The sequence below is a fragment of the Dreissena polymorpha genome, chromosome 11 (assembly GCF_020536995.1).
Source record: "Dreissena polymorpha isolate Duluth1 chromosome 11, UMN_Dpol_1.0, whole genome shotgun sequence".
NCBI lineage: Eukaryota > Metazoa > Mollusca > Bivalvia > Myida > Dreissenidae > Dreissena > Dreissena polymorpha.
In genome coordinates this window covers 35,569,696-35,621,323 of record NC_068365.1, presented here as the reverse complement: position 1 = coordinate 35,621,323, position 51,628 = coordinate 35,569,696, and the positions used below count along the sequence as shown (strand labels likewise).

The 51,628-nt window shown below is 33.7% G+C and overlaps 1 protein-coding gene across 2 annotated transcripts; it reads right to left on the bottom strand.

The window, feature by feature from the left end:
- Positions 1 to 25,707: 25,707 nt before the first annotated feature.
- On the bottom strand, positions 25,708 to 47,083 carry LOC127850762 (heat shock 70 kDa protein 12A-like). Of its 2 annotated transcripts, XM_052384050.1 has the most exons (9): positions 46,916 to 47,083; positions 43,811 to 43,961; positions 33,099 to 33,247; positions 32,827 to 32,906; positions 32,354 to 32,492; positions 29,004 to 29,151; positions 28,330 to 28,464; positions 27,850 to 28,055; positions 25,708 to 27,663 (listed from the first exon to the last, which is right to left on the bottom strand). In XM_052384050.1, exons 1-9 carry the CDS (start codon positions 46,916 to 46,918, stop codon positions 26,953 to 26,955), a joined length of 1,722 nt encoding a protein of 573 aa, XP_052240010.1. In that variant the 5' UTR covers positions 46,919 to 47,083; the 3' UTR covers positions 25,708 to 26,952. The 2 variants fall into 2 exon arrangements, with proteins under 2 accessions (XP_052240010.1, XP_052240011.1); XM_052384051.1 differs by lacking the exons at positions 43,811 to 43,961; positions 46,916 to 47,083 and adding an exon at positions 41,018 to 41,119.
- Between the last annotated feature and the right edge of the window lie 4,545 nt (positions 47,084 to 51,628).

Sequence of the window (51,628 nt, the reverse complement as noted above, 5' to 3'; positions counted from 1 at the left end):
GCGATAAGTATTCTGTCATAAATATTAATTAGAACTTTGTTAAAATTTACTGTTAACCAAATGGGTATGAACATCCAGATATTTCTTTAAAACGATAACAAACATTACACGTTATCATTGTCTCTGCCTACAAACAAAATAGAAAACACATATTAAGTCATGTTAATGGAGTAAAACAATGTTACATCCTGTTCATCATGCGGATATACGTGCCAGTTTGAAAGATTCATACATACCTATAATGTATCCATAGTTGTATGATCCAGACTGGACGGTCTTGAAGAGGTGTTTGACATGCTGTTCTGAAACACCAACATTGCAGCGTCGGGCTTCCATATAGCTCGCTTAACTTCAGATAACCTCGCCAAAACCACTGTTTTATATTAGAAATACTTCAAATGTGTTTATAGTATGTTAATGGGATAAGCTCAGGGTCAGCTAGGAGATATTCTTTGTCAGTATATACTTTATTGCAGTATATAACGTAATCGTTTTAAGTTCGTTAATCTTGAAGTCAAAAAATTAGTCTACGAAGCCATAGTGATTCAGTACAAGATTGTTTTGAACACAAAGGGCATCTTTCACAAATGTCAACATCTTCATGCTTTTTTAGAAGGAACGATCTTTTTCTTTCATTGCCCGATATATTTGGCAAAGGCTGCTTACAGCTCTTCACTAAGAAAAAAATTGCATTCATAGTATAATATCTCCCGTGCATAAAAGAAGCAGTGTTGTTGTTTATAGAAGAAGATCCGCTATTTCGTTACCTTTTTACATAGCTTTCTAAAAAGATGACTCCATAAGCATGCCCAAACAACTGCAACATATGCAGTAGTAAAGAAAATTTTCATGTTGTACAAAGATTATATGAATATATTTAAATAAAATGTTGACATGTTTTTTAAACGTATCATAAATAGTAAAATGCTGACAAACATAAACTCATGATATTCATCTGCATTCGTTTATTTCTCAGGTTATTTAATGGAAAAATAACACCCAACCCACAAAAAATGCTACAAACGGTATTTTAACTGATCCTTGTAGGGTATATGTCTTTTATAACAAATCAAAAGTTCCGGACCACAGGAAAGTGTTTGTTGTCAAGACGGCGACCAAGATGGCCGCCAAAACATATAAATGATGATAACAATGTGACTATCCACTCAAATTCCATCATTTTGGTGTCTTTACTTAGGTTTCGGGGGCTGGGCTATAACACATTAAGATAATACAAAGTTATGCTAGTCTATTTCGTAACAGAGACATCAAACATGGTGTCCAAATGACCGCTAACGCAATGACCGCAAAGGCACAAATATTGGCTCAAACTTGTTATTCTCTTTTTGTACTTGTATAATAAATAATTTTTCGTGTTTGCGTTTTAAATATAATCCCCAGTAAAACATTTTATTCAAATTTCCGATATTGAAGCTCAAACGTCATAAATAACAAAATATAAATACAAACCACCATTGTACAAACATATCTGACCTGCGTTTTCTAAACACTGCCTCATACTTTTTAAAGATTGTGTTAAAATGCAAGTATATTGGGTCCATATAAAGAAGTAATGAGATATGAGAAAACAATGCTGCGGATTTTGTTGAATTTATGCCCTAGGTAGTGATATAGATTTTTTGGAGATTTCTCTTTTCATTGAAAAGGTACTCATCGGATGGGTGTCATTGCATCTATTACCACCGGAACACGGTCGAACATTCTGATTCCGCAAGAAAACATACCTCAAAGCTGAACAAATTAGACAAAAAAATGAAAACATTATGTTGGCAAGGCATGTTTGTCACGATGTGGTATTCGAAGGCCTGCCGCGATTTCTAGATTATGACATGAAGGTCGATATTTTGTTGGAAGTTTCCTGCCGGTTCAGGCAGGTAACACCGAAATGGCACGGAATGATGCATATTGTGCATCTGGGAAGACAGCAGTCTTGGCAGTCTTCAGTCAAATTCTCGCATATGATCAACATTAGACGTTGTTTGCAACCTTGCCATGACGCACAACCTTCTCACCATTGTTATGTTTTACCAATCGTTGTAATGGAATGCTGCTAAAATGATCATTTAAAAATATTGTTTTGATGTTTGGGTGTTTTCATACACTCAGGAACTTGCTGGAAGGGCCATAGGATCCCTCATGGAAGGAACCGGTATAAAAAACGTGTGACTGTCTGGGGAAAATGTAATTTTGTACATTATGAGAGGGAAAGCTGCCCAGAGGGCATTGCGGGGACATTTTATTGTTGACACGTGCCTACACAGCAAGCTCATAGCGGAAATCACCAAGGAAGATCCCGATATTTAGATACTTCTCAATCAAACCGAGGTTTTGTACTCTTTCCTTCTTAGTGGAAAGACGACCATAGCTGATGCTACATGTTCTGAGATTTTGATCAAACTCGAGACGGCTACAGAGAAGAAGAAACATTACCTTGCTCAAACCACAAAGATAAGCCGATTATGGCTGCTTTATCAGCTTATGGTAAGCATGACAATAATGTTGATCAAGGCGGATCTTACTGGGTGTTGGATTATGCATTTGCAGACAGTATCCGATTGTCTATCCGTCTTTGCTGCGGCAGGGCACTTCAATTACCTGTGATCTGCTTATTACTATTGTCAGCTAATAAGCAGCCTAGAGGAAACGCACCGAGACATTTGTCGAAAGTTCGAAGATGGTTTTCATGTTGTTCGTAGGAGCAATCCGCGCTTACCTGGGATAAGCAGTGATCTTTTCATTGAGCAGATATTTATGAGGTATCTTATGAGCATACGTTCTTGGGGCATATTAAAATCGCACCGTCCGTTAGTCAGTTAGTCCGTTAGTTAGTCTTTCCGTCCGGATTAGTTTCCGCTCAATAAGTCACGCAATTGTCATCAGATCTTCACCAAACGTATAAAAATGTGTAAAGCAATAACATCTAGATGAAGTTCGATAATCGGCAAAATTGACCCAGACACTCTTGAGTTATTGCCCTTGAATTATCGTTTGATTTTTTTTTTCTTGTTTCCGCTCAATAACTCGAGAAATTGTCATCAGATCTTTACCAAACTTCATGAACATGTGTAAGGCAATAACATCTAGATCAAGTTCGATAATCAGCCAAATTGACCCAGACACTCTTGAGTTACGGCCCTTGAATCATCGTAAAATTGTTTTTCTTTTCTCGTTTCCGCTCAATAACTCAAGCAAATGTCATAGGATCCTCGCCACACTTCATGAAAATGTATTAAGTCATACGATCTAGGCCAAGTTCGATAATCAGCCAAATTGACCTAGACATTCCTGAGTTACTGCCCTTGAATCATCGTTTTTTCTCGTTTCGGTTCAATAACTCCAGCAATTGTCATCGGTTCTTCACCAAACTTTTTAACAAGGTGTAAGGCAATAAAATCTAGTGTTCAGTTGTTCAGTTCTGCTCAAACAAACAATTGTCAAACTAATTTATTAGCAGCCCCTAAGTCGACTATATCATGATGAATTGCTTTGTACTCACTGTTTTAAATACGCTTACGCAATTCCTTATATACATAAGCCATAAAATAATTTCTGTATAAACTCATCAAACTAAACTACATAACTTAAATCACTCTGTAAGCAGAATGTTGCCCTTCCATCTTTAGTCGACATCCTATCGGTTACAGAACAAATCTGAGTTGATTACCTTCCTGCTCTTTTCAAAAGAAGAAGACAACGCGTTTTGCATTCTTACGACTAGATACATTACAAAGGAATCAAAAGTGAGTCTGCTTTCTATATATCTATATAATATGCCTGTTTGCAATATACATTAAATAAAAAACATAAGAACATTAGTGCCCATGTTATAAACCTCCCAGCTCTTTTTTCAAGAATCAAATAGCACTTAACCAATCGCATTTATCCGTTTTGGAATATGTTTTGATTGCATTTTAACACCACCATGTTCAGTTAATATGACAACTTGGAAACCATTTAATCGAATTATCCCTTGATACAGATTAATGTTTGTTAAGGTAATGTTTAACTATTTGTCAATGATAATTTATTGTGATCCACATTTTCAATTTATTTTATTTTCACGACCGGCCATCAAATTAAAGTAGCTTTATGGCATGTCGCCAAAATGGCATGCATCAATTTGATATAATATACTTTCATTTGTAAAATAACAATTTAAATTTAAACTTCATGGTTTCAAAGGCTAACATGTTATTGGGATCTTAGTTCAAATTAAAATTTCAATGAATGTTGCCATACACGCGAATATTACGAGTCACAAATGACGAATTAAACTATCTTAGTCTATCTTATCCAAGATTCTAGTATCATATATCTGCGTGCGTTTGGCTATTATGACAATCTTAAATGTTGAGACAAACAATAAAAAAATATCGCAGACGAAACTCGGTGATGGTTAGGTTATCATAAGCAACGCATGTATAGTCTTGTCATGAACAGTGAACAATTATGTAAATAATTATAAACAGTAGCGTTATTATTGGAATTAAGCTAAAGGAATTTTTGTTTCGAGCATATCGGAAATATGTTTTGTTTCGAAAAAAGCTAAAACATTCTTAATATAAAATCGAAACTAATTGTATTTAACCAGACATTATTCGTTTTGGCTTAAACAAATCGTCAATTTTTTAACCTGATATTTCAAAGTATAGGATTTAGATGAATACACGACTTTCCGTTTAACGTTTGATTGCATAATGTGACGACACTTACGACACATTGATCATTTAAACGATGACCACATTAATTTGCACAATTGTTATAATAAAATACTCCAAACGCGTTCCTTATTACCAACTGCCCTCGGATCTTTGAAATTATTCAACTGGATAACTTAAAAGTAAATTATCCCTTATTTACCGTTAATCTTATTAAAGAGTGCATTTAACAATTCTCTCATCGCTATTGATATTTGCTATACAACAACTAAATTATGTTCAATTAATAATTTAAATACTAACATATAAGTTACATAAAAACATATTTTACAAATTGTATAGAAAGCGTTATTTAAAGAGTCCATGATGATAGCACATGCATCGTCCTTAACTATGGACCAAAAGCAAGTATTTAAATAACGCTTTTTTGAAAACTTTCCAAACAAACGCACAAAATAAAGAACCACATTTTGTGAATTTCCTAAGAAGTGGAAGAAATATTTTATAAAAGATTCACACATATGAACTTGAATGTGCTTTCATTTTTCACATTAAACAGCGTTCTATGAAAGCGGCAGGCATGCCAACAAATGTCGGGAAGATGTTACGCTTCACTTCTTTAAAAGGAAACTTTCGAATTGCCATAATAACCGATACCCAACAAGTTTTATATACCCTGTTTCCGGGGACCACTTAGAACAAATTTTTAAAATGTTTAACCAGAGAAAAGTTAAATGGCGTTATCTTTTTCTCAAAAAATTTTAATACTGTATTTTCTGTTTCTGTCTCTGAGGGCTTTTAAATCATTTTGAGATACAGGAACACAAGCAAATTATGGAAAAGTTGTTGTATTTTAATATAAGACACTGAACTTACAGTAAATGATCGTAATATAAGACACTGCACTAACAGGGAATGATTGCATGGTTTACTTTCATCACTTAGCGATACGAAAGCATTATTTTGGTTTTACATTATGTTCAAGTTAAAAAACATATGAACACATGGCGGCTACAAGTCCGTTTTGTTTACTAATGCGATATACGGTTACATAACGGTATAAACAAATTAAAACTTGTTAATTTATGTCAGGCGAATCGGACAATAAAAAGTTATTCCACTCCACCCGTGAACATGTTTTCATGACAACTCAAACAAATCGAAATACTATCTACTTCATCAAATGTACGTTGTGGGTTTTTAAATGTTTGGACTCTTCTCATATATGCATGAGAATAGCTGGACAATCATTAGAATTCCTGTTTTGAAGTCAAGTGTTTTACGTAATGAATACGGTAAGTTACAAATTCAATGTCATATGACATATAAGGTCGACTCCACACAGAACGATCGACGCGAAATATCAACGACTCTCGAAACGAAAGATGACGCATCACCTTTTAAAATTGGAAAGTCCCATAGTCATATTGTCGCCTCAGAGTGTGGGCAAATTTGCATGGAACATATCTTTGACCGTTGTCATTTTATTTTGTTGTGTACTGTAACGCGCACGACATACAAAATGGAACACACCAATCACCAACCAGACACAGGAGGCAATCGTTACATATACATGTATTCGTTTATTTCGTAGTTAATTACGTTCTGTAAACTGTAACATAACATTGCCTTATTTCAATGTTTGCACTTAACAATAACAACTTATGAAAACGAGATCACCTTGTGTTAAGTCTCAGAGAGCATGGTCACACTTACAGGTGACATTAGTGAAGTATAGATACATAAGTGGAAAGGTTGGGTAATCTGGACCCTATGGACACGTGTCTTGTTGGCAATTGTATTTAAATCTAATCGCATGTATGTGTATTATTTATTTTGCATTGTGATGATAAGCGTTTAAAATGACAAGAAGAGTAATTGCTTTATAGTCAGATGCCTTTAAGGTGTATGTAAGATTAAATTACTTTCTTCGCAAATGTTAAAATGCGTGCCGCAACATAAACTCTCAGTGTAATTGCATCTTTTCACGGAAGTCCAGCGATGAAAAGTTAATCATTTTACCCGATTAGGGCGATAAATGTATTTCTTATGTTAAGAATAGTTCTTCTGTACTTTATTTATTGGAAAATCGGGATGCTTGAACTTTTTTCATTTGATTTGTGCCAAACATTATTGTATTTTGAGCAATGTAGCAGAATACATACACATTATTAGACTTTTAACATTTGGGTTCATTTGTAGAATGGCAGCAATGTTCTGTTTTTAACTTTGTTCTGTTTCAGAGTGTTTTTCCAATCCTTTAACTGAACAAATGGAAAAAATGTGTAGGGTACAAACTTAAATATGTAACATAAAATTTAAAAAATAATCGACTGCCATTAACGTTTAGAAAGTTATATAAAATGAAAACAATTATCTGAATCATACATGCATTCTTTGGGATTCGAACTCACGTTCAGAACAAATCATTCCCTTAAGTAAAATTTTAACAACCTAAGTAAGCCATTTACCGAAAGTTCTTATAGTGGTATGCTATATCTTTATAACGTTCATTATAATATTATTTCTGCTACATATGTAACAACTATTGTTTTGTTTAAAAAAGTAAACGGACGGAAAAATAGTTTTTGTTTTTGAAACATGTGTCCACACAAGCACTTGATGGTTATCATAAAGTAAAATAATAATGCATATACGTAATTGGTCAAACACCTTTTCTTCAATTTCTTGTTTTTGTATTTGTATCTTGCACTGTAAACTATTTGGAATGGTTATTATCATTTACAATGTATAAGTACAGTATGGATGGATGAACTTGAAAGCAAATGAGTGAAATTAATTTGTGAATTTGGTTTGTGAAGCACAACATTTTTTTCAAGGAGAGTACAGATTTTCAGGATTTACAATCACTAGTTTTTATAGGAACTTTAAACCCCTGCAAAGTATTGTATTAGCCATCAGTATGGTTATTCATATTAATTAAATAATTTACTTCAGAACAAGTGTACATACGTACATATGTTGTGTTATATGCTATGTTTGCGTAAATATTTGAAAATATTTGAAATAACTTACCTTAGTATTTAGCATATCGATATAAATATGTCAGAAAACTTGAGAATCTGATTAAACATTTAACCATACAATTATGAATAAAAATATGCAAAGAATCAACTTAGTTAGTTTTTTGTAATTTAAAATTGGATAAAATGAGGAAAATGCAAAAACTGAAGCAATGTGATGTGTTTAAAAATGCTTACTCTATCACACATTTATCGCCCAGTGACACATTATAAATACATAAAGTGTATGGTTTTAAAGGGACAGTCAACCACGGATGACGAAAGTCATGATACTTTAATCAATATAAACTAATAATTAAAAAAAGACGGTATTTTAGAACTTTTCTTTTTTCATCATTTGTGGTTGACGGTCCCTTTGAAGTTCATGTACTTTTAAAATGCATATGCATATAGGGTGCTATTTCATTTTAATATCAATACACGATTATGAATCAAAATCAGCATTATATTGTTCAATTTTAATTTATGTTTTAGAATGGCTAATTAGGAATGTGATTGTAATAAATATGAATACAGCTATGGTAAGAATTGACAATTACATTTGAAAAGTTCAGACTCATAGAGTTACATTATGTCATTCAAACCCGATATCCAAGAGGATAATTGTATAGCAAACTTGAATTGCTTCAAAACAAATTCTATGATAAACAGTATTATTAAGATATGTGCATCACCTTTTCTTAAAGTTTGAGGTATTTTCAGCTAGATGTTATGTGTTTTGACAACCTTGCTAAAAACAAGTACACCCCCTAGTTTATTTATAATGATGTTACAACGGTTTATACATACGACTTGGAGCTTTCGTAATATGTGAATGTGTTTTAGTTCACATGTATGTTAATGCAAACGCATACAATTAATAAAGGAAAAGATACAGGCATAACATAAATAAATATCCCAGCATTGCAATCAAAATAATTGCTACCCATGGCAGTTATATTGAATGTTACATGCGCATGTTCACAATTTGTACCTCAAGTAATGGTCAATAATTTCGAAAACAAATTATGTTAAGTTCTCGTCGAGACTTTTATTTCTCATTCTGACAAACATGGAAAGAGGGAACAAATTATCTTTCTATCCAGTAAACATTAAATCGGAAGTTATATATAGGTACAATTAAATGTTAAATAATAAATTTAATGGAATGCAATTTGTTTTTGAAGTACTTTCTTTGGTTGTCGTTAACTAAATAAACCCTTGGATTTAAAACGGCAATATTACTTAAGTGCTAATGAGGTAAGATGATGTGATTGCTGCATTTTTTCCTAGTTTTGGAAACCAATGCATATGCTTAATACAATAATACTCGCCAACACTATCTTTGGTCGCAATCTAAAATTTCGCACACTTCTTAACGAGGCATTTTCCAAACAAACACACAATATGTATAGTTTCAAAACAATTACTTGTTGTCTACCTGGCCAGATGACAAAAAAACGTTAACCTGCTTCAATTGCTTATAATCTGTTTTTAAAACAACTGCAATAATTTTGAACATTACCATTTATGAAGTTTATATGTGAGCATTTTTATTTTTTAAACTGTTTTATTTATGCCATTACAAATTTTACTTGGAAAACTTATTGCTTACTTGCTTTTATGAAAGTATGGGAGTGCGTATATTTGGCACTGCAGTCACAAAACGACAAACCTTGTTTAATACTTCTTCAGTATATAGAGTTCTTTTCGCATTTACTATGATAGTAGCGATATAACATGCATATGATACTTAAGATAAATATATCTGTTACACAGCCACTCTTTTTGGTGTACATTGACTTTTCGCAGGGGTATCTGTGTACCATTAAAACATTTCCAGTTTTCAAAGCCTAAACGCTGAGAAACTTCTTCCATCCGAACACCCAATCACCAACCGTGTATTCTCTTTACAAGCCAGTCTCTGGGAAATCAGGGCTTTGTGTATGTTTGTAAAGATTGTAAAGTTTTAAGTTTGTAAACTCATATTAGCCTGTATAGTCCGCATAGGCTTATCATGGACAACTCTTCCTGCCTTAAATTGATTTTACATAAGAAAATACTGAATACATCATAAAACATGAAAGCGGAAAGTGTCCTGCCTGAGACGACACATAACGCTCACGAATTCTGTAAGAAGAAGATTGATAACTGTGATATCAGAAGCTTAAATCATCAAGAAAGGTCTACCAAGGCGTGTTAGTATGAATACTTCACAAGTTTGAATATTTCTGTACCCCAACAAGGTGGTAATGTTTTGTAAAACTGTTATAAATAAAACTGCAAAAACATTCTCAAACGATGTGACCAGTTGCTTTAATTCGAATTATACAAATCTCCCATACAGAGATATAAAGTAAATTGGAAGACCCGCAAACGAGTGTTACAACAGACTCGGTATACATGGAAGAAATTTCACCAAGAAGCGCAGGGCGCCCTTGAAAGTCAAACCCTGATGTCAAAATATTAGTCATTTGAGACATGTCTTGGTAATTAACAAGCTGGCAAACTTAAAACTGTTAAATAGTAGGGGTTGTTACTCGTATGTATAGCATGACCATGCATTCAAGAAATTAGACACAACTTGGCACACATGAAAACCAATACGAATGTGTCTTTTGTAAAATAAAGACATATGGTTACCTTCAAGGTCCATGTCATATTGAGAGGTCAAATTTAAAACAATGTTGTTTTTTTCTCTAGAATAAACGCTTGACCCATTTTTACTTTAACCAAGTCCACATGCAGCATTTATATTTGAGGCTCTTTATCTCTGTCAAAATGGTATGCTGGGGTATTAACTAAAATCATATATATTGACATCTCTATTAATCTTTGTTATTTGCAAAGTCATGCAAATTAGAATCGTTTTAATTAAAGAGAAGTGCTGTGTTATGTTTGAGGTAACTCTACAGATCAGTTCGCATAGCTCTATCAAACAATACATTACTTTGGATACTCAGGCACTATAGCAAGGCCGCCTTTTTACCGAGGTAAAAGATACTTTGCACTCAATAGGTTGTTTTCAGAAAAACTCAAATTAGGTGCCTAATTCTCCTATGGAATCGGCTCCATCCCGTATAAAAAATCTTAAAAAATGAATCGCACATTATTTAATAGCTCATATCAAATATACATTGTTGGCCATGTGTAAAAAACATTTAGAACACACCCAAGATTTATATGATATGAAAAGCTTAAAAACTTAGTTAGCATCTTGTGCTAATTATAGTAATTATACCAGTTAAATTATAAAACTTGTAATAGTAAATGAGCTGGCATGAGAACCACAACATGTAGAGGGTGGAATTCCCCACAAGTGTTCACACCCGTGAGGACATATATGAAATCCAGTTTGAGCACATCACGCGGGGTAACCGTAGAAATACCTCATAAGACACTTCCAGGTTTGAGGAAGAACATTTTAAATAAGATAATTTAAAGTTTCAATTTAGTAGTTTAGTAACTTGACTATGGAAGAATTTAGTTGCAAATTAATGAAAGATTTTATCAAAACTTATAAACATGCTCATGAACATGGTGCTTGTATAAACGTGGCTTTGTTATGTTGTTAACCAGGGTATATTACCTATAAATGTGTTGCAGCATTTCTATGTATTTTGTTGCAGTATATGTGCGCATCTGGGTATTGTGTTGTATGTAAACCTTCGGCTTTTAGTGCAATCTGTCTGCTTCTTAGTGGGATGATGTAGTTTTTCTGTGCATCTGATAATTTTGAAGATATTTCAGTTCTTACGGATAATGTTTTGCAACCAATTTTCGAACTTCAAGGTTGAATGGTCATTATTAGCTTATCGTGTTGTCAGTCGGCTTTTCTAATCACCCTTTGTGCATTGTACATCGTTAACATTTACCATGAGAACACTCTAGAGGCCACATTCATTTTGATATATTTCAGTCAGTGATTATTTTTATAGTTGTACATATCAAATGCAATTACATTAACAATGTTTACCAGTCTTTAATTTACATAAACGAAGCATCAATTAACAATTTTGTAAAGCAATGCTGCTATTTTTAACAGGTTTTGAAAATGATTGTAAATATATTTGAATAAAGCAGGCGGTCGGGAGGGCAGTTCGCGTCAACCAGATGATTTCCAATGGACAAGTTAAGTTTTCATGGACTGAATTTAACGAAACTTTAGATATACCAAGAAAAAAAACCTTACATTTTCCGCTCAATAATTTGAGTTTCAATGGAAATGATTGCACTTAAATTTTGTGTGGATTTTGTGCGGCCAGTCAGTTAAAGGCAAATATCGCTGTTATTTCACCTTGTAAGTGCATTGACCAATCTTGATGTACCTTATACTACAAAAAGCTTGCATGTAAAACTCGTTTAATAATGTGTGTTTGTTATTCCTGTATTGTTATTATGAGTCAATGTCGAGTTGACTTATTCAGTAACTATTAAACACTTTCTTATTCTTATATCTTCATGTGTTTAATGCATTCTGCTTAAGATAAGATATGTAAATTTATCTGATTAAACTGTTAATCATGAGCTCATGAACTGGAACCATTTAAAGGCGTTTTTTTTTCAAATCAAGTCTTTTTACGAGAGAAAATGGTGTTACTCTGTTTCTTAAACTTAGTTGAGGGGATTATCTACACATGATCAAATCCTGCTGTAATGTAATGATGTCAGGAGTGATGCATGGATTATTTTCTTGATAAGAAATATTCTAGCTCTAATCGGTCGATTAGATATTATTGTCCCCATCCAGCTTAATGCTTATCTATCCAACTCACAGTGACAGCAATTTGTATTGTTTATCAAAGCACATAAATCATTTTCAGTAACAATAAAGCCTCATTATGTTAAATAAAGCTTACGTAATATAAGTATCCTGGTCTAATCCAATTACTGCAAACAATCAGTTGAGACATGAGAAAATCGATCGTGTCAGAATAAAGTTGTTTAAAGAAACTAGTAGATAAACTGAGCATTCGGTTAACTCTTATATTTGTATAGAATGTTACTGTCACCTTCACCATTGAATGATGCATTAATTGATGTTTTGAATATTGAATAAAAAAATAAAAATAATAAAAATAAAATAAAATAATTAATTGATGTTTTTGGTATAAGTCACCTTTAATATAATTTCTTCTGTAGAATCTCTGTCAAGCAATATCTAGTGTAGCACTGAAAACAGTTGCAGTATATATATTGTTGTTAAAATATGTTTGTTTTCCCTGCATTTGTTATTTTTTTATTGTGCAACCTTATTTTCGGTTAGCGAACTGGTTGTTACCCTTCTTCTTAACTCATCGACTCCGGTTTCAATACCAGACTTGTAGCATTTGAGTTAAGTTTATGGTCAAGTAACCAGTCATATTCGGTTTCCTTTGTCTCGCAATATGTTACAAAAACTATTGTGGGTCATAATGTTGAGTTGTTATAATGATATGTTTTAGGCTTGGTTCAATTTGTCGGTATTAAATGCCTATGCTCATATTTCTACATGCGAGATATTTGAAATCTGCACTTCAGTTTGATTCTTAGTATATTAAAGTGTCACGTGTATGAGTCATTCTATAAATGAGTGGATCAAGGTAATATCTAGTTGACACATACATTTCCTGATCCCGCTTATTGGGCCGTAGTGTGCTTGTAAGGCATCAACCAGTACCAAAGGCAACTGGAGAAGTGCCTTTATCAAGTTTGGGAATTAATTGGCAACGGCTATGTTTTGACCCCAAGGACTAATAAACTGTCTGTAGATGTCTATGCAGATTTTGTTTTGTGAAGAACAGTTTCTTGACCTGGTTTATTGATATGATATCAGATTAATTGATGTTACTGTCTTTAGAATTGAGGGACTATTGTTGTTATTTTCTGTCGTTATCAGTCTAGGCTTTGTCTAGAAGTTGTATTAAAAATGCGGGCATGGTATTTAATTTGAATTGCAAAGGATAGTTATGTGTCTGTCGAAATAGTTGGGAAATTGTGCATCCAATACAGAATAAATGATCGTTTTGGATTCATGATCAAAGAGGTTTTAGTTAACAAATGGTTATAGAAAACATATTTTCAGCAGTGACAAAGATACAATTGAAGATCAAATAAGAAACAAAGTCTTATACAATTTAATGGTAAATTATTAACCAAATGTACATATGGTGAAGCAAACAAACAATGAAACCTACAGTATTTATTTTTCAATTATGAAGTACATCAACATTTTATTTTATTTCAGCTTTCAAAGAGTATTATAAAATCAAAACAAAACTAAGAAAACACATAAAATAACAAATTTCTCTTTTTGTTGTAATGTGTCGACATACGTTCTGCTATTTGTACTTGTGAATTTGTTAATTACTCAACCGCTAAGCTAACATTTCACCGTGCGATGCTCATTTGTATATAATCAATATATCGCAATCCCATTGATTCAGGTGTGAGGTTATACGTGGTCTGACATCTCGGATCATGGGTTTTGAGTGTTTGTCCTAAATGACAGCAAGTATGGGCAGCCGTGGACAATAAACTCAGAATGTCGCTTTAGGTAGTTTAAATAAATATGAGTTCTTTTAGCATCAGTGTTGTCTGACTGATTTAAAGGTTAAATTTTGCTTATTGCCTCGTTTAACTCGTTGCCATTCAGATACGCACATTTCTGCGTTTGTTATCTCTTAAAAAGTCAAAATAAAATAAAGACCTCTCTTCCAAGATTCAAGTTTCAAAGGTTTCATTTCCATATCCAAGGTACGGATAAGCAGCAATCAACATTAAACTTGAACTGCCTGCGAGTCACTCGCAGGCTGTTCTGGTCTTATTTTGGTCTCATGTAGGCTTCTGAACCGGAAAGGTTACGAATTGCATATCTACCCTTTTGTGTTCGCTTGTTTTTCAAATATATTTAATTAAAATTGACAAATCTAGTGTGTTAATTAAACATGATGTTAATGCACAATATAGGTTGTAATTTGTAACTTATCTATGCTTTATATCTTAGTAGAATAACACCAGTTCAAATGGTTCTTTAAAACACATAATAAGGATACATCTAAGTTTCCAAACTGAAGCGCCCAGTCACTGGTCCTCTTTATCGACAAATCTCATAATGAATTGTTCACCTATGCTGCATTTATATGAAATATTAAACTTCAGTTTTCTTAAAAACAAAAATCAATCTTTTTACTAGTTTTAAATTATCGCAAAATGAGAAGCCTATTGTTATTTATTCAAGTTAATTAAAAAGAATACAAATATTCAAATAAAGTGACCAAAGACATAACAATTGTATGCTCATAATGGTGCCTAGCTTTAAAATTATGACCGAAAAACAAACACTAAAAAGAAAGTGAAAAATGATTTTCATGTATGAAATGCTGAAGAAGCATCATATTTAATATGTTTGAGATGTTGCATGTTTTGTTGCCTTTTTAGACTGCTGACAATATGGCTTTTATGGAGATACACTCACGTACGCCATGTTGCCACTTCATGGTATGGGTAATTGTTACCATCGGTGTGCACACAATAGTATTTCTATTTAATTATGTGTGCGTTTGGTTTTGTAAGCGCTTTGATTTTTTTGATTTTTTATACATATTTAACAAGATTTGATAGATATATAAAAAAGCGCTGACTTTACTTATAATACCATAAGAAATCATGCCCAAGCCAAGCAGTTAACCTGAACATACTGATAGTAATCATATTCCAGCACCTGACTACAGCAGTTATTGTATGTGTTCAAGAATATAGCATTTTACTAAAACGAAGGATAACTTTCAAGCATTTTCTGTTTACCCCATGTGTATATGTGTAAACAAAATTGCTTAATACATGTGCGTAAACTGTCGCCCCATATCCTCCTGTGCAGTCAGCACAGGCTAATCAAGGACGAACTTTTGGCATAAACTAGAATTTCGTTAAGAAGAGACAAATAAAAGCAAAAATTGTTGTCTTTGATTAGCCAGTGCAAACTGCACAGGCTAATATCAGACTACACTTTACGAAAACGCATGAAGGCACGTTTTTCCAAATTGAAGCTCATATGCTGTTTCCAGAATGTTTCAAAGAATCAGACGTCAACAAGCACATCTACTGGTTGAAAAACCCTCTGATTGTACAACAGCAACATAAGAACAAGACTCACGCCGCGGTATCGATGTTCACGATGTCTTCATTTCAGGTCATCTTTGAGACAGTGCTAAATGTGACCTTTAAACGTTCAGTGTTACGATTAGCACATGCTGTAACACACTTAAGTTATCGCTAAAGTGCACTAATGCTATTTAAACAAATATAATTAAGTTATCGCTAACAGTGTACTAAAGTTATTGCTAAACGAACACTTACTTTGTTGCTAAAACAACACGTAAGTTATTGCTTAACGAACACTTACGTTTTTGCTAAAAGAACATGTATTGCTCAAAGTACACTTAAGTTAAGCCATAGGTGATCTGACGCATGTTCCAACTAAATTTTTTTTAAATAAGTTCATTTGCAAGCCCTTTGTTTTCCAGGTATAAAACTACATAAATTCTTTTTCAATCGTCCAGTATTGTCAACTCTTCTCCAATACCCTGTGCATTGCATCATTTTAATCTTGACTTGAATTGCGCTATTGCTCAACTTTGCACTTATTCTCATGGTGAGGTATTGTGAGCACCCTTTGTCAGGCAACCGCCATAAATGAATCATCAACATTTAGCTCGTTATTGCACCAGAGACGACATTTATGCCCCCAGTGTGGTTGCATATAGAAGTCACACTTTCCGTCCATCCTGTCTATGCGGCATTATGTTTCCGAAGTTTTTTCCCCAAATGCTTTCAGAGATTTACCAGATCTTTTGTGTGTGATTCTACCTGCATTAGTGTCTTATCAAGTTTGAGTTTCGTTCGGGTGGATGGATTATTGGCAAAGTTACGGGCCTTGGACATTCAATAGAATAATAGTTTCTCGGACTTTTTTCCTAACCGCTTGCATATTTACTAATTTGTGGTGCGTGTCTACCTACATTACATATAGTTCAAGTTGGAGCTTATCTCTAGTCCATGGATTTTTTGATAATGTAACAGATCTTATTCTTATCTTTAAAATATCATTGTCTTGATATTTACCAGAATTGCTTAAGATACTGACCTTATTTTTGGTGTGTTTGTCTACCTACATGATTAACAAATCCAGTTCGAGTTTCGTACTAGTCCTTTGATTTTCAACTAAGTAACCGGCCTTGGGTATAACAACTTTCATTAAAAAATCACTTTTCTGGATTGTGTTCCAATATGCTTTAAGATACTAACCCTTGTTTGGGTGCGTGAGTCTACTTGCATGACGTTAAAATCAATGCTGACTTTTTGTCAGGCCAATTTATATTTGAAGAAGTAACAAGACTTTCAATTGTCTCAAAAATAGCTGTTGTGCCGCTTTAAAGTGCAATGTGGGGCATGATATTACTCTTTTGTGTAAGAGTTTTCCTGCGAGTTTGAGTTTCGTTCAGGTTAATTGATTTTTTGCAAAGTTACCTTGGATTGTCAATAGAAAAACAGATTTTCGGACGTTTTACATAACCGCTTGCAGATATTGACTTGGTTTTTGTGTGTGTGTCTACCTACATTACATACCGTTCAAAATGGAGCTTCTTTCTGGTCAATGAATTATTTGATAATATAAAAGATCTTGTTCTTATCTTTACAATAACATTTTCGGATATTTATCAGAACTGTTTCAGATATTTACCTTATTTTTGGTTTGTTTGACTACCTACATGACTTACAGATCAAGTTGGAGTTTCGTTCTAGTCAATTGATTTTCAACAAAGTTACCGGCCTTGAGTAACAACTTTCATTAAAATATCATAATCCCGGACTTTTGTTTACGAATATGCTTTAAGATACTTACCTGTGTTTTGGTGCGTGAGTATACCTGCATGACGTTTCGATCAATGCTGAGTTTTTATCTGGCCCTTTGACATTTGAAGAAGTTACGAACCTTTCAATGTTCTCTCAAATAGCGGTTGTGCCGCCTCAAAGTGCAATAAGGGGCATGGTGTTACTCTAAGGCAGCTCCAGTTGGTTCTGATTTGAATAACACTTGCTCAGAATGTTTATCTTAAAAAAAGCCATTCCACATCTGGTTCCTTAGCATCCAAAAACCAGGTCTTGTGTCCGAATTTTCGAAAAACCTTGTTATTACTCTAGATGACATATCCTTGTTCATTTCACATCAACTGAGTTTCTTACAATTCATTGAAAGTAATTCTAAGCAGCGGTTTCTTTATTACATCTATTTAACAATGCGTATTGCACCAAAACCATGTTCTACCTGGAAAACAAAATGTTGTATCAAATGTGTTCTCCACTTATATGCTTTTACATCTAATGCAATATTTATCAAATACATTATTGATACATGTCCGACACATGTAGTCTTAAGTTGAATTTATTCTTTGGAAACTTTAGATATCAAACAGGCTTTAGTTATTTCAAGTGTATCTCCAATGAAAGACGGAAGGATGCTATCGTATATTTCTTTTAAAAGTTGACTTAATCTAAAGACGAAAATAGCACCTCTGGTGTCCATCTATAGATCATTTGTAATGAGCTTATTTAATATAAATGCTAATTTCCTAAAGCCCATATAAAGAGAGGAATAAGGCAATTTTCAGACTGAAAAAAGACATATTTCATGTGAAATTGGTTTTGGTTTCTCGTTTTCGTACATTAAATAATTATGGTTTGCTTTGTTGAAAGAAGATAGTGATTATCGTTAACTGTCTGTGTAAGGACCATCACCACATTTAGTTAATACATGTTTAGTTCGAGAAGAAAAATGAGGAAAATGTGCATAAGGCGGTGATTTCAATTGTAATGATGTGTGTTTATGTTTTGTGATCTGTTATCGAAGTATTTATTGTTTGCTATATTGATTTGATTTAGTGTTAAATAACGAATTTCTTTTAACAACACACTTAATTGTTTCGTTAAACATACTTGCTATGTATATGTAATTCATGATTAATTGTTTTCGAAAACTATTTAAATGCATTACACATCCATTTGAATTCTACAAGTGCCTTTTTATTAATGGTCTTATGAAAATGCATATTAACATGTTTATACTTTGGAAATGAAAAAGAACAGTATGTTTTTAAGGCATCATTGTGTATGGATTTTCGGTTTATAAAAAAGCTTTGAGTGCAAACATGTGTAATATCAACATATAACGGCATGAAATTCATTTGTTCTCATACGGAATATGCTAAAGTATATCATCGACATGTAATATAGTCATTTAAAGTAAATTGCTTAAACCAATATTCAAATATATAATTTAATTACATGTTTATATTGTTTTCTAGAGTAAAGCGAATACGGCCTTGATCTTGCGTTTCTTTGAGTAGTTGGAAGAACCTGCACCGATACAATGTCTACTATGTTGGAAATCAAACCCGTTCAAGTGTTATTATTGGGGTTGTGTGAAATATATGTACGTTTAGAAAAATGCATGTAAGTAATGAGTTTGCATGTAAAAGATATTGTACTCTTGTATGTTATTCCACAATGTGCAAATGTAGCGCTTGCTGGTGTCTGTATACACAGGGTAACACGTTTGTTAAATTTTGTTTTATGAATTTGTGACTGAATTTTAGTTTTTAATCTACATGTACATACCAAATATCTATACTTCAGTGAATGGTCAAGAGGAAAATATTTTTGGCATGTTCATGCTGCTTTTAATTATATAAATCGAAGCTTGAATATATAAATCTCTTAATTAGTATATATAGTAATGAATACAGTATTCATATGATTTTCATTTCTTGTGTATTGTTCAACATAAAGGCTTATAACAATTCTTATTCCACTTCGAAAATATAGTTTTATCAATGCAATAAACAATATTGAAGACATTGATTCTTTTTTACTTTTACAACTAGGGGTTGATATATTTTTCTCTGTCTCTCCGTCCATTCATCCTGTACCTTGTAGTACTACTCGTTTTGTGTTTTATGTCTGGAGCGCTGTTAATTGCAGAAAAATTGTATTAATTGATATTGAAAACCTTTTTGGAAATATAGCAAACACAAATAATGTTCACTTTACCTAGAGATATTTCCTAGGCAAAGTATTGGGAGTAACTGTTACTTAGAATAATAAGCATTGTACACGCATCAAAGTAGGAACAAAGTTATACATACGAATATAATCAAAGAAATTGCTTGTTTTAAGAAACGACTTCATTTATCTTTATTAATTGTGGAGCATTTTTGTTTCAAGTGGTGATTGTTCTTTTTGAATACATGGTTTCTATCGAGTTTTGTTTCAGTAACTGAAAGGTCAGGAACTCGGGCGTCACAAATTTAAATATTGGTTGAATATAGGTATGATAGGTTTCTGAAAATAACTTGATAATTGTTGACCGTTGTATATATAGATATTTGTGAATGACAACGGCTTTCCTTAATATTTCTTATTATTTGTAAAAACACAGGATAGACTTGAGCATTTTCGGACATTCTTTCAATTTTGGTATTTTGTGTTAGATCAGGCTAGTATGTTCTTACGAGTACATCTCACTGCGCGTGTGACGACTTATTAGGCTATATTATTGTCGGCCAGAGCTAATATTATAAATCTTATTTAAACTGTACATTTAATCTTGGTGTACCGAAAGTGTCGTCCTCTATTTCCCATGATAAATGTGTCAGTGAAATGTCGGTTATATTCCCAAGCTAAATTTATGAGTATGTTAACTTTGTGAATCGACACTACAGATAGCAATACGGCAGTCCAAAAATAAAACATCTTGTTAAAAAAGTACCGTGACTTACCACTATTCCAGTCGGCAGCCAATTGTGAAATTTTGATAGGAGTGTTGCGAGCATAAGTAACTTTGTTAACGATTACCACTAAACTAACCATTTGCTATACTAGTACAGCAGAAATTGATATATACCTGACATTGAAGTGTATTGGGAATGTTAAATTTTTTTGCTAGGGGACATGTTACCTATGAAGAATCCAATGATGCCAGGATGTTTTATTTGGGAGTTGAGAAAGGCAAGTTGGGTCCAAGATGGCCGCGGTTTTCAGCAATTGAACGTATGTAGTGATATACCGTTATCATGACTCTATCCATAATTTTGGAGCTTTTTAAAAATAAAATGAATTTATGAAGGTTACTCTTTTAGAGGTGAATATATCGAACACAATGCCAGATTATACTAAACCCAATAAAATGTATTATTTAGGTTATAAATTAAGATAATTACAGACAAGGAAGGTAAGAAACCCTAATTAACATGCAAATGTATGTCATAATACACATGGTGCGAACATCAAAATATGGGCATACCCCGAGCAGTTACATGATGTAATACTACGACTCAATGGTATGCCTTTACTTATGAATTTTGCGGTGTCGATAAGAACGCCTATGGTGAATAGTGGGTTGGAAGAGCTACTTGAGTCAATATTTGCTGGAGTCTCCAAAATTTTCAAATTTAAAATAGTGACGGAGTAATTGTTGAGCAAGGTATGCTATTCACTAAAACTAATTTTCAGACATTTATGATCAAGAAATGTATCTTAAAACATACCATCTTCCTGGCGTACGTATTAAATGTGAGTAAATTGTTTGAATGAGGCAGTATTTCGTAAAATGATGTATGTTCGAGCAGAAAGAGGTTAATGGTCGCTGTACTTATCATCAGTTAAGCTCACGTTACCATTCTCATTTGCCGCTGCACTCCAAATTTACGCGATATACGGCCTGTATAATCTAAAATCAATTGACAATATTCCTGAACGCGCACAAGACAAGCTCTTAACGGATGAGCATGCAATTAAAACGTTCCGGGTGTATGTATTGTTACATGAAGCGACATGTTCATAGAAACAACTTTTATAAGATATGACCATGGCAAGAAACTTGAAACTCAATGTAATTTCTAATTCTCTAACCAATACATATAGACGACGAGTGTTAAATATAATTTGTTAAATGCATGATAATTGTAACATCCTTAAAATATGGTTACTTCAATAAATTGTATAAAGTCCAAGGGTAAGCGATATCGACACGTTTTCTCGTATTCGTTAAGAAATCAAAACTTGTGTCAATATGTCGAATGAACAAAACATGCTCCTGTACATGAATGAGTGTTAACTACGCAGGCGAAAATCCTATGTAACTCTAATGTTTAGGGTTTCTTGGTCTAACTTCTTCTGAAACTGTATTCTACTTTTGTATTCACCGATATGTTTTATTTCTTTATTAAGATAGTATATGCTCGCCTTAAAATTGAAAGAATCCTGTGTATCGATGAGACTAGGAAAACCAGTTATGTTTTTTCGTTAATGATCATATGTTTAACTTGTTAAAGTGGCCTTTTCACTTTTTGGTAAATAGACAAAATTGAAAAAATATTGTTTCAGATTCGCGAATTTTCGTTTTAGTTATAATATTTATGAGGAAACAGCATTTCTGAACATTTACCATGCTCTAAAGTAGACATTGTATGCATCTTTTGACGATTTAAAAACTTGAAAATTATAAAGCGTTGCAACGCGAAACAATTGACTAGTTTGGAGAGTTCTGTTGTTGTCGTTATATTTTGTGAAGCTACGACAATTGTTTATATAAAGTATAAATACGACCATCATAGTATGAGCACAGTTGGCCGAGTGGTCTAAGCGATAAACGTTTGACTCCAGGACACCAGGGGTCAGTGGTTCGAGCCTAGTTTATGTTTACTTTTTTTTTCTTTTTTAAAAATTGTATTCTTCATTTTTTATCGAGCGTTTTAGATCCAATTGTTTCATTTATCAAAATAAAGCATTTGATGACAAACTTCAATACATGCTGAAATCTGTGAAAAGGTCCATTTAAAGGGGCCTTTTCACGTTTGGGTAAATTGACAAAATTGAAAAAAGTTGTTTCAGATTCGAAAATTTTCGTTTTAGTTATGATATTTGTGAGGAATCAGTAATAGTGAACATTTACCGTGCTCTAAAATAGCCATTATATGTATCTTTTTACGATTTAAAAACATGAACATTATAAAGCGTTGCAACGCAAAACGAATTAATAATTTTGAGAGTTCTGTTGTTGTCTTTATATTTTGTGAAACTGCGAAGGTTGCTTATATTAAGTATAAAATACATCTGATATTGTATCAGGAAGGATGGCTGAGTGGTCTATGTGGTAGAGTTTTTACTCCAGGACTCCAGGGGTCAGTGGTTTGAGCCCTGCTGAGGGACACCTTTTTGTTTCTTTTTTAAATTTTATTCTTGATTTTTTACTAGAACTTTTTAGATCCAATGTTTACATTTATCAATTTAAAGCATTTAATAACAAACTTCAAAACATGCCAAAAATCTGTGAAAAGGCCCCTTAAAGCTCAGATAAAGATAACTACACTTGCAACTTATTATCGTTTTTTATAGACAGGTTTATAGGTTGTATAAGTACCACCAATCAGTTTATACACAGGTTAATTCGTCCATTATCTTGTTACAGAAGTTCAATAGGCTTAAAGGAATATTCATGTTATTTATCATTATTCTCGATTGGCGAATATACCTATTTATCAATTTTATACGGCATTCATGCTCTTTTGAATACGAAATGTTCAATAATGGAATGAAATAATAATGGAATACACATAAATGCACGTTGTATGGACATAATATTTGATTAACGTTAGTGGCATAAGTTTGTATAACCTCTTTATCTAGTATTGTTAAGACGTTCATTTAAGCATGACCATCGTTAACAGCCATTGATACAATACGATAATATTGAGATAGAACACATTAATTATATCAATATACGCTTATGTAATTCCATCATTCTGAGTGACAGATATATAAAGCATATTATTGAATTGTTTATCATGGGATATATAAAGCGCGTCTTCGTGAAAACAACTCCTTGATATTTACTAGAGGAAAGTATTTACTATTTGTTAGAAACTTGACTGAGAGGATTATATAAAATTAAACCTTATGTGCCGTCATGATGTCAGAGGCAATGCATTAGCTGTTTACTTCTACGGAATAATCTGTCTCTGGCCTGTCAATTTGTCAGATTGACATTACTAACTAATTGCTGATATGTCATATATGTGTTGTTATTAAATCACACAGAAGACCAAGTAATGCTATCTAGAAAACATACTCAGATAGAGAATAGTAGTGTCGGTGCAAATTTGTCATCTATACATACTTATAGATATAGAGTTTGAAATCGTTAGCCATGTCGATCATGTAACAAACGTGTTGTCAATTGAAAATACTAATGTTAGCCATGAATACTGTTATTTTCGGAACTTGCACCTTAATGTCGGATGCTCATATAATGTGTGGCGCCAAGTGACATTTTTTCCGACCTTAAATTGAATAAAATGAAGAAGAGGCACATTAAGTAGACCTACTTCAGAAAAAGATCACTGAAACGATAAGGACGATATTTGTTTTTTTAAAAGAACACGCGTAATATCATCATCGAAAAAGGATTCATATTTTCATTGCGTGTCCCTTTCGTTTATTAGCCATGCGAATAATAAAAATCAGACATGCCTATATTTGTTTAATTTAACACGCATGTATTCTTGCTAAACCTTCATCATTTACGCATTGACAGGCTTAATTAAATAAATACGAAGACATCTTGTGATATCTGCGTTTACACTTTTTTCTGACTCCAGTTACTGGGACGGTAAATTTTCAATATGTTATGCCATGTAACATGATGATCTTGTATTTTCCAGTATATGATCAGTAACTTTTCATAGAATGTCAGAAATGTTAAATGGCGTCATGGAAGCTGAATAGATTATGATTGGCGCGCAATCAAGTAATGACAACTTTTCGTCTGTATAACGTTGATACTGGATAAAGAATGGTGCTTGGCAAGATATGTTTGTCACACTGATGCTTAGTTTCCTTGAACGGTTGATACAGGGTAGTCAATTTATTTGGGGCTCGATCTACGCTATTGTTCAGTTTTGTTTTACTGGTCATGTTAAACAGTGTACTAGGTTTGTAAAAGACGTTTAATTACAAGTATCGCGCCTCAGAGTATCTTTATATGGCTAATAATACAGTAACACACTTCAAAATAAATCACATGTATAGTCTTAAAGGGACCGTCAACCAGATTGACAAACAAAGAAAAGTTCTAAAATGCCGTATTTTTACAATTATTAGTTTATTTGGATTAAAATATCACGACTGGTTTATTACATTACTTGAAAAATGTTGTTAAATTTAAGATGCATGCAATTTTGTGCCATTGTAAATTTTTCAGTTATATTTAATAAGGTGACTGTCATACGTATCTATCAATATATAAACGAGTTAAACAAACTGAACTATATAATCCCAATTAAATTGTTGATAATGTAACAGTCGTTTGCATAATGTAATGTTAACTAGTTTTATTAGCGGCCATATGTCGACAAATTACGCAATTATGTATGTTTTCTTTAAGTGATTAATGCTTGGTTGAAAGCCATGTTCGGCATACTTTGCATAAGTTAAGTCATTATATGCTCTGCAATAACCGTTTAAAGGTGGTGACACTGGCTAAATACGACTTATGCTAAATTATTTGTTGTATGATTTGCCATGTATTTGAAAGGCTTTGGTCACTTGACCTAAAAAACGACTAGCGAATGTTCAGATTAATATCTCTCTCCATAATGTGTCCGGAGTTTTGCAATTCATGTATATTGGACGTATGTACACAATATACTTTTTATGCAATTGCGATAGTTGTATAATTTAAAATTAACATGATCTTAACTTATTGTTTTGTAAAATATATATTATTATAAGTAAGGAGTTACGTGTATTAAGTATAACTGTTATTTATATTTCTATAAAAGATAATAAACTTGTATATGTCTCACATGATATTTTAACGTAGAATATAGTATAATTTTGCGAACATATAAATAGGAAGATAAAAAATTAAAATGTTTCTCTAGGAAAATATGTAAACCAATCATCATATGCACGTTTTCAACGTATGTATTTCTATAAATTTAATACAGCAATTTATAGAATCAAATTAGCGTTATAATATTTCTCGAAATATCGCAATAAGAAGTACTATACTAGAAAAAAATATTGTAAACATAAAAATCACATAGAAATAATTTAAACAAAAGATGTATCGATTAAAGCGTGTAAAATTCAAAATAGTTGTGCACTGTCATTTATCGATCACTCAACAACTTCCATTATTTTTTCGTTTTTATAACGCGTAGACATTATTTAAGTAATCTTTAAACATATTTATTCCAAATGTAAATTAAATCTATCTAATTTATCATGTTTATCATCAAACATGAAAATAAACAACAAAGATTTGATTGTTATCCAACGAAGATAGACTTCCTGGACGGCATGTCCGGATTTACAATATTCTCTACAAATGAACGTAACAAACACATATCTGACAGGCAAAACAAAATCCTTGAACATAATATACATGACGTATGACATTTAGTAATGAACTGTCATAAATAATAAGACACTTCAGCGACAGGAAAGTAACGTTATAATCAAGTTTCGTTTTAGGCAGATGTGAATCGGTGTAGCGATATCGGTCTTGTACCGCTTAACACAATGCAGTTGAGAGCACGATATCGTTGGAAGCTCATGTGTCCTAGAAACCTAATTGATCGTCTATGCGCCGCTTGTAATCGTCCATAATGTGACTTTAAATAAGTCTAGAAAATAAATGTAATGTTTCCAAAACATCTCCAAACATCAGTGTAGGAAGGTCGGGTAATATTGTTTTTATTTTGCGCTCCTTTTTCTATAATACCCAATGTTTTCCTCTGGACTGTTTTAAGTTGTATGGGGTTGTTAAATGACATTTTTATAAATCCATATCAATTGCTTGAAATCAGAGTACGACATATGAATTTCGTTGCTGTTTTGTTACACCAAAATCTTATGTGTTAATAACTCTGGACCAAGTTAAAGTTTAGGATATCGCTTTAATCGTTTTAAAATCCGAATCATTTAAATAAACAGTTCTTAGGTGTTAATCCAATGTTGTTTGCTTTTTTTAATTCTATTATTTCAATTGTTTGGTCTATGTAGCGCTTTCGTGACCTGTTCCTAGTTAGGAACAAGGCTTAACAATTTTGAGCTGCTGAAAACCATGTACGCAGTCCGTTGTGTTCCTTAACTAATGTTATCAACGGGTATTCTAAAATGTTTTATTGAGTTTGCGCAAAGGGACGAAGTTATGTCAATAAATCGACGGACGTGCTAGTAATTCGACCAGTAGTCTCTTCTTTGCATTCAACCTTTATTTCGGTGCCACCAATCTTAAATCGAACAATAACCCGTTGATCAATACCTCTACCAGAAATTGGAACAATCATAGAACCTATCTTCGTACATCCTTCATCTGTGACGTATTTGACATCTTTGTTTGTCGTGGTGTATATATCAATGTTGAAAGATTTGTTAACTATGAATGCAGTTCCTATTTTCTTTTCGAACTGATATTCGCCGGCATTAAGCGTTTGACCGGTTTGCACAAAGATGCTGAATTGGTCATCACAATAGTCCCCAAGATCAGTTTTAATTAGTTTTTCTACAGGATCGCTTCCCTTAACAAACGGCCTCTTGGATTTCACGCCATAGATATACTTGGCCACTCTTTGTGTGATAAAATTAGGACAGTGTCCACATATTACAGCACCCTTTAGAACCGCAAGACCTGCATCAGGCGGAACTATTACTTTCAGTCTTGCGAATTCCTTTTTGATGCTCTCATTCGGCATCGGTGACTCTGAGTATCCTCCAACCATCAGTATTGTATCCACGCCCGATGCCTCATCCATCTTTAGCAGCTGATTCACATGAAGAACAATCTCATCAACTGATTGCTTGAAGAATGACCGAAAAATGTTCATATCAATACGAAACTTGTCACCCGAGAGAATGGTCTAAAATATAAATATAACTATAAATATATATAATGATTAAACATCGAATAATTCAAAAACCTTTTAAATTGTTATATTTTGAATAAAATGATGACAATAGTTAGTTTTTAACGACTAAAATAATTAATCGTTTTATTCACACTGACAAAATGATAGACATATGCTAAATAGTAAAATAAGCAGAACCTGTTTTGCGTATTGTGAAGACTGTACAATTTGTTGAAATGAACGTCCTTTGCTGTTTACAAGCTCAATAAGAGCTAACGGTATTTTAAGGATCAGAAGTTTTTCACTTGTCGAGTCCGTAGCTCGTTTCTTAACCTCAAAGTCACGGAGAAGGTCTATGTAGTCTTCCATGTGCTCTTCTTTGAACCGCTTTAGCATGTCTTTTCCTAAATAACAATTACAAATCGCGTGAAAATGATATTATTCCTTTGCATTAAACATTAACTAAATAGTAAGTGAAATATTAGTTTTCATATACGTGATTATACAGGACACAATACATACATACATAGCAACTTCAAAAATCATCTATGCGATTTATTTGAGATACTAGTTAATTAAAATCTTATAATCTCTAATAATGTTTTTTGCTTGGTACATTAAAAAATACATTTTACAATATTGATTAGATCCGATGAAGAACATTATACAAACTTTTACCTATTAATGCAGCGATAAAATCCAGGAAAGCGTTGTCCACCATTTTTCCACCCCAGGCTCCGCCTGTAGCCTTGTATAGTTCTTTAAGTTGTACTCCGTCGCATACCTCGTGTATAGTTATGTCGATTGTTCCACCTATATACAATAATAATCCATCTTTAAAGTCAACACAAAGTACTACAATGCTTTACGCACCTGAAAATCGAAGATGTTTTAAATTCTGCCCGCAGTGTCCTTTTTGCACCCGATTCTTCTCACTTAAGATCAATGTTTGTATTCTTTAAAGTAAAGTGTTCAGTATTTACAACACAGGTTGTTTACTTACTTTTGATTTAAAAATTAAGGGTATTAAATGTTAGAATTGACTGTTTAATCGTATTTAAAACAAATTAATTTCATTGTGTCATCTAGTTGCTAAGAGCAGGGTTGAAATCAATATTGTTTGCAGATTTGTTTCACCTAGAGCAAATTCTTAAAACTTTTTGCGACAGGATAACACGAAGTAAATGCACGTTTCTACTATTCTCATTCTTGTTGATAACAATTTAGAAAAAATCATCGTATAGTTAGCGCTTTTAGGAATAAGCCTTTATGCAGAGAGTTACCAATGTTATTACATATGGGTATATCACGCAGTTCTAAACACGTTAAGATAGTTAGTTAGATGCTTTTACCTCCTGCATCTAAAACAAGGTATTTGTGGCCCGGTTGAAATCTTGAAATACTTCCTGTTTCGCCTACTTGTACGGGGATGTGTCTGCAGTATATAGATGCAGCCTCGGGTTCTAATGCAATCGTCAACAGTGTACTGGATATTCCAGCCTCAAAGAAAAACAATCGATAAGGAATCAATTTTCAATGTCAATTAGGTTAAAATAATTTCTGTTGATGGAAAGTGTTACAAAATGCATATACTGTATAAGCTGTTTATATGTCATTATACACATACTACAAAAGTAAAAGAATTAATGGTCGATATTGCAATTAATGACTATATAACTTTAACAGGAATAGTCAAAAGTACCTAACAAGTTTGCAAAACTGGTATCTTATTTTTACTGTCACAACAAACAATATGTTCGTGGACTGAACATTGCCGTTTTATAACGTTAATATGTGTTTAACATTTCCACTGAAGACAACAGCTTAATGTAAGAATATTGCACCACAAGAAGCTACATGCTTGTAGGGACTTGTCGTTTTATTTTAACATGACACAATTCTTCAAAAAAATAAAATTAAAAAGATGTTTAATAAAATGCAATACAAAATAACGATACCATGTCATCGTATATGAATCATAGGGACCATCTACATAATAAAGAACTTGTAACTTTAACCCCGCTCAAATAAAACAACGGTTAAATATATTAATTGCAGCTGCTTTAAATATCTAACTAGAAAATATAGGTAAGATTAAATTAATCAGCAACATGAAGCCGGTTAGTATTTAAACTCTTTTGAAACATAGCCTATAATTTTAATATACCAATAGTTTCAGATTAGTGTGTTTTTATTTATTTTTTATTTACATTTACGGTCAATAGCACAAACACATATACGACACATAAGCCATATAATATATCACATATAAACAGAGAGTATATCACATATTTCAAGGAATTAAGACTATGCTGATTAAAACAAACTCACAATTTAAGAGCAACAAATAAAACGCTGTTTCTGTATGCATACTGTTAACTATACGGACGTTTTTTAACTTTAGTAGGTTCATATGAGCATGAATGCTGAGTACCTTTGGATAATCCATAAAGCTGAAAGCTTATTTCCAATGGAGTCCATAAAACACACACTGAACAAGTGTGTAGGGATATAGGAAGCAAGTGATGCAGAGTATGGGTCACTGAGTACGCTATTCGAGTTGATTGTTGCTACGGATATTCACAGTGAGCCGTTGTTGTCTTAAAGAGGCTGAGTACTCTTGAGAGGGAGGCTACATACCATGCAGCGATCGTTTGGCACTGGATGGGGATGGCAGGCGAATGATATACTGGTAAGCTGGCTAAGCATAATGGGTAAAGTAATGAATACATCAAAAAGTGGAAGGTAGGGTGTGATTTCTTGTGCAGTAGATCATTGTGATTCCTCAGATGAAGATAATAATACTAACTTGTGGATTATAGATGTGAATTGGTGATATTGTACAAATTTTGAAACAGAAGAAATCCGAAGTTGTTTTGTTTAACATGTTGCGGGTTACTTAAGATTACAGCCATTTAAGCAATGTGCAATATCCTTTGCGATCGTGGTTTAAAATAATCTGGGATGCAGGTAGATACAAGTTTTTATGTTGTCTATGTCTCGGATAATCGTCTTATTTTTAAATATATGATAAATGAAACTCCAGAAGTAACCAACGAACTTTTTTGATACACTAACTGATCACAGTTTAGGAATAATGCACGACTACTTTAAACTGATTCCAACTAATACATAATAGCCACATATATGGTGTCATAATCTATATATAATATAGATTTACACAAAACTGTTATGGTGACTTACGGTTTTACGATCAATCATACAGAACTCTACTAAAGAGAAATAAATCAAAATTTGCTTGTTAAAGATGGATAATCGATTTAGGTATTTTGCATTTTCAAATTGATGCTTCAGCTTTGTACGACAAGGTGAACAAGATAAACTGGAATTCAAACGAATAACGTAGGCACTTCGTCTGAGTTAGTAGACTGATCAGAGTTAAAACCAAACGATCGAAGTCCCATAACAATAAACATATTATTTATCAAAATACTTAGTTATGTTTTTTGTAAGAAAACTACACCTGATTTTGTGCTACTTCGGACATGTAGATTAAAAAAAATCTTTTGCGAGACATTTGAACTGAGAAACTGAATAACAATTCGTATCAAATGCCCATTAATAGGACTGTTATTTGGTTGACCACTGGTATTATTTTTTAAACTTGACGTTTATTTCTGACACTTTATTATGCCTTTCTTAAACTTGCACGCGTTTGAAATAACATAAGCAAGTATAAAGCTTGGTACGAAGGTAGTTAACCTCCTGTACACAATCAGCATCTCCAGGTTTCTTGTGTTTTGGGATTCTGAGAACGAAAAATAAGAAATTCGTTATTTTTGACTGGTTCCTATAAGTTTTTGCTCTATTGAGCATCGTGTTCTTAAGAGTCGCAATGCAACCGCGTTTGCTATGAATGACATAATATTGGCTCAATATTGACGAAGCTTGACTAACATGGTTTTAAGGGCAGAAAAAAGCTCTAATTTTGGTCAGATGGGTTTAACATCAAGGTCAGCTGAACTAAAAAAGCATTGTTAGCACAATATTGCCACATTTATTATTCAAATATTCAACATGTATTTAACAATAATGACACTAAATTCCAAATTTATCTTGATAATATCTAAGTAAACTTCGAAATTGAGTCTTGTGCAGTTGAAAGAAATGTCAAATGTCAAACACGCGGTCACCACTAAAGCTGCATTTATTAATCAAACTTTATGAAGCGTGGCCATTATGTTTTTATCGACAATGTCTACACGTAATCTGACAATTGTGGTCAAATGGGGTCATTTACCTCATCCCTACACAATCAATCAAAATCAGAACCATGATCATGCGCTTCTAACGCTTTTCATCGAAGATTTATCGCAAACGTGTATTACAAACATTACAAACATATCTTTTCAACTACCACTTCTTACCAAACCTGCGTAGCTTAGGTTTACAGAGTTTGTTATTCGTTTGAAGGGTCCCGGGTTCGAATCCATTAGTGCACAGTTGTATTGTTATGATTGTTCCGCGTTTGTATAATGATTTGAAATTTGTACAAACATTCTAGTTTAATAAGTTATTTATTTCATTGCAATCTGTCAAAAATAATTAATATTGTCATTTTAATTGGTCCGTCGTGGATTATCGCCCAACTAAAAATTCGCGTAGAGATGACCGAAGCTTGTCAGGTGACACATTCGTTTTGATAAGTAGAAAATGAAAGGCATATATAGAAGTAACAAACCTCTTCAGCAGCGAGTCTCATAAACTGTTTTGCTGCATCATTCCATATCGCTGGAACTGTAAGTACCCAATGAATGTCTTTCTGATCCAAACCGCTAATCCGCTGATTAACCATAGCGGTCAAATCATCTACCATGCATCTGGAAACAAATACAAAATAAATTGCAGGGTTCTAATAATTGTTTCAAAATTACCCTCTTCTTGATTATTTAAGATCTTTTAATTGTACTGATTACACTAAAAATGGATTAAACAACATTCAGGTATGACGAGTTTTCCTGTTATATTGTTATATGATGCAGCTTATTTCTATTGTATACAAAAAAAATCTTGGAATAATGGTAATATAATGTGTTGGTCATTTATTCATTTCACTCATCTACTCACGCTGCAATGAACCCTACGTTTTTTAAGAACAGTGAGGAACCATGTTCGCTTTGTAATGTATGTATATGGCAGCAGGATGTGACTCACTTTATGGATAACGAGAACACAGTCATGGCACTAAGGCTTTTACCAGTTTCGTCATCCAGCATTGTGTCCTTATGTATCGGCTGTGAACATAAACACCCAATAAACATTCGACATTGTGATCGTTAAGTTGGGTTTACCACACAATAATTTGTTGGAATAACCGATTTAAATATAATTCCAATATGTTATGATTTATTATAATGGTTTATATTTGTTACTTTATAAAAAAAATGGAACATGACTTTCACAATTATTGCAAAACAGTTAATTACCTTGTTCCAAAGAATCATTTTGAATCTGTGGAAATAGTACCACTTTGCGTGTTCTCCTGTAAAACTCAGTTGGCTATAGCGCGTCTCTGCATCGAAACCGAACGTTCCCAAGGTTTTGCCATCCGGTTCGATTAACACACATGTTGGTCCTTATTGAAATTGTTAAACAATTATTGCAAATGTTTAGTATTTATTGCTAAGCACAATTCATAAAAAATGAAACAACAACAATAACAACAACAAAACAACAGCAACACAACTTCATATCAGTTATCGATAAGAATCTAGTCCTTTTTTCAATGATGTATACCACCAAGTGAAAACATACGTCAATTTAAGTAACGATAATCATTTCATCATGACTTATACACATTATCACTATAAACATTTCTTCATCGAAATCATAAAGTTTGGTAATTTGTAAATTTAATGACAATAATTTAAAATGAGTCTCTGTTTCAATTGATTAGGCTATATACATCACGGAGAGCATGTTTGATTAGTTTAAATTTAAATATCAGTCGAAGCTTTTCGCCCGAAACATGTAAAACATTAATATTGTGCTTTTCTGCCACGCCACTATTCAGAGAATATTCGACAGTTTTTAAATAGTATTTGTGGTATAATATACACGCAGAAAATAACTTATTTGCGCATTTATGATTTTGTTAATGACCTCTTAAATAGAAGGTACTTAACCTAAACGAAGTCTGTAAAGAGGACTGGGGAAAGTCACGAGACACCAAGGTCATCGATTTTAGAAACAGACAAATTTTATCAATTAGATGGGTACAGAGAAACACAAACAGGTACTGAGTGTGTACTCAAAGGCATATCAGATTGGATCCGTAATCAGGAACTAGAAACGACTGCTTACATTTTTCCCAATACATGTCTATGCAGTTAAAGCACAAAATATTTGCGAGGAGGTTATTCGTCGGTGGGCAAAGAAGGAGGACATGAATATCCTACACACGTGCAAGTGAAGACGTATATTTAAATTTGGCATAAGGAACTTTGCACTCCAACAACCCGCGCGTTTAGAAGAGGTTTAGGAAACCTATTATAGTATTAAGCGAGATTCATCTTGCATGCGAAGAAGGCAATTATATTACATTAATAGTGTTTAACACGATCTCTTCAACGTTGAACAAACCCTACATCTAATCATCTGATATAAACAATTAAGGCGCGTTTTATCCAACTATGAAAGTTATATTTATATAATTATGGTTGAAACGTAGTGATATTAAAATGTTTTAAAACATATTTGTTTTTAGATGTTGTATGTGTTGTAAAGTGGTGCAAAGCTTTTTACATTCATCATAAATTGATTTATCTGACTATCTGCTGTTAAAACAAAACTGCATGTATTGTATATTAAAATATCGTCTTGCAGCGTGCTTATGGTTTAATTTACAATGTTTTGATAGATTCATATTGTTATAAATTCTTACCCCTATTGGTCGCTAATAATCGTTAAAAATCGGAGCAACAGAGGCGGAAAAGGCAGCCTATCAGAACAGAACTTAAGGTCTGCATTCCATCACAAAGAGATTAGCAGGACAGCTTGCCAAGCCAGAGAGGCCAGTCAGCGACAAAAATGGAGGAGTAAAGATGAAGAAGGGCAGAAGAAGAGGTGGATTAAGCACTTCGAGGACCTACTCAACAGGCCAGCACCTTCGAATCCATCGGTGATTCCGCCAGCTACAAGCGATCTGCCAAATCAAGTGCTGCACTCCCACAAAAGAAATCACCAGCGCCATCAAGCAATTGAAGAACGGCAAGTCTGCAGGACCTGACAGCATACACGCAGAAGCGCTTAAAGCTTATGTGGGAAACAGTGTAAAGCATCTACACCCGATCTTCAGAAAGATATGGGAGGAAGAAGAAATTCCAACAGAGTTGACAGATGCTTTGCTAATCAAGCTTCCTCAGAAAGGCGACCTCACATGCTGCTACGAGAATCACACTGTTGTCTATCCCAGGAAAGGTGTTAAATCGCATCCAGCTGAACCGAATGAAAGACGCAGTAGACCCACATCACCGTGACCAATAAGCAGGCTTTTGAAAAGGGCGATGGTGCACGGACCAGGTCGCAATCTTGCGCATCATTTTTGAACAATCTCTGAAGTCGAATTCGCCTTGGAATGTCAACTTAATTGACAATGAAAAGGCGTTCGACAGCGTTGACCGGGAGTCCCAATGAAGACTTATTCGACACTACGGATAGCCAGGAAATCATCAGGAAGTATTGTGCAGGAATGACCTGCAAGATCATTCATGGCAGACAGCTCACGGACGCCTTTGCAGTTGACGCGTTTGAACCTGTCCTGTTCATGCTGGCAATAAACTGGGTAATGAAGACATCGACGAAGCTGAAACAGAATGGAATTCAGCTTGACCGGGCCTCACTACACATCCAACAACACACCCATTACACTCCAAAGTGAGGCGCTGGAGGAGGTGGACTGCTTCACCTATCTAGGCAGCATCCACGACATCCAGGGAGGAACGGATGCATATGTCGGAACCCGCATCGGTAAAGAACGAGCAGCCTTCCATCAGCTGAAGAACATCAGATGATCCAGCGAAATTGGCATCACCCTTAAGATAAGGCTCTTCCATACCATCATGAAGCCACTACTCCTCTATAGAGCAGATACCTGGATAACCACCGTCAACACCATACGGAAAATACAGGTCCTCATCAACACCTCCCTCATAAAGGTCCTCAAGATCCGCTGGCAAGACATGATCTCCAATGACGAATTATGAAAAAGAACAAAGCAGTAGCCAGTATATGAAGACATTCATCAGAGACGTTTGCGGTGGATAGGCCAAACCCTTCGCAAGTCTGCATCCAATACGACAAGGCAATCTCTAAAATTAGCCGCCACGTAAACAGGAAGAAAGGGTGGCCTAAATTTATCGGATGCCGTGATCTAGATACATATGCTTAGCAGATGGACCAAACATGGGGGAAGCTAGAGAGACTTGCCCAGAACCGAGAGGCCTGGATAAAGCTGGTTGACGGATGGGACCACAGGCGAAGATGAGGAGAGATGAAACATTGGAATCTTCAAAACAATATTGCCTATTTTTATGCATTAGAGCCATTATCCACTCGATAGTGCAATGAGGCTACATTTATATAAAATCGATTCGTATGTCAAGACCAGAATATAAATGTTTGATGTTCCGTGTCAATGAAAAATTAGATCGATTTGATGTTGTGTGTTGAAATATGACAAATGTTTTAAAAACAAAAACTTATATTGTTTTGCCCTATTATTACTATTGACTCCTTTTTTATAAATAATTGTGATTTGAATTAGAATGAGTTATCACAGTCATTAAAGTAAATCATTATAAAAACACGAATTTTAGTAGCAGTAATTTTTTATTAACGTTTACAATAAATTTTTGTTTACTCTTTCGTCAAAACGGCTGGTGCCTTCCCTCTCGTTTTAAGCCAATACTATTAGACAATTAGACAATACCTTGAGGTTACTGATTAAAAACACCGGGAATTGTGGCTTGACTGATCAGAATAAATATAATATTGAATACAAAGTATTGTATAAATAATTGTGGCAGTGTTCTGAGGCTTCTGGTGCTAATTTTGAAAGCGTCTTAATGAGAAAACTACTTCGAAATGACGTCGCTAAAAATTTGCGCTTTTATCTTATTTAAGCAATATAATCATCGGCATAGACAAGTCCTTGAACGTATTTTCTATAAAACAAGTAGTTGGTGTTGACCCTTTCATGTCAATGTGCTGACTTATTATTTCCCTTTTACCAAAGTTGGCCATCAATAAGTTATAGCTTCACACAATTTTTCAACACATGTTCAAACCGATTTAAGCCTGATGATTATAGTAGTGTTTGGATTTAACATGTGTTGGAACAATGTGAATGTTATTCTTTTAATCAACTTTTATTTGTATGGTAAAATGTCCAAAACAATTACCAAAAACATATTTACAACTGGAAACGAAAGTTAAAATGACGACCGTGACCTTTTACAGTTTTATATATTTTGTTTACATTTAATGTTAATAAATGAAGTTCATATTTGTTTTATTATAGTTGAATGAGAAATTCCATCTCTTATTTATGTATATTAACGTAGTTTCTGGTTCCGGTGTAAACATCAAACAATAAAATGTACATTTGGAAAAAAAAGAACAAGTACCTATGAAATTATGTGAAACAAAATAATTATTTTAAATATTTCCCTTTAACGCTATATACGCCGTTTGGAGTGTTTTTTGTTTCAAAATATTCTGAGCCAGTTTGAGCGGGTTTGAACGGTTTAGGAAGTACCGATCATATGTCACGCTCTATCTGACTGATTAATCGTCACGCATGAAGTGGCAATATTTGCGAAATTAACACTGCCATCAAACTTGTATAATATTATATCTCAAAATCAGTCCTATGTTTGTAAGAATATTGTCAGAAAACAAAAAATTGGATACTGTTTATATCTTATTCATTGTTGTATAAATGTCTAGTCTGTTTATAACTACATGCTTAATGTTTTTGGCTATCAAGAATGCATACATGCTTAAATAGTGCGTTGTTACTGTTTATGTTCATGCATGTGTTTTTGTATGTGTTTGTCTCAGTGTGAATATGCAAATAAGCCTAATGATCTTATGTATTGTAATCAGTCTGAAGTTCAGATTCATGGTTTCCATAATACTTATAAACCTATTATGTGTATTGCCTTGGTCTGCTATGTTTGTGGAAATGCACTTGCTCTGTAACTAATTATTCTTTTTTTGAAGTTTAGCAGGAAGTATTTACACTTATACTGATACTTATTACAATGATATGTGTTTTTACTTTAGAATGATCGTGCATTTTTAACATGTCCTCAAGTCCTATTTTTGCTCTTGTGAGTTTAATATCCAAATGCACTTTTTGTGAGTGAATAAAATTCCAAGTTGTGTTTTATCCTGTATGCATGAAAGATATGATATTTTGACATGAGTGTATGCATGCATCATAAGGCCAGTTCAAAAACATTAAATACACAGGAGACAGGACATTGATAGTACTTTGATATATATACTATGTAATGCAGGATGACTCTATTTCATAATACCAATACTGGGATTTTGTTCATGTTTTGAAAGGGAAATAAATCTGTTCACTGTGATATTTTTAATCAATGCCCCTGGGCAGTCAGTGTTACTAATAACTTATGCACTTAAACACCTTCAGTGCAAAGATGTTAAATGTATGCACTTAGATACCTTCAATGCAAAGATTGTTCATTTAATTGTTTAATGTGAAACCAGTCATGGTGTTGAAGGTATAAGAAGTGGAGAACCTAAGATCATATATTTATTTTAATTCAATACTTTTAGTTAGTTTTACCTTCTAACTTCTTTTGTTTGCAGTGTTGAGAGAAATGTGGATGTTAAATACATTTACACTGTCCTATTCAGTATCAATGTCCTTCTGAGCTCTACCTTGTTGTTACTATGTAGATAAGTGACATTTGTTAAGAAAAAATAACACGCTTGTCAAACCTATTTTTTCTGTAAGAGTAATAACTGTACTGATACCTGAAAATCAAAACAAATATAAGTGTTAATTCAAGAATACTCTTGCAAAAATAACAGGGTTATTGTTATGTTATGTTAATTGTTATGAACACATAAAACGACAATAATCGCTCATAGGAACCCAAAGTGTTATACATTTAGATTTTTTTAAATTAAATCAATCTAATGCATTATAATGGTATACATATTGATCAATGAAAAACTACGAAAATACATTTTTTAACATAACTTCTAGCAAAATAAGTCTTAAATCAACCTGTTTCTGATGTTAGTTAGTACTTGGATTGTTTAGCCAAGCCGCTGTTATATATATTGTAGTCAGTTGTTTTTCTTTTATGTTTGTTTGTTAATGGTTTATTCTTTTTTTGTTGCTCCCATTCGCTATATGGAAATCCTGCTTTTTACGCTCAAATCGACGCACTCGCTTTATAACTCTATAATCGACTATTTCATGCTTCTTGTAAATGTGTTCCCTTAAAATACTATCTCTAAACTGAATAGGCATTCAGGGTGAACAGAAAAGGCTACACGTATTTCAATATTTAAAAGATACAAACTGTGACACCTTATGTATTCAAGACACACCTTTTGTTCGCGAATAATATAACACTATTTACTCAGAATGGGGCGGAATTCTTTATGTGTTATGGCTCCTCAAATTATCATAACGTTTATGATGACGACCAAGGAAACTTTATACTGCTAGAAATTACTCTTGGTGAAACACGCTTAACGATTGTTACTTTATATGGGCCAAACACTGATACCCTTTTTAACAATATTTTCGAAAACATCGATGCGATTGGTTACGATTCTTTGTAAATGTGTGGGGACTTTAATTTAGTATTAGATCCAACACTCGATTACGATAATTATAAAACTGTGAACAATAAAAATGCACGAAAAACGGTTATAAAGCATATTGAAGAACGCAACTTGTCCGACCCTTTCAGAGTTAAATATCCGTTTTTAAAACAGTACACATGGAGACGAACAAGTGTTATTCAACAAATTAGGCTCGATTTGTTTCTTTTATCACCGCTTTTATCACCGTTATTTTTCGATGTTAATATTCTACCGAGCTTCAAATCTGATAACTCAATTGTAATAATGTCTTTAAATTTTTCTACCCCTAACCATTGCAAAGGTCTATGGAAACATAACAATAGTTTCTTAGGTGATATCGAATACCTAAACACTATAAATAATAAAATAATCGAAATAAAGCAACAATATATGGTCCCCATTTATAATTTTGATAACGTTTCTGAAATAAAAGACGAAGACATACAATTCACGATTCACGATCGACTTTTTCTCGACACTTTACTTATGAAGATAAGAAACAAAGCTATATCGTTAGTTCATATAAGAAGAAATCGACAAATAATCGTGAATAGCACCTTACAATTAAATTAAAAACTAGAAACAAATCTCATGGATGAAAATGTTCAAAATATCAATAATTTAAAAGCTGAACTTAAAAATATATATGGTAAAAGATTAAAAGGGTTCGTTATTAGGTCCAGAGCCGAATGGATTTAAAATTGTGAAAAACCCTCGAAACTATTTTGTAACCTGGAAAAATAATATTATACGACACAAACTATAACCAACTTAATAAATGAAAAAGGAATTATATAAGATAACCAATGTGTTTAAAGAAACTGCCTTATACTGTAAAACACTATACCAGTCTCAAAATGTAAATTTACATGATACTGATTTAAATAGTTATGTTCATGACATAGAAATACCCAAACTTTCAGGTGTACAATCAAATTTTCTAGAAGGGCAGATCACAATAAATGAGGCTTCGACTGTGCTAAAAAACATGTCAAACAATAAAAGCCCAGGTTCATCTGGTTTTACAATTGACTTCTTTAAAGCTTTTAGGCCAAAAGTGGGTACTTTTGTTTGCAGAGCTCATAATCATGCTTTTATAAGTGAAAAGTTATCAGGTACTCAAACACAAGGCATAATTACCTGCTTACCAAACGTGATAAACCTAAACAATTTTTGCAGAACTGGCGCCCTATAACTTTACTAAATACCGTATATACAATGTGTTCCGGATGCATTGCGAACAGAATGAAGCTTTAAATAGATAAACTGATAAGCAATAATCAAACTGAATTCATTAAGGGTATGTTCATAGGAGAGAACACGAGACTTATTTACGATATTCTTAATTACACAGATGAAAACAATATCCCGGGTCTGCTGTTGCTCATAGATTTTGAAAAGGCTTTCGACTCACTGTCCTGGGAATTTGTTAATCGGACTTTATCATGGTTTAATTTAGGACTTGACATTATAAAATGGTTTAACGTACTGTATAAAGACGGGATATCGGCGGTAACGCAATGCGGGTTTTTATCAGATGTGTTTCCTATGCAGCGCGATTGCAGACAAGGAGATCCGCTCAATTGCTACATTGGCATACTGTGCGCTGAAATATTATCTATTAAACTAAGGTCAAATCCTAAAATAAAGGGAATTCAAATCGAAGACACAGAATACAAATTTTCACTATTTGCCGACGATAATTCTATACTCCTGGATGGCTCTGCAGAATCTCTTAATAAAACCTTATATGACTTGTCACACGTCACACACTACTCAGGGCTAAAAGTTTATTTCGACAAACGAAAGTAGTCTGGATAGGTAAAAATAAATTTAGCTCGGAAAGCATTAAATCAAGATGGAAACTTAATTGGAACCAACACACTTTTGACGTGTAAGGTTAAACGTTTCATATTGACCTTAACAAAATGATAGAACTAAATTGTGTTGATAATATTGTGAAAATTAAAGCCTTATTACAAAATACGTAACCGTTGTTAATAGCCCCGATTGGTAGAATTCAAGTTATTAAAACCTTAGTATTACCTGTGTTAAATCATATGTTGCTATCTTGCCAAATCCACCACATAATATGTTAACAGAGATCAATAAACTATTTTTTAATTTTGTGTGGAATGGCAAACCACGCATTCGCAAAACTATTTTATTTTAAGAAGTGTAAATAAGATTGACCTGTTTCTTTTGTTAATGCTCTTAAATGCTCATGGATACGTAAAATTGCCACTGGGAATGGAAAATAGATACATATTGTTATTACAATGATTGATGTAAAACATTATACAATTGTGGAAGTCACTCTACTGAAAACTTAATACACAAGATAAACAATACATTTTGGAAAGATACATTAAAATCATTTTTTGAACTCTGTAGAAAAGATCCATTTAAAAATCAGTTTTTGCTTCAAAATCCATTATTCTATAACCCAGACATAACAATTGGTAACAAAAATGTATTTTTTTAATCATGGTTTGAAAAATGCATTCGCTGAAGATTTAACTTTGTACAATTATGATGATTTTTGCAAAGTATTTAACTTCAATCCGAACTACTTACTATTCTTAGGAATTATTAATGCAATTAAAAGGTACATGAAACGCAAAAACTCTAATGGAACTTGCTTTAAAAAGCCTTTTATTCCTAATAGCCTTAAGTCTATCTTAGTCAACACAACAAAACCTATGTACGAAATAATTACCAAAGATATTCACTTGTAGATTTATTAAAAATGTATTAAATTATTTGATAAACATGAAAATATATCAAGACAATTTACGTTTATTTTTGTTATTTAATACGCATTTCTAAATCAGCCGTTTTCACCTTAAACTGAGAAATTTTGCAAATATCTGAGTTTTTCCGTGTTTACCTTACATTGAGTTTTCTGAAAATGTGAATAAGTCAAATTTGTCAATGTACCCCGTTTGACCAAAAATCTCAGAACAGGCCACATATAAATGTATGTTTATCAGAATATGGCAGGTCATCTTTTTAATTCAGTGACGTGGCATTCACAAAATTATAAAGAAGAACACTGTTGTTACCTATATTTAATAGTGTTCAGAACAATATACCATTGTACATCTTCAACAGTTTTAAAATGGGCTATTACCATTTTTCAACTTTGTCTGCTTTTCTATAGTGTGACCTTCGTGACTCTTTGTTGCTTATATTGTGTATAAGCTTATACCCCAATTATAGGTTAATTGTTTCTGCTCGGTTCGAGATGATCAAATTCAATTGGTCAATTGGTAGGGTTAAAAGCAGCTTCCACACATTTCGTTTGAAACCAATGTCGTATCATATGCATTCCACCCTGACATAGAATGGTGTTTCCTTAACCAAACCACTACATTTATAAACAAAACTTAAATAAAGTATTATTATTTAACACGTGTGTTTGTTTTATGGGTAATACCATGGATTAATTAATTTAAACATTTTCACACGCGAAAGAGCTCGTGACAATAATCATTTTTTAATGTACTGGGAACAATAAAACACGGTATTACCCCAAAGGTGTTTTATATATGGTTAACATGTAATAACATAGTATTTTGGTAAATACTTCAAACACAAATACAAAGATATATATATATATATATATATATATATATATATATATATATATATATATATATATATATATATATATATATATATATATAAGCTGCACCAGAAGGAGAGAACCTTATAATGCAATGACGTTATGTATGTATGGCAAAGAATCAATTACTTAACAGTAAAGGACATTTTTTATTGATGTCAATTTTTAACATGTTATCAATGATATATGAAAGTAAACTAGCGATAACATTACGTATTTGATTTTTACAAACACTTTCATTCCAAACAAATATATTATAAAGGATTATAACATAAAACGAAATTAAGTTGCTCTGAGAAAAGTGGTGTGGTGAAAACATAATCGCGTCTACTGAAATCAAATTAATTTGCCGATTTGATTATTCTAATCACGAAGACACAGAAACTGAGAGTGGATACTTATTATATTGCAAAAAGCGATACTTTATTTGATTTTCATTATTAAAATGATGGTTATGCACGTTCATACGTAACCGTTGTTAAATAATTTATAAATATATCCAATGCGTGTTCAGTAACAAGGCACACGATGGACTAATTTATAAAAAAGAGCCACCACAGTATCATTTTTTTGCCATGCAACTGCAATTTTTTTTCGTAGCAGACTTTTGTACCATCGATTATAATGTAAAGTATTATTTGTATGACTACTTACCTTTCAAAGATGACAGTGGATTTCCACCCCATATTTTCGCTTGTACCTTGCACGGATCCGCTTGGAAATCGTTTTTCAATGAAAATGCCCAACCAGAATACGTCGTTCCGAAGTCAAAAGCAGCAACCACCAGTCGGTTGCCACCTGTGGCCTGAGAGTAAACGTAAATTGTCACTCGGTATTCAATTTAAAAGCAGTAACTGAACAGGTGATGGAATGAAATGTATTTGCTTAAACCGTTAAAAAAAATAAATAAATATATAAATAAATATATATATATATATATATATATATATATATATATATATAATAAAACGCTTTTATTAAATTGGCCGTAGCCTGCGACCTCTCGGTCTTCTTCAGCGGCATTTATTTGTGAAGCATATCATGTTTAGCGAAAGTGACGTTATATTATTGAACGTTACATTGCGCGCCATTTTTATTAGTTTTTTTGTGTTTAGTCCATATGGTTTGAACGTCCTGAGTTTACGCTTCCAAAGTTGTTCAATGGTCTTCCGGTACTCGTCCGATCCATTTAATTTCTCGAGTCCCATGACCCGGAAGTCCGCGACACTGGGGCCGTTTGTGTAAAAGTGCTCGGCAACCGGGTCATTGTGTCGAGTCCGTATCCGGGACAGGTTAAGGAGATGTCGCTGGTACAGGGTATCTCCTGTTTCCCCTACGTATACAAAGATCTTACATCGTTCGCAGTGTACAGCGTAGACTACATTAGTGGATTTGCAGGTGACCTCGTTCCGCTATATATATATATATATTTATATAAATTTTCGACATGCCAAAAGCAATTCATATAATAGATTAAAATGAAAAGTGTAATCCAAAGACAATTAATAATTCATACGAAGCAAACAAACATCAAACGACAAAACTGACTCTCAATATAAACTTGTCAAAAGTGCTCATGAAGAATTGATATTCGTCCTATTTGTACTCAAATCATTATTTTAATCGTACCCTATCGCATAATATATGTATAGAATTGTAACAAGTTGAATTTGTTGATCACTCAAAGGGTACCATATAATTATAAATATAATTATATACACACCAGTAATATTGAGCTACGTTTTCATTGTACAAACTGTCAGAGCAACAGACAAGACATACGTGAGTAACATTTGAGAGTATCATGTTTGGTACAGTATGCTTCTTTCTAAAATAACAAATGGTATATAACACATAAGTTACAATAAACGTATAGATAATAAAAACGACACTCACTTTGAATTCTCTGTAATTGCGTTTGTCGACGCGTCATTAAACCTGTTTAAAGTCCCTATACTTTGTATTTACCGTCTAAGGCGGTGACCCCAGTTTTATCATTTTCATGTGTTATGTCGCGTTGTATCTATCGTCCTCAATTGTATAGACCATTTTGGTCTATAGCCTTAAACGACTTTTATGAATATGTTTCTGGAGGTTCGCTTTTAATATGTGTTCGGTCATATACTTGTGAGTCGTTTGTTTCATAGTATATACAAGTGTGGTTTAAAGACATTTTCTGTGAAGAACATATTTTACAACTGATTAAATCAGTATTTACATTTATTATTGTTTACTTATTCCCATATATTACACATATTTCCACATCAAAAGAAAAACTCCTCAACAGGTTTCAACCCTACATAACACGCTGGCGTTATCGCGAAAAAATACTGTAAATGATTTTTGTAAAAGGGAAAAATGGACATTGGGTTCCGGATTACCTTCTGGAAATTATAATAATTCATCTAAAAATTTGTAAGTTAAAAACTTATTATACATGTAGGCACGTATACATAACTCATAAATCTAATATAATTTAGTTTGAATAATTGATATGCCTCATTTGTAAAGTGTGCATGACCAAATTATAAATGGGTTTACCATAAAAGCTTATTCAGCTGCAGATGACGTTTTGATGTTTAAATCATTTTGGTTAAACATATTCGATTAAGTGAGAAAGCACTTTTTTTAAATTTCTTACGAATAATTTATTCCACTTATCATATGTTACATATAAAGTAAGATATGTTAAGATATGAGTGATATCATACGTTTGTTGTTTCCAAATATTTAACCTTATATAAAACACATTGGATGCAATACAGGTTGTATGAAGGTGTTTATATAGAAAATATACATATACTTACACTATTAATAAAAGCATAGCAGAACAAACAATTAATGCTATGGGGTTGTGCACATATCTGTGCTAGTGCGCATATTTCCTCAAAGCAAAAGTAAACACGCTTTATTAAATACCTGGGAAAATGTCACTGTGGTTTAAATTCATAGTAAGCTCGGATGCATTTTCCAATGGCATGTTCCTTCCTCTTCAGACAACCTTCATTTAACACCGTGCTTGAAACCACATATATACTCAAAATCAACGAATATTACGCAAAATATTGCGTAAAATTTAGTTAACCCAATAACAAATCAGTATTTCTTATAGCAATAGCCACAATGTCAACTCAATATGGTATGGTAACAAAGATTGAACGAGATACAAAATGCTCTTTTTTATGATGTTGAGTATTTATGTGGTTCTGATTTTCCTTATCATTTGACATTCTATTTTAACGTCAATAATATCCGTACATTTATATCTTAATTTTCAGCGCAACGCAATATGACAGTTTTTGTAATCACAGCACGATATATTCTAGGAACATTGCAATGGATGGAATGGGTTTTGTAAAGGACAATACGTGTATTCAATTCAGAAATACCCGACGTCAATGCAAGACTTTTCATCTTATTTTATCAAGGTTGATAACCTCATGACTTATGATTTTGTATTGAAAGCGAGACAGCTATGATTAACAGCGAGGTTAAACTGCGATCAATTTCAGGAGACTTGATTACTATTGAAATAAGGCATACGGTGACGCATAGCAGTATAATAGATATTAATAAATGTTGTAAGAACATGGATATGCCAGTAAGCTACCGTCACAGCGAAAAAGCGTATGGGCGTGTGCTATTTTAATATATACGAGCAATGTTAATATACTGTTTACAAATTACCCCTATCAGTGATAATGCATATTCATGTCACAAGTACATACTTAAAGGTTTAAATAAATAACATTTTCTTACCATAGTAGCACAGTATTATTTCAGATGCCAACTGCCTGTTAGTCCTTTATGGCAGACGAAATGCGTACCATGCAATTACTCACGTTACTTCAAACAATTTTCATAGATACAGTTAAAATTTGGATATCTCAGATACAAAGTACTTGTCATATCTCATCGTTTCTGCATGTAAACTCTCCTAGGCGGGAGTAAATTGGCTTCCAAGTAGCGACATATCTTTGTGCTTTGTGGTTTTGAGTTGAAGTAGGAGATAAATCAATTTCAACGCGATATAATTACTCCTTTGCCTGAATTGGCGATTTAGTTAATACCTGTAGAAAGATATTAGAATACATATATGGATACATCTTCAAGAACTTCTAATCCACTTTAATTTAATTTTACTGTTTATTTAATTCTTCTTCTACTAAGATGCACACACCACAACCACCAACAACACCAACAACTAATACTACCACTAATACTTCTACTTCTACTTCTACCACTACTGTTACTACTTCTGCTACAACTACTACCACTACTACTTGTACTAATATGTGTACTTCTACTACTACCACTACCAATACAACAACTTTTACTACTACAACTTCTACGACGACTACTACTACTACTACTATAACTACTACTACTACTACTACTACTTTTACTTCTACTACAACTTCTACTACTACTACTACTACTACTACTACTACTACTACTACTACTACTACTACTACTACTGAGAGTCAGTTTCCACAAACAGTCGGTCGGCCGTAATCTCTTGCACGGCTGATTTTTGAACTTCATCGAAGCGCACAGCTAGGCCAGGCCTGAGATGCTAAGGTAGCTACGAGAGAATGCAACGGACCAACTCAGTTCCTGATTGAGGATTGAAGTAAAACAGTGGAGGTGTATTCTCGTTCCCGCATGCGACGGATGGCAAGGACTTAAGCCTGAAGGTAGTAAGTTAGTTTCCCTCCCCGAATATCCAGGATCACTGGTCGCCTAGGGCACGGCAGCTCAAAGAGCCCCACAAACATCTCCTCGCCTTCCACTGCTATATCTACCCTTCCATGGTCTCTAGCTCAGTGACCAAGTCCCGCCCCGAACTCCAGAGCGTTTGCCGACAATTGGCTTCTTCGACCTCTCGAAACACGTCGCGGCCATCGGGACGGCCAACCACACGTGGCGTTCTGCACAGAACGAAACATGAATTAATTTCATCGAAGCAGTCAAGTCAACAGATCAGTTCCATGTATGAGCCATTCCTGAATAAATCGGAACTTGCTCACGGGTTTATCCACAACCCGCCAAAGTGAACGCCTTACCATAACTTTTGCCTCTAAACACCTTGTTTTGTGGCTATAGGGACCACATTACCAATAAATACCATGTTCGCCACTAATATGTCAATAGTGTTTGTTATCACATATTCCAACACCAAAACCTTTTCCGGCAACTGAGTTGCTACCCGGTCCGATATCACGGTAACCTCGTAATAACCCAAGACTGTACTACAAGGTATTGAGACGGCACATCGAGTCAGATATAATCTGCCTGATGATTAATGGTGGACCCTTAACGTTACAGATCAAACCAAGATTGTTTTTAAATTACCAAGTCCATTTGCCATTAAAATACTTCCGCCTGGCTAGAGATGATTTATGTTGGGTCTTTCCATAGGCTGGTGAAGCTGCCCCATACAAAATATCCATTTTCTCCTCTAACCTGGCTTGACTTCGGTTTGAACTTTCAAAACACTGCTCAAGCTGTCCCATACAAACGTCAATATTCTCAACTAATCTGGCTGGAGATAGACTCCTGTTGGGGCTTGCCAAAACCTAGTTCAGCTTCTCTATACAAATATTCATTTTGTCCTCTTCCCTTTCCACCGTACTCTCTACATCAATAACACTATCCACAAAACTTATCAGTAAGGCCATTTTGACCTCTTCCTTCCCTCCACAGTCGTGCCAGGTTCGGTCGCCCACACACCAAGTCATAAGTGTGCATAGCCCACTTCAACTTGTCTATAGCCTACTCTATAGTCATAGGCCTCTGATTAATAACTCGCTATCCAGCCTCTCTCTCTCTTTCGCACCCATGTTACAATTGCCGTTTCCGGCAATTTGCAGTCACCAAATCTCCTTTTTTGCGTGTAAACTACTTCCAAGTAGCCAAGGTCCACCTCCCTACGTATGAACCAGGCATAATACTCACTCTCCTTTTCCGTGAAGCATGACCCTAGTAGTCTATTTTCCCCATGCCCTCCCACTGGAAAATACCGGCGTATTTCTCGACTTTGGTCGGAAAGCCTGACAGGTTTACCGATCATCATACACTAGCGCCTACGGCAATGAATGTAGTCTCGATTTATGGCGAAAATGAGTCGAATTCCTGTGGCCAATAGGTGACACATCAGCATTACTGGATGCCTGAACTGCAGTACGAGTTCTTTCCATACTCCTACCCACATGTGGCATATACACCACCGATGGTGAAGTAACATACCCCCGACTTTACTAGTGGCAGCATATGTGTTAAGTGATTGCATGCCGGAGTCAATTAATTAACCCTGAACGACCACGAATATATATTGTAAATTATCCCCGTGCGAGGATCGACCTGGGCCATTTACTGGTACTGTACCGGCTGTGTACCCTGCCCATGGTATTGTTCTGTACAAGTACGTTCTACGTGCCACTGGCGCCCGAGTCACTGACTGTTCATCAAGCGACCGCATACAGATGGTATACCGACATATGTAAAACCGCCTGAAATTGCACAGGCTTCGCCTCCCAGGCCACTGGTGTCGGTGTTGCAGACTGATAATTCACAGACTTCTCCACTGACCCCTTCTTACCGGACAAGTGACTGTTCTGATTTGCGTCACTCCCCCTCCTCATAACCTTTCGGTGAGATCACCTACTCAGATTCAGATGTACTGAAACAAAGCATGACCGACATCAGACACTACGTAGATGCAACTGTTAGTTATAAGATGTCCATCAATAATGAACATTGGGTTTATTTAGTTCAAAAAATGATTTTTGCAACAACTTAATAAAATTACGACTATTGAAAATTTCTTGTATACACCATCAATTATTTTTGCACACAGCTTCCGTAACACAGAACTTTAGACACTGTTAAAAATGATTTCCGTTTATTATAGGGACTACGGTTATTGAACATTGGGGCGGTTATAAACTAATTGCAATTATACGGTAATCCAACACCATGCACTTTGAAGCAGAAATAAAGGGAAAACAACACATTCAAATGACTTAAATGGACTGTCAACCAAGACGACGAAGAAAGGAAAAGTTGTAAAAAACCGTTTTTTTTTACAATTATTAGTTTATATTGATTAAAATATCACGACTGGTATATTACATTACTTGAAAAAAGTTGTTAAGTTTTCATATTTTCAGTATATTTAGTAATACATTTTACTGGGTAAGTCAACCAGGTAACCATGAATAACGCCAGTAGATTGTTCATCATCGTCACGTGGTAAACCCATTAATGCAAATTGTGCATGCGTATATATTTTATATATAACATTATTAACCTACTTGCGTTATTTATAGTGTGTATATCGTTATGCCACCTATTTTCGCGATGTACTTTTGATTTCAAATCGCAAAATTACCAAATATACTGAAAATATGAATTTTTTACAAGAAATGTAATATACCAGTCGTGATATGTTAATCAATATGAACTTATTATTGTAAAAAATACGGTATTTTAGAACTTTCCTTTTTTCGTCATTCGTGGTTGACAGTCCCTTTAATACTTCAAAACAATAAACAAAATTGAGTAATACAAGTGACAGTATTGATTTTCATTTGTAGCGAAATTGTGATTTAATCACGAATCCATGTTTATAACTAGTAATCAAAACGTTATGTATTTGAGTATTTAAAAACTCAAGAGAAATGCAAGAAATTCACACGTTATTAATTTGTAACTGCATGCAGTGAAATTGCGATTAAATCACAAATCATTGTATATTAATTACATAAATTGATATTTTTCGTTCCTGAAATTGTGACACAATCTGAATCATATGAGAGTGATTAAATACGACAGGGCAATATAAACTAACACTGTTCTAAATTTAACCATGTGATTAATTATTGTAATAAGCAATCTTGCATCGTAAATAAACCTAAACATAGAATTTACGGATAAGGCAGTTACATGGTTCAACGTAGCACAATATGACGTGTATAGTTAAACCTCAAATTCAGCAAATTAGAGGTCAAAATAGAAGAAATGAGTTTATTTCAATTTAAAATACTTGAAGTTTATTATTACAAAATTTTGTTTACAGAAAATGAACAAAATAACGATGAGAAACTGATACTTCGCCGACTACGAACGCTCAGCGAAACGTTTAAAAATAGCCGACTGTTTACAATAAAGGAACAGAACTGTACTCGACTAAGGCTATAATTGCACTGGCTTTCTATTATCGTTCTTTGGCGAAAAGAGCATTCGAACAAAACGGTCGGAATAGTCCCATGATAGGCCGGTCAAGTTCACCATACTGCTTTAAAGGCCCGGTCACACCGCCAGAACTTTGCTGGAGCGTACCTTGAACGGTATGAAGAGGGGCCGAATTTCGGCAACGCTCGTCACCGCGTACAAAATGGGGAAAAAAAAACCGAAAACACTGGCGTTGCCAAAGCGGTGCACCGCTGAAGCCAGCTTTGGTTTAGCGTT

What these genes read in the sequence shown, in the direction of transcription:
- LOC127850762 (XM_052384050.1), bottom strand. An exon ending in TCCACTGTCATCTTTGAAAG is followed by an intron (nt 33,248 to 43,810) that starts GTAAGTAGTCAT and finishes AATTTCAATAAG; the next exon opens with GACCAACATGTGTGTTAATC. An exon ending in CCTTGTTTTAGATGCAGGAG is followed by an intron (nt 28,465 to 29,003) that starts GTAAAAGCATCT and finishes TATTGTATATAG; the next exon opens with GTGGAACAATCGACATAACT.